This window comes from Sus scrofa, chromosome 4, assembly GCF_000003025.6.
Source record: "Sus scrofa isolate TJ Tabasco breed Duroc chromosome 4, Sscrofa11.1, whole genome shotgun sequence".
Taxonomy (NCBI): Eukaryota; Metazoa; Chordata; class Mammalia; order Artiodactyla; family Suidae; genus Sus; species Sus scrofa.
In genome coordinates, this window is record NC_010446.5 from 17,560,476 (window position 1) to 17,632,564 (window position 72,089).

General features: G+C 40.7%; 1 protein-coding gene and 1 long non-coding RNA gene across 2 annotated transcripts; one reads left to right on the forward strand and one right to left on the reverse strand.

Moving 5' to 3' along the window:
• Nucleotides 22,679-53,049, forward strand: SHAS2 (hyaluronan synthase 2). The gene is given in 4 exon segments (NM_214053.1): nucleotides 22,679-23,248; nucleotides 36,017-36,643; nucleotides 49,528-49,629; nucleotides 51,383-53,049. Coding segments are annotated over 3 exon segments (1,659 nt in total). The 5' UTR covers nucleotides 22,679-23,248; the 3' UTR covers nucleotides 52,313-53,049.
• LOC106509979 lies at nucleotides 22,885-28,575 on the reverse strand. The gene is made up of 2 exons (XR_001308039.2): nucleotides 23,755-28,575; nucleotides 22,885-23,605 (listed from the first exon to the last, which is right to left on the reverse strand). It is a non-coding gene; the product is annotated as an uncharacterized LOC106509979 (long non-coding RNA).

Below are 72,089 nucleotides of genomic sequence, written 5' to 3' on the forward strand. Positions count from 1 at the left end.
GCAGAGTGACCTCTTCATGATTTTTAATTGTCTTTAAAACAAAGAAACACAAAGTGATGTTCCAGACAAAGTAGTACTTTTACAATTGTGGATTCTCGTTAAGATCCATTTTGCATTGGGAAAATTATGAGCCACATTAAAATCATGTAAATAATTGTAAATAAATTCATCACACTATGAAAATGCTCCAGGTTTGGAAGGCAGGGGGACTTCATGGACTCTGTGCCTTTCCTTCCCTGTGGGTCCTTGGAAATACTTGTCTCACTAGGCTTCCGGTTCTCTGGGCCGGTCTTGGTTACTCTCAAGGGTGGATGTGAAGATTAAAACAGAAAATGCACATACAATCCTGAGTATAGTGCCTGATACCTAGAAATGCACAGTAAACATTTCTATTTATCGGTAAATATATACACATATAGTTCTGTTTCAGGTACTGTATCAGGCCATAATGACAAAAAAAGATAAGAAAAAGGATCCTGAGAGTTCTCTGATACCTCAGGCGGTTAAGAATCAGGTGTTGTCACTGCTGTGGCTCTATCTATGGCTGTGGTGCAGATTTGATCCCTAGCTGGGGAACTTTCATATACTGTGGGCACAGCCGAGAGAGAGAGAGAGAGAGAGAGAGAGAGAGAGAGAGAAGGAAGGAAGGAAGGAAGGAAGAAAGGAAGGAAAGGAAGAAAGAAAGGAAGAAAAGAAAGAAAGAAAGAAAGAAAGGAAGAAAGAAAGAAAGGAAGAAAAGAAAGAAAGAAAGAAAGAAAGAAAGAAAGAAAGAAAGAAAGAAAGAAAGAAAGAAAGAAAGAAAGGAAAGAAAAGAAAGAAAGAAAGGAAAGAAAAGAAAGAAAGGAAGGAAGAAAAATGAGGGAGGGAGGGAGGAAGGGAGAGAGAGAAAGAGAGAGAGAAAGAGGGAGGAAGGAAGGAAAAAGTATCCTGTCCTTACCCCTACTTTGTTTAGAGGAGGTCAAGAAAAGAATTAAAAGTATCTTCCAATGACTGGCAGCCAGGAAATGTAGACACTGGAAGCAAATATAAATCTTCATGACTCTGAAACTCCAGTTGATCAGAATACTCTCTTGATACTTAAAAAGCTGGAGATTCTAATTGCCAAAAGACGTTTGCAGCCTTATGCTAATCACCTAATTTCCAGTTTGGAGCTTCAGGTGGCCTGAAGTTTACCAACAAGGGAAGTGGACGCCTAATTTCTTTGAATGTGCTGTCCTGGATCGGTGACCTGAACAAACGTTTTTCTCAGGCCTCAGTGGGCTTTCTTCTTTGTCGTCAAAGCAACTCCTCTTTACTCTTTCAGAGTCAGTTCAAAAGTTACCTCCTCTCTGTTTTTCACTATTTACCCACACACGCTCAGCAGCATTAACTATACTGTTGTTAGTTTTTTCTTTTTTTTTTTTCTTTTTGCTTTTTAGGGTCACACCCACGGCATATGGAAGTTCTCAGGCTAGGGGTACAACTGGAGCTGCAGCTGCTGGCCTACACCACAGCCACAGCAACACCAAATCCAAGCCACATCTGTGACCTACACCACAGCTCATAGCAATACTGCATCCCCACCAAGCGAGGCCAGGGATCAAACCCACATCCTCATGAATACTAGTCAGATTCATTTCTGCTTCCCCAAAATGGGAACAGTTGGAGGCATGAATATGCGACGTGTCAAAGAATGGAAAGAAAAGACTGGCTCTATAGCATGGCTGTAGAGGTCAGTCTATACTTTACAAAGTCTTGTGACTGTCTCATGACCCTTGAGGCAAAACAAATGAGAACAACATCAAAGGATGGCATCTTGAAAACAAGATTGCGGAAGCATTGATGTTGCTGATGGAAAACCATCAGCTCTGACATTCTCAGGACTGGAGCCTTGGGGGATTTATGGGAGAGGCCTTAGAAGGCTTGAAGCAAACAATAAATTATGGCCTGAGAGGGCTGAAACATTTATGATTACTTTATGTGCTTAAGAATGACTGTCCTAGCATATCTTGCTTCCAATAAGTTTGAAGTAAAATAACTATGTATCCCCTGCACGTACAAGGAAGGAGAAAATAGTAAAGAAAAACCATGATTGACTCAGAGGGTTGCCATTGCCTCTTGAAGGCAGCAGCCCCCTGATCCCCACTCTATTTCTGTGTCTCTTTCTTCTTATTTCTGCATCAGGCACAGCTGACTTTGGGACCTAGGTTAACAAGCAGGCCTCGTCAGGGAACTCCGTTTTTGTTTTTGTTTTTAAATGGCACTCTATCATACACTTCTACTTACTACGAATGGCAAATAGTGATAAACTAATGTGTGTATTATATATTCTCAAAACATGAAAATAGGCTACCATGTCCAACATATTGATAGGTGAATCCTCATTAGATACATGTTTTTTGTTTTTTCGTGTTTTTTTGTTTGTTTGGACATTCAGTAAGGATTTTCTCATGGGACCAGGTTTAAGTCTGTCACTCATTGTGTGAGCCTAAATTTCTAGAACTTTCTTTAGCTACAAATTGTTAATTGGGGCTATGTAACTAAATTCTGTGAATCCAGAATATCAAGTCAATTAAAATGTGCGGTTTTATGCTCCTTTTATTTCAAACATTAGAAAACCAGAGCTCAGAGAGTTTACAGGTTGTTAATAAGTGTTGAGGAGAAAGACCTTGGTGTTTCAGAGAACAGGCTTCAGGGACCGGGTGCTCAGGTTCGAATCTGGCCTCCACTGCTTGCTTGCTTGCTCTGCGCCTTAATGCAAGTTGTTTAAACTTTCTGCACTTTTAAAATTATCTACAATAATAATGTCTATGCATAACGTTGATATAAATATTCAATTCCTTAATATACATAAAGTGCTAAGGACAGTGCCGGATTCATAAGCTGCATTAACTGTCAGCTCCCATTCTTACAAATCACCTTAACACCAGTTAACAAGACAGAAGGTCCTGGCCACATAAACAGTGCTTTTAAAACTGTACCACCTGTCCTCTAATATAGTGGGTTATTAACAATCAACATACATGGATATATATACAGACATATTGGGTCTGCCATGTATTCTGTACTGTGCTAAGCACCCTACTACCTTTTCCCTTCAAGTGTCACAATGATCCTATAAGGTGAGTATTACAGCATGACCTTCCTGCAATTTCAAAATTAAAGAAGCTCTGAACACTGTGTCTCATAATTCAGTGGATAACTTAACTTGAACTCCTCCAGAGGCAGAATCTGACTTGAATTGACATAAGGCTATTTATAGGCTTTATTCCATTTAGTGTGAACATTTTTGTGACTCACTAGAGAAATTTAATATTTTTTATAATGGAATGCTGTTCCAGGTCCCCTCAGGATGCTAACAGTTAATATACATTATTAGGCTTTTAGTTAATATATAGTGATTTCACTTCATTGCCTTTTATCACTTGAAACTGCTGAATTCTATCAATTTTGGATGATGTAAATATTTTATACTTTTTTTTTTGTCTTTTTGTCTTTTTCTAGGGCCACACCTGCAGCATATGGAGGTTCCCAGGCTAGGGGTGTAATCAGAGCTATAGCCACCGGCCCATGCCAGAGCCACAGCAACGCAGGATCCCAGCCACGTCTGCAACCTACACCACAGCTCACGGCAATGCCGGATCCTTAACCCACAGAGCGAGGCCAGGGATCGAACCCCACAACCTCATGGTTCCTAGTCAGATTTGTTAACCACCGAGTAACGACGGGAACTCCCTATTTTATACCGATTGTGGTAACAGTTGTACAAACACTGTCAATTTACTAAAAATCATTGATTAATACACTTAAAACAGATCAATGTTACAGTATATAAATCATATCTTAATACAGCTATGCTCAAAAGGCCAGTTAAAGAAAAAAGAAAAGTTCCCATTGTGGTGAGTGGGTTAAGAGTCAAACATAGTGTCTGTGAATACGCAGTTTTGATCCCTGGCCTCTCTCAGTGGGTTAAGTATCCTGAGTTGGAGTTTCCATTGCAGCTCAGCAGGTTAAGAACCTGACAAGCATCCATGAGGATGCAGGTTTGATCCCTGGCCTCGCACAGTGTGTTAAGGATCTGGCCTTGCCATAAGTTGTGGTGTAGGTCATAGAGGTGGTTCAGATCTGGAATTGCTGTGGCTGTAGCATAGGCTGGCAGCTGTAGCTCCAATTCGTCCCCTGGCCTACGAACTTCTATATGCTACAGGTACAGCCCTAAAAACGAAAAAGAAAAAATATATCTCATTATCAGAAATAATAAAGTTAATAAAGAAACATCCATAATCTTTCAAGTTTAATATTGCCATTGACATGGTGTTCAGTGTTTTACTTGTGTGCTATCTTTATATGGTTTTATTTTATTTTATTTTATTTATTTTTTGTCTTTTGTCTTTTTTTAGGGCTGCAGCCTTGGCATATGGAGGTTCCCAAGCTAAGGGTCCAATTAGAGCTACAGCTGCTGGCCTTCACCACAGCAACAGCAACGTGGGAGCCAAGCCGCATCTGCAACCTACACCATAGCTCATGGCAACGCTGGATCCTTAACCCACTGAACGAGGCTAGGGATCGAACCCGCAACCTCATGGTTACTAGTTGGGTTTGTTAACCACTTAGCCACTATGGGAACTCCAGGGTTTTAGTTTATAATGATGTATTAAGGAGTTCTGCAACAGTTTTCACAAAAAAGGAAAGGAAACAACAAAAATGTACTGAAAAGAATAGTAAAGGGAATTCATGAAAAATCAATAAAATTGAAAAATAAGTCCAAATACCACCTTTTTAATAATTTTCCTGAGTTATCCCACTCCATCAGAATTTATTTTCTCCCTTTACGTTTCCATACTTTATGACTTTATAATAAAATTTAATAATATGTTCTAGTCATCTGCACCTGTCATATAGCATAGTCAGCCCTTTGACAGCAAAGACAGTTTTATTCATTTTTGTATTACTTGTGGCACATAAAGAATGCTTAAGTAGTGGTCAACTGAGTAACTGAATTATATTGAACTACTTCCTCAATAAAACTTATATACATAATTTTTTTTTCAAAATTCCAAAATACATCTGATCCTGGGTTTTGATTAAGGGATTATTGGTCATTATTGTCATACCAGTTTTATAAAAATAGAAACCAAAGGTTGGAAATGTTAAATTACTGCCTCAAGATGACACCACTATTAAATGGTGGAGCTGGTATTCCAATTCGCGTCTGGCAGATTTAGAACCCAAATCCTAGTCTGCTCCTTTTGAAGATCTTCAAAATTGTGGGTATATGGAGTTCCCATCGTGGCGCAGTGGGAGTTCCCATCGTGGCACAGTGGTTAACGAATCCCTGACTAGGAACCATGAGGTTGAGCGTTCGATCCCTGGCCTTGCTCAGTGGGTTGAGGATCTGGCGTTGCCTTGAGCTGTGGTGTAGGTTGCAGACACAGCTCCACAGCTCCGATTAGACCCCTAGCCTGGGAACCTCCACATGCCACGGGAGTGGCTCAAGAAATGGCAAAAAGACAAAAAAAAGAAAAAGAAAAGAAATTGTGGGTATAATATTAACAAATAAGTGATGTTGAGAAAGAAAATATATCCTGTAATTTACCTGTCAATGCTACAGAAATTAAACTTTTTCTAACAGAGTTGGGAATTTTCGTAATGTGGGGGGATTAGAGCATTAATCAATCTCCCTTCTTCTCTTCAGAGTCTACTTGCTCTATAAGAATACTCACAACTCTGGTCTGTATTCCTCTCTTTGTCTATTCTTTTTAAATTGTAAGAATCACCCGGACTAAACTCAACAGCCAGAATCAGATAAGACAGTAAAGAACCAAAATGAAAACATTTGTCACCAATTGGATTTTCTTTTTATCATCAAGCTCTTTAACAAATTATCTCCCAAAGCTCATCTTCTCCTGGTTGAATCGGAATATGATGAGGCCATGAGATGATCTGTCAGAGTTAAAAAGCAATAAATATAGTGCTGTTCAGTTTCCTGGGAAAGATCAAATATTTTGAGTTTGACTTCCTTTCTATCCCTAAAAAACATTTCAGAAGGAAAAGACTGATGGATTCCTCATTGGTCTTTTTCCTTTGTATGTTTTGTTAGTTTTTTTTTTTTTTTTTTTTTTTAAGCCGGGCTGTGAAAAGTTGTTGTTCATTAATGAAACTCAGAAAGTAGTCAGATCCCTTTGAAGTTTAAGGCAGCATCTGTTCCACTGTCCAAAGACAGTAGAGAAATTAAAATCTCCATCACATGGGTTTCAATGTAATTCAAGATATTGCCACCCAGAAGCTGCAGGTGCAAGGATATAGTTAGAGTTTATCTTAGCAAGGAGGTCCTGCTGTGTAGCACTGGGGACCCCATCTAGTCACTTATGATGGAGCATGATAATGTGAGAAAAAAGAATGTATACATGTATGTGTGATGGGATCACCTTGCTGTACAGTAGAAAATGGACAGAACGCTGTAAACCAGCCATAATAAAAAAATAAATAAATAAAACTCTTAAAAAAAAAAAAAAGGATAGAGTTTAGTCGATAATAATAAGGGCTTTTTTTTTTTTTTTTTTTTTTTTTTTTGGTCTTCTTAGGGCCACAGTTGTGGCATATGGCAGTTCCCAAGCTAAGGGTTGAATCAGAGCTGTATCCACAACAGCCACAGCAATGCCAGATCCTTAACCCACCGAGCGAGGTCAGGGATCAAACCTGCGTCCTCATAGTTTCTAGTCAGATTCATTTCCACTGAGCCACAAGGGGAACTCTGAAATAGAAATACTCACATTTATAGTGAAAAACTTCAACATCTTTCAACAATTGAGAGAAACAGATAGAAAATCAGCAAACTAATAGCCCTCAATAACATCAACCAACAGAATCTAAGGAACATTTATAGAACATTACACCCACCAAGGAGTTCCTGTTGTTGCTCAGCAGAAACAAATCTGACTAGGAACCACGAGGTTGTGGGTTTGATCCCTGGCCTCGCCCAGTGGGTTAAGGATCCAGCTTTGCCTTGAGCTGTGGTGTAGTTCGCAGACAAGGCTCGGATCCTGTGTTGCTGTGACATAGGCTGGCATCCATAGCTCTGATTCAACCCCTAGCTTGGGAACATCCATGTGCCTCAGGTGCAGCCCTAGAAAGCAAAAAAACACCATAAAATTACACCCACCAAGAGCTTCAAGTACCCATAGAACACATTCCTGGATGGAATATACCATGAACCATAAAACAAATCTCAACAAAATGTAAAGAAGTGAAATCATAGAGTGTATTTTCTGGCCACGAAATACTCAAAACCAGAAGTTGATAACAGAAAGGGAAGAAAACCTCTAAATATGTGAAAACTAAACAACACGCTTTTATTTTTTTTTATTTTTTTATTTTTTTTTTTGTCTTTTTGCTATTTCTTGGGCCGCTCTCGCGGCATATGGAGGTTCCCAGGCTAGGGGTCCAATTGGAGCTGTAGCCACCGGCCTACGCCAGAGCCACAGCAACGCGGGATCCGAGCCGCGTCTGCAACCTACACCACAGCCCATGGCAACGCCGGATCGTCAACCACTGAGCAAGGGCAGGGACCGAACCCGCAACCTCATGGTTCCTAGTCGGATTCGTTAACCACTGCGCCACGACGGGAACTCCAACAACACGCTTTTAAACAATGCATGAGTCAAAGGGGTACTTTCAAGGTAAGTCAAAAAGTATACTTTAAAGAATGAAGAAAGTACAGTGTATCAAAATATGTGGGATATAATTAAAACAGTGCTGAGAGGGAAACACAGTTCTACATTCTTACATTAAAAAAGAAGAACAATCTTAACAATTATGAGAATTTTAAAAAACTCTAGCTATTAATTTTGATTAATCCATGTATTCTTATAATCATATCTGTTGTAATTATTTTCTACAACTACTGTTATAAATTCATGTGACAAAGAGATCAAAAAGGTTAATTGCCAAAACGAGTAACGCATCAAAAATGTAAGAAATATAGAAATACCTACAACTTAGCAGTAGTAAAATAGCAACATATTAAATTGGCTTTCATTTGCTGTATATTATTCATCATTTCCAAATTTCTATTAGTTTTTTTTTATTTCTTTTTTTGGTTTGGCTTTCTTTTTTGTTGAAAAATTGTTTAAGAAAAAAATATAGAATCTTGTATGTGTGCACGTATATTAGTCAGCATGGACATCTGTCTCTTTTTTTTGCTTTTTAGGGCCACATTGGCAGCACATGAAGGCTCCCAGGCTAGGGCTCAAATTGGAGCTACAGCTGCCAGTCTATGTCACATCCACAGCAACGTAGGAACCAAGCCACGTCTGCGACCTACACCACAGTTCACAGGCAATGCTGGATCCTTACCCCACTGAGTGAGGCCAGGGATCAAACCTGCAACCTCATGGTTACTAGTCGGATTCATTTCCGATGTGCCACAATGGGAACTCCAAAATCTGTCTTTTTTTATTCAAGTAAGCTGAATACTCTTATATCTGTTATATTGTCATTATAATTAGACTTATTTTTACCTCTGATTTCATATAGTCTCTCTCTCATACAATTATATTTGTGGAAAGAAAAATGACATTTTATATTCGTGCCCTTCGCCTACCTCACATTGGGTGGTTATATATGGAATTCATTTATGATTGAAAGACCTATTTATAAATACTGAGGTCCTGAAAGAGGAAATGGTAGGTGAGATAAAGAGGGGAGAATAAACTTGAGAAATAATTAGAAGGTAAAATTAAAACAATCTGAATGTTGGAGTTCCCGTTGAGGCTCAGCGATAACGAACCTGACTAGGGTATCCATGAGGATGAGGATTCGATCCATGGCCTCGCTCTGTGGGTTAAGCATCCAGCATTGCTGTGAGCTGTGGTGTAGGTCAAAGACGTGGCTCAGATCTGGCGTCGCTGTGGCTGTGGTGTAGACTGGCAGCTGCGGCTCCAATTCAACCCCTAGTGCAGCCCTGAAAAAACAAAAAAAGAACAACAACAAAGTATAATAATAATATTTTATAGCTATATTAACCTTTTTTATGTTTGCCTCTACAAAGGAAAGTAATATTTGTAAAAGTTCGACTAAGCACAATTTATGCCAATTTGTTTACACTCTTATTGTTACACCACAATTACTTTCCCCCACTGATTTTTACTGCTGCCATTTCAAAAAATAAAAAACAAAACCTCTTAGCCTTTTAGAATTTCAAAATATAAATAGGACAATTTGGAGAGAGGAAAAAGAACAAGGAAACTTGAAGGCTGGTTTAACCTTAATTGTGTTCATTACTTGCAGAGGTTCTGGGATGGTTAAAATTTCATCTACCAAAATTTTAAAAAGGCCATGACAGTCATTGTTAAAAAATAATATATTGTAGATGATATTAAACTCCCTTTCTCATTTCCTCCTCCCCCTTTTTGATTTTTTAAAAATTTTTAAAATGTATTTAATTGTTTATCTTTTTGGCCATGCCAGTGGCATGCAAAAGTTTCCTGGCCAGGAATCAAACCTGCGACACAGCTGTGGTTAGAGCCACAGCAGTGACAGTACTAGATCTTTAAGCCACTGAGCCACCAGGGAACTCCTCCTCTCCTCTCTTTGTGTACATATATATATACACAGAATCAAGCATGATTCAGGCAGTATACTTGGTGCTAAGGATTAATCCCAAAAATGGGGTAGGAGTTCCTACTGTGGCTCAGAAGGTTAAGAACCTAATGTTGTCTCTCTGAGGATGCAGGATCCCTGGCCTCCGTCAGTGGGTTAAGTACCCGGCATTGACACTAACTGTTGCGCAGGTTGTAGAAGCAGCTCAGATCTGTTCTTGCCATGGCTGTGACATAGGCCACAGCTGCAGCTTCAACTTGAGCCCTAGCCCTGGAGCTTCCATGTGCCACATTCTACAGGTGTGGCAATAAAAGAAACAAAAGTTGGGGTGGGTAGAATCTGTTCCCAAAGTGAACCACATGTGTTAGAGTAGGCAAGATATATTCCTTCCTCATCTAAACAAGGCAAAAATTTTTTAACAAATTTGCAATCTTCACCAACTGGGAAAAGGCAAAGCAGGTTTCTTAGAAAAATGCCTAGTCATGCTCAGGTGTAGCTGGTCAGTTAGAGGTCACTGCAGAAACAGAAGGTGTTAGTCTTCTCCAGTTTGTGTTTTCTGGTAAGAGGAGGGTCCTTCTGTACAAACAGCTATTCTAGGAAACCAATTCCTGACGCAGAGTTCTTTATTAAGATGAAATGGTGGAAAACAGTTATTTAGCTAATAGAGTGGCGTGTTTAAGAAAACACTGGACTTGTGGCAAGACAAAGTAGGAGGCACCTCCCCCAGGAGGAAGGAGGTCACAAGGTCACATGGCCTTGGCCTTGGGCAAGTATTTTTTCTGATTCTAAGATTCCCCATCTGCCAAATGGATGCAGTGATATCCGTTTTATCTTCTCAAAGCATTTCCAGGAAGGAAGAACAACTAAACACAGGTAATCTTCACTGCAAATGTCTCGAACTCTGTTATTTCATGCCTTACCATTTCCTTTTTTTAAAAAATTTTTGTCTGTGTAAAGAAGTAGGCTAAATAGGGATTGCCTCCTCTGAGAACGTCCAACCACAGCACTGCATTAGGTCAGTTATGTAAATAAATACTAACTAACCAATCATAAATTTACTCTTGAATTTATTCATTCAGCCAATATTTATGACATAGTTGTTTTTTTTAAGGCTTTTAATCAGGTGCTCCAACAGATATAAAAATCAGTGACAATTCCTTTGATATCACAGAAATTTTAGTTTTAAGAATTTATCTCAAGGGGGCAATTGTACATACCTAAAAAGACTTAAAATGAAGGTCATGTCTTCAGCACTTTTATAATAGGTAAGAAAGAACAAAATAAACTATCACGCAAAAGGGATTGGTTAGATACATTCTAAAGTATTCCTACTACAAAATAATAGGCAGTTTTTAAAAGGACTATGATGATCTCTGTATCATTAACAGAAAATATATAAAATATTCAGTTAAAGGAAGAAAAAAGTTACAAAAAGTAAAGGGTTCCTCTTTATGTAACTTCTGTATATCAATCCATGTGTTTTAATGAAAACATTGGCAACGTTTCTGAGTTTTTACTGTTTTTATACTCTTGTGGAGTGACTCATTTACAATGAATAAACACATCTTCTACAAAAACAATAAAGCTGAAAGAATGGAAAGGAAATAAATGGCACAAGCCTAGCTTTCAAAGATGCCGCAACCAAAACTAGAGAGATTGCATATGTAAACATGGCTATAAAATTAGCAAAGGATAAGTAGGATGGGAAAGATAGGCAAGGGGTATCATGAGAAATAAGAAGACAGAGAGGGAGTTCCCGCTGTGGCACAGCGAAAAGGAATCTGACTAGCATCCCTGAGGATCCAGTTTAGATCCCTGGCCTCGCTCAGTGGGTTAAGGACCTGGCATTGCCATGAGCTGTGGTGTAGGTTGCAGACACGGCTCAGATCTGGCGTTGCTGTGGCTGTGGTGTAGGCCAGTGGTTACAGCTCTGATTTGACCCCTAGCCTGGGAATCTCCATATGCCATGAGTGTGGCCCTAAAAAAAAAAGACCAAAAAAAAAAAAAAAAAAAAAAGGAGGAGGGAGAGAGAAGAATACTGTTGCAGGCAGAGATGGGAAAAGAGTTTTTAAGCAGAAAGGACACAGGGACTAGGAGGTATGGAGATGGAAATGTGCTCTAAGTTGCTTAATAGTAAGTGTACTTTACATGGAAAGGTTTGCTATCAGGTTGGAATGTTTAAAGTCAGATCAAACTAAAGAACTGGGCCTTTGCTGCGTTGACAATAAAAAGTGGTGATATTTTAGAATTGAAGGACCACATGCTCGGGTTGCACAGTGGAACAATAGATGCCCTGGTACGGTGACTGGCAGTACCATCCTTGACCCAGGCATAAGGGGCCCCAGTTCTGAGTCTATTTTCAGGGCCAGCATAAGCTTCTACCCTGGGTTTGAAGGTCAGGGGTCCAAAGCATGGTACACTGGGTGACTGATTTGGGAAACTATGGATGTGCTTGGATGTGTAAATTGGTGCATTCAATGCATGTGTGTAGGGCTCATCACATTATGGGATATAGTCAGAGATGGGAAAAAAATATGGGTGGTATCAGGACCAGAGACAGGAGATTGGCAGCAGGAGATTGGTGGCAGGTGTTGGAACTCAAGCCACCACATATTTGCTCAAACACAAAACCTGAAGCTGATGCTTGTGGGGCCTAGCTCTCTTCCAAAAAAGAAGTAACCTGCCTTAGGAAGCTCTCCTTTTCTCCATAAAGGGATGGCTTACCCATGCAGGCGCTTATCAGGGATGAGGAGACTTTCAGATCCCCGGCAAAACCCCCCCACCCTTTCCCTGAATCTCTGGCCATAAAAAGAAGCGGCCAATTTCCACTGGAGTCACTCTCCCTGACCACCAGGAAGCTGTCCCGCTGTGCTAGCAGCACTTCTTATCTCAATAAACTCCTCTCTCTTCTCACTTTGCTCTGTGGCAGGAAATTCTAACCCACTCTAGGACCACAACAGCAGGTAATGTGTTTTTGCACTGTTATTCTGAGGCAGAATGCTGAGGTGTTTTTAGAATTCTAAAAACTGGCCCTGAAAGTTTGTATGAAGGTAAATTTTTTCAAGGCAGGAGGTGGAAATAACTTTATTGAATACTTTGCCAGCTTGATTTATAAATATTAAGCCTTTAGACATATGGCAGGTGAGCCTCTAGTAGTACTCTTGTGCTGAGTCCTGCAAGTGTTACCGGTAAGACTAGAATGGCCATAGTAGATGCTCAATAAACATTTGGTGAATAGATACTGGCAATGATGAACACAATGACTCCAGACGAAGTGAGATGACAGAGAGTAGACCAAACTGCCTAGAATTTCTTTTCTTTTCTTTTTTTTCTTTCTTTTGTCTTTTTAGGGCTACACCTGTGGCATATGGAGGGTTCCCAGGCTAGGGATTGAATCAGAGTTGTAGCCGTTGGCCTTCAGTACAAGCCATGTCTATGACCTACACCACAGGTCACAGTTACGCCAGATCCTTAATTCACTGAGCGAGGCCAGGGATCCAACCCACGTCCTCATGGATACGAGTCGGATTCACTTCCCCACGCCACATGGGAACTCCCAGAATTTCTGAGATAAGCTCGTTTGCTATACTTTCAATTCGGTCAGTTAAACAGCATAATTGAACCAAATTCAGTTATTTGGAAAAGAATTGGGAAGTCATGTCCAAGTTGTTCTATTTAGAAATATCTTTTATTTTATTTAGAAATTTAAATTAAATAAAAGCATGAAAAAATAGCAAATACGTCCCTTCTCTTTGCTCTAAAAACAGAGGCATAAGGATTTATTTTCAGTTAACCATTTATTTTTGGACACTCCTACCAAAGAAGCTTGCTGCCAGAAGCCCCGGTAAAGAAATCCTTGATTAGATCTGGCCTGAATCACTGACTCATTGTGTATGACCTGGGGCAATTCCTTGACCTCTCTTCACCTCAGAGCTTTGAGCTGGAAACATAGATGTAAAGCAAGAATGTACTAAAAACCAGATGCTCCATCTAAGTGAGCTTCCCTGGGTAAATACATTTTGCAAGAAAAAGAACATTCGACTCTTTTCAAAGAAGTATTTTAAATTTGGCTTTGAATTCCTAAACATGGGCTTTTTATAATTTAGGTAAACTTAGTAAATGCCCATATATCAATAAAATAACTTCAGAACTATATATTTACTCCTGGTACCTGATGAGTACTCTGAAAGGATTTTCTTGAGGAACTGAAAACCAAATCTGTAGCTTTTAAATCTCAGACCAGTTTTTAAAGTTTTTGAATTTGGAGCCTATTCTAGAAATACAGTGCAGGAAGCCTACCAGAACAGGAGAAACTGAACATCCAATGACAAAGGAGGAACAAGTTCTCAGGCACTTTCTTTTCCACACCACCAGTAATTATGGTTAATATTCACTGCACACTTATCATGGATAATTTTACTAGCATCCAACATGAACTTCCAAGATAAAGTTTTCCTACTATCTTACTGTGTAAACTGGGATAGTAGTGGTTTTACTACTATCCCAGGTTACATAGAAAATGAAACTTAGATAAGGCAATCTGCCCGAGACCACACAGGTCGTAATTGTGTGGGTGCCCAAAACAGGTGGTTTGAGTCTAGAGCCCCAACTTGTACACTTTATAGCGCCTTACTTATGCTAGCAATTCCTAGATTGATGTGCCAGCTGATAACTTATTGGTTAAATTAACCTTGTTATGCTCAAGACAAACATCATTATTAAACAGAGAAATTATTTGGAATTCACAATTTATTTACATTTTGCAAGAGTTTTTACTCTTTTGTTTTCCCAGTCGAGACCAAAAATCTAACTTTAAAGAGCTATGTGTAAAAAGCCCAAGGAACTGATGTCTTCGTCTACAACATCCTTAAAGCAGAAGTTCCCAAGCTTCATGGAATTACCTGAGGAAGCTTTCAAGACAGGTATATTCCCAACACTCATCACTATAAATTCTGGTGAACTAGATCTGGGGTTTGGTCTAGGAATCCATATTTTTAAAAGCAGTCAGGTTTTGAGAAGTCTTTAAGTTTTTCATCTCTGACTCTTGGAGCTACATGGATTTTCATGATAAACAAAGAGGCAACTTCCCAAATTGCTTAATTAGGTGCAAACAAACAACAGGTGCTATCTGAAAGAGGTGACTCAATATCAAAATATGTCCTGGTTCTTGACTGAAGCATAATATACAGATGGCACCATTGCTTACTAAGTTCTCAAATCCACGCAGATCTGCCTTGAACTTTGAAACTTTCAAATAATAGAAAGCAAGGCTAAAGGAGAGAACCTTGCTATAATCCAGGAGAATGTAAATTCCTTTGACTAGTGTGACAATGGCTTGCTTTCATCTTCAGGTTATCCTGAAGTTGACAGTAGGCAGGATGTGACTAAGGCAATGCAGGCAGTCACACTTCATAATGGCATTTTGAAGACAGAGAGCAGTGGTACCAGCCCTCAGGTGCCTTTGGAATGGTAATTCTGCTAATCGGGTTTTGGAGCTAACACCTCGCTTGGACAAAGGTAGGAAGTCTCACTTTACTGAACTGGTTCAGGATTTTCCTCCCAAGGATTTCAGCCACCTGTATTTGAAGTCAGGCTTCTTATCCAGAAAGCCTGAAGTAGAGTTTGGATTTTCTTGTTCTCCTGAAAGTATAAAACCAAGTGTCCACGCCCGAGGAAAGGGAAACGGATGGATTCTTTAAAAACCTTCTAATTTGAAAGCAATCTGTGTACCTCCTGAAATTGAAGGACATTTTTAATTGTGCTTTTCTGAGAACAGAGTCATTTTCTCCCTAACTATCAAAAAAAGTTCCTCTACCTAGAAAAATTCCAACTACCTGCGCTAATAAGAAATACATTAGTTTCCAGAAATTAATACATCTTTAAGGTCCTTAAGAGCGAGAAATCTTGTTAGGCTTTGCAGGTAAAAGGTTAAATGCCACCTAATCTTCAAAGGAGATGATTTAAATAATATATTTTTATTTTCACAATTACAGCTATTAGCAATTGCTTGTGGGCACTTCCACTTCAAAATTTTCTTCTTAGTCATTACAATTAAGACTATTAAAATATCAAAGGACAATTAGATTTCAGATTTCCCCTCTAGTAGCACCTTCTGCTTTTATTGATTTGTCATGTAAAATATAAACCCTTACTGACAGAAAATGTTGGCTTTTAAACCGAGAATAAGTAGTTCTGTCTTTTTCTATAATCTGGATCAGAAAAATGCAAATGACAAACTTATTATTTAAGCTATGTGAAATAATTTTGTCCCTCACTAATCTGAAACATCTATAAGCTTGGGGATTATTCTTAAAAGTTAAATAGTGCAATAATATGAAAGCAAAGCTCTCACGTATTCAGTGCTTTAAGGTAAAGTTTTAAAGTATAAGGTTTTCTTTCTGCTTCTTTTTAAAAAATAAATAATTCATTCAGATGGTTGTATTTGGGGATTTTAATGTCAATCAAATTACAATCATTAGTCTCAGATAATTTAAAGTATCCATCTTTTAGGGTTTAGACGAAGTCATATACTTTTTTTAAAGCTAGTTTTCTCACCCATGGAAAGGGATTTTGAAAGACTATTGTAAGAATTTGTGTGGTGGCTCAGGGGGTTAAGAACTCAACACTGTCTCTCTGATGGTGAGGGTTCAATCCCTGGCCTTGCTCAGTGGGTTAAGGATCCAGCTTTGCAGCAAGCTGTGGCATAGGTCACAGATGCGCCTTGGACCCTGCATTGCTGCAGTGGTAGCTCCGATTCGCCTGCTAGCCTGGGAACTTCCACATGCTGCAGGTATGGCCATAATAGAAAAAAAGTTGATTATAAAGCACCTGATGAGGAAAAGAATTTTTTGTCCCTTTCATTTGGGTAATCATGAAAGCACAGCTCTAATAATGTTCAGAATCTAATTCGAAATCATCGACAATTGATACATTATCTTCAAAAGCTATAATGAGATATAAAATCATCCTCTTTCTACCATATCAGTGAATCAATATATAAGTATTTGGATCGCTCCCAACCTGTTCATTCTCATTTCTTGGGTGTCTGATAGAGGCTTCATGACCTCCTTCTACCCATAAATGAAAAACACAGCCATACCTTCTTCAAAATTTGGTCTGAATTAACCCTAAAGTGTCAAGAGTTCAGCCTTGGAATTAACATTAAAAACAAGGAGTCCAAGTTCTATGTGCTCCTGGAAACCTGCACATCATCCAAACTGCGAACTGGGAGAGTAAACGCCAGAGCAACGTCTTTCCATTGTTGCACAACTCAGACTCTTACAAAATGCTTCCTTTTGTGAAGCTGAGATATAGTCTGTTTGAATCCCCACTGCATACGATCTGAGGCTCACTGAGACTATGTTAAATCTCACATGTCTGTGCCAGCACTGTAAAAGGTTTCCAATGTCTGTTATGGTCTATGAATTTTTTACGTCATTCTAAGCATTTCTATTTCCTATAGTCAGGCTTCATACGACAGGATTTCTATCAATATTCCTCTTCCCCCTGTTAGACCCCATCTCAATGTGAAACCGTTTGTCTGTCTTAGAGTAAAACACACAGATCTGTACACTGCTACCCTTGGTTTTGCTTAATACAAACTGGTATTTTCCAAAGTGTAGTTCTAGACACTTGGGGACCCCAAGACGCTGTCAGGAGACCAGCAAGATCAGCACTATTTTTGTAAGAAGATTAAGAAATTAGAGTTCTGTGGTGGCTCAGTGGCTTAAGGATCTGACATTACTGCACTGGCTCCAGTCACTGCTGTGGTATATGTTCCATCCTTGGCCTGGGAACTTCCGCCAGCCTAGGGCATGGCCAAAAAAAAAAAAAAAAAAAAAAAAAAGACTAAGAAATTATTTGTATCAATTAGAGAACAAATCAAAACATCTTTCATGTTGTTGACATTTACACTGATGGTGCAAAAATAATGGTGAATAAAGCAGCTAATAACTTAGCATGAAACAGGGCAGAGTGGCATTAAACTGTACTATCGTCTTTGTATTCTTCACACCATTCACTGCACTTACAGGAAATAAAAGGCACATTTTGAAAAAGAATGTGCTTGATTGGAATTCCCTTGGAGCTTAGAGGTTAAGGATTTGGCATAGTCACTGCTGTGGCTCAGGTTTGATCCCTGGCATGCCACAGACACAGCCAAAAGAAAAAAGAAAAGAAAAGAAGAAGAAAATCCTTGATAAAGCAGTGACAATTATTAATTTCATTAAATGTCAATCCCTGAGTCTTTTTAATGTTCTGTGTGAAGAAATGGAAAACACTCAGCTTGCTATACAATAAATTGCCATGTTTGTCTGGAGGAAAGTTTTCATGTGATTGAGTCATGAGCCGAGCTGTCCACTTTTATCCTGGAATACTATTTTGGGTTTTTTTGACTGCACCTCTGGCATTGGATGTTCCTGGGCCAGGGACAGAACCTGCACCTCAGCAGTGACCCTAGCCACCTGACGAGACACTAGTCCTTAACCACTATGCCAGAGCAGGAACTCCTAATAATTGTGATTTAAAAATATGAAGTAATGAAATATACCAACAGTTGGAAAATCTGCATAACTTAGTGAACGAGTATCTTTTAAATGGTTGATACATGATATCAAAAATTCATGAAGAGTTGTAAAAGATATATTTAAAGTATAAGATAAATCAACAGATTGTAATATGACAGAGCACACAAAGTTCATTCCTATTGTTTTAGATTCAACATTGCAACTTACCTTTAAAAACTAGTATTTGTCATGTTGATGTAGCATCAGGGAATAAAATCTAAAAAAGCTATTAAAATACTTCTCCATTTCCCAATTACATATCTGTTTGAAGCCAGATATATATTTTTAAATCTACTTCTATCAAAACAGCAATTGGGAGTTCCTGGTTTGTTTGGTTTTATTGTTGTTTCTAGGGCCATACCCGCGGCATATGGAGGTTCCCAGGCTAGGGGTCTAATCAAAGCTGTAGCCACCAGCCTATTCCAGAGCCACAACAACACCAGATCTGAGCCACATCTGCCGAACTACACCACAGCTCACAGCGATGCCGGATCCCCAACACACTGAGCGAGGCCAGGAATCGAACCCGAAAACCTCATGCTTCCTAGTCAGATTCGTTAACCACTAAGCCATAACAGGAACTCCAGGGGTTCCTGTTTTTGAGGATCCAATGTTTTCTCTGTGAGCAAGTGGCTTCAATCCCTGTCCTTGCTCAGTGGGTTAAGGATCCAGTGTTTCCACAAGCTGTGGCATAGGTCACAAATGCAGCTTGTATTCCAGTGTTGCTACGGCCGTGGCATAGGCCTCAGCTTCAGCTCCAATTCAACCCCTGGCCTGGGAATGACCAAGCAATTGAACAATGAAGTAGATATGAGCATCCTTCTTCTTTCTATCAAGTCAGATAGTAGAGATTTGAAGACAAGGGAAGCAATGCCTCATTTCACAAGAATATGTTATTAAGTGGATAAGTCATTGTGTGTATTATTATTTTGAATGAATTAATAAATATTTTAAACTTTTATTTTTATTATGCTAAATATTGATGCCTATAAGCCACATACACAAGTTTTTTGAAGTCCTCAATAATTTTTAAGAGTGTATAGAGATCCAGAATTCCCCTCATGGTAGAACACAAACGAAGCCGACTAGGAACCATGAGGTGCAGGTTCAATCCCTGGCCTTGCTCAGTGGGTTAAGGATCCGGCATTGCCGTGAGCTGTGGTGTAGGTCGCAGACGCCGCTCGGATCTGGCGTTGCTGTGGCTGAGGCTGTGGTGTAGGCTGGTGGCTACAGCTCCGATTCGACCCCTAGCCTGGGAACTTCCATATGCTCCAGGTGTGGCCCTATAAAAAGAAAAAAAAAGAAAAAAAAAAAAAAAGAGTGTACAGAGATCCTTTACACCAAATAGTTCAAAAACCACTTATGCAGAGAATTAGGAAGGTACTAACTACTTGTTCTGGAAACTTTGTCTCTCAGACACATACACACTCTGTGTTGTGGTAGCAGGACCAGCCACAGCTCACACTGACTCCTCAAAATCTGCTTCTGAGGTTCTTTGCTACATGTCTTGAAATAGTTGAAAACATAAGAGATACAGGTTGGATAAGGTAGGTCTTAGAATGTCAAAACCTGAAATATCTGCCATCTTCTGTTCCAAACAGCCCATGTTTGAAATACAAAGTTAAATTTTCAATTAATGATCACATGTTATTCAGTTGGTTGGTGCCCTAGCTTGTTTGTGAAACTGGACCTCACGTCTCTTACGGCTTACGAATCAGAGCTAGACGCCTGGTAGCCATAATTCAGGCTTGGGACTCAGAAAACGATTTCAGTTAAATGTGACGTTTGGGCGTGTATCCATGAGCACAGGGGATCATTTAATCTATGAGAGTCAGTGACGGGGACAGATGAAAGCCGAAGTATGTCAAATAAGTGAGCATAGGATGACACTTTAGTTCATGCTTCTCAAGAAGAACCGAAAGACTAGAAAGCCAGGAGAAGGATGTTTTTTGAATGCCCACAGTGGTCATATTGGGAACCATTGGGTAACATTAGGAAGCTCTACTTGAAGTAGAGTTCAGGCACCACAATAACATCTTAATATAATTTTACATATGACGTTACATCATACAAACTCTGTAAAGCAAGTATTTTCTCCATTTATCAACTAGGAAATAAAGGTCTAGAGACCTGAAATACGATTCCAGGATAACCCAGATGGATCCCACATCATACAATTTCGCATCAAAGGCGGGATTTGTGACTTCCCACTGTGGCGCAGTGGGTTAAGGATCTGACATTGACATAGCTGTGGCTTGGATTTGATCCCTGGCCTGGGAATTTCTATATGCCGTGGGTGTGGCCTCTGCCACAGCCACGGCCATCCCAGACCTGAGCCACATCTGGGTAGCTTCAAGGCAACACCCAGAGAGGCCAGGGTTCGTAACCATATCCTCATGGAGACGAGGTCTGGGTTCTTAACCCACTGAGCCACAATGGGAATTCCAAAAGATGGGATTTGAATTCAAGGCTTTCGTTATTATGAATCCTCTCCCTAAGAAAATCTGGTAGATAAAATATTCTATCCAGGAACTTTCACCTCTGGCTTTAAATTGTGCTAGCTTCTTCCCCTCTTCTTTAAGGGAGTGGAGGTGGTGAGAAGAAACAGATAGAAATGTATGGATGTGTAGCTTTGACACTCATCTATAGTCAGGGGATTTTTTTGCTTTATGCACATGCACTAGGAGACAATACATGTGTTTTTGTTTAATAAAGACACCCAGCTTTGCAAAACAATTTCATTGCTTGAACTGTTAGCACAGAAAGAGTTAAATTCTGCCAAGCAAAAAGGCAATCCTGCATTACATACAGTATTCCTAGAAATTTAGAGCTGAGGTTAAGTGTCCCTGAGAGGTCCCACAGCTAGGCACTTGATATACCCCCATTTCCACCCTTGTCCACATTTAGTTTAATTCACACGTTAGGTAATATATTTTAAGTTATGACGTAGCATTTAAAAACCGTCATACCACTGAAAATCAAGAAGCAGGAATCTGATTCAGTTGGATGAAACCAGACTCTGAAATTTAAGCCATTTTCTCAAGAGTTGACCACCTAAGGCAGGGTTCAAACAAAGGCTGAAGGCTTCAAGGAGAAAATGAGTAAGTGGGTTTCCCCAGAGCGGTGTGAAGTCATCAGGCCAAGGTAATACTTCCCAGAGGTGTAACCGCTGTGGGGGGGGGGGCGATGGGGAGACAGAAATGCATGGTACTTTGCAGGTCGGCCCCTGGGGGCTGGGTTGGCTGACGCCTGATATTGCAGTAAAATTCTTGACCTCGAATCGCAGCCCCTAACACCGCTTTCTGTGCAACGTGTTGAAAAGCATCGCTCCCAGTTTACTGACGTTTCTGTTTTGACTTGTTTCTTATTGTACAAGATACATGATAAGGAGTAAGAACCCAGTTTTCAAGGCCTAGTCGAGTTCGAAGGAAGGCCACACCTCAGAGGAAGCTTGGAAGGGAAAGAAAAAGAGAAAAGAAAAGAAAAGAAAAGAAAAGAAAAGAAAAGAAAAGAAAAGAAAAGAAAAGAAAAGAAAAGAAAAGAAAGGAAATTTCTTTCATCCTAACTTTGGCAGAATCTCCAAAAGCCGAAATAGTTAATTTGTAAGCTCTTTCATTTTTTCCTAAACAGTGCCACCTACTGTCCATTTGAAGTCATCGGGAGGCTTGTTGGCAAGGACCAAAGAAAAAGGGGGAAAAGGAACAGAGAAAACTAACAAGGGAAGAAAGATGAGAACGGGCCATCATGAAGCAACAAGTATTTTGACTCGTTATCTTCTTAAAAGGCTCGCAAGAAGCCGAAGCCACTTAATCCATTCCCTTAGAAATTGCTTTTCTTGAGCGCGCTATTTTGGAGTTCTCTAGAGGATGATTTTTATTTTGTTATATTTTATAATGCTCGCTATTTGAATATTTTTATGTTAGAGGATCAGGTTAAGCAAAAAACTTCTGAGTAAAGGGGACTTTTGACATGTGCCATCAGCTCCAAAACTTTCGAGTTGGCGGGAAGAAAGGGTTAACAAGTGAGAGACCAGTTGCTGATTTTTTTTCAGTTTCAGCCGACTTTTCGGAGGCTCCAGGTGTACACACACACACACACACACACACACACAGCCTAAGGGCACCATTTGGTCTTAAAGCAAATTATTTAAATAGTACTGGCAGTTCATCGCGAAGAGGGAATCCTTGTAACTCGGACGAGTCAGGGATGTCTACAAAGCTTGGCCTCCCGGCTGCACCGCGGGAGGAAGGGGGTAATCAGGTGGTGGCCAGCATGCGTGCACTTCTCTGCACACGTTAGCAATCAAGTTAATTGAATTCATTGGAGTTCAGAAGCGGCCTCTAGCTCAGAGAGAGCTTTGAATGGCCAATTTCTCTCTCCCTCTCCCCCTCCCCGCCTCCCGCCCGCCCGGCCGCCCGCGCTCCCAGTTCCCTCCCCTCCGGGTTCCCCAGTCCGCACCTCCCTTCTCCACTCCCCTCACCCCCCACTCCCTCCTCCGCCCTATTAAAACACCCACCAGCTCACTTGTTAAGACCCCCTTAAGTTAGAGGAGGCAGAAAGGCAACAACCGCGAGGAAGGAGAAGTCAAGACGTCTGGAAAGAATTACCCAGTCCTGGCTTCCAGCAGCCCATTGAACCAGGGACTTGAACCAGCCCCAGCCAAAGACTTTCTCTCGATTCTACGCTTCCTGGGTTCTGCTGAGTTTTCACCAGGCCTTTTTTTTCCCCCTCTTTCTTCTGCTTTTTTTTTTTTTTTAATACAAAAAAGACTTTCCGATATTAGAAGAGGGGAACAAGAGCAAAAAATAAAGTTCATTTATTTTTAAAGCACAGACAAAATTTTCTTTTAAGAGTTAGAAGATTGAAGTGCAACGGAAATATTAAGAAAACATACCAGTGATTTTTTTTTTAATTGGGGGGAACCTAAAGATTTAAGATTCCCCTATTCATTTTAAATGTTGTTTTTAAATTTTTTATTTTTTTTGGCCGGTCGCCTCAAATTCATCTGATCTCCTATTACCTCAGTTTTGGAAACTGCCCGCCACCGACCCTCCGGGACCACACAGACAGGCTGAGGACAACTTTATGACCAAGAACTGAACAAGGTACGTTGCACTGGCGCGATTCGGTGAACGCTGAGGGTCCTCGAACAGGCCAGGGACAGGGAGGACATTATTCACATAAGTGTTAAAAACATTTAAGTCAGCTTTCGACAGAAAAGTTTGAGGTCTGAAAATTTCCATCACCCTGAAAACCAGACGACATTTCACATCGCTGTCAGCCTTAGCAACATAGCCGCTGTCTTCTCCCAGCCCTGCGCGCTCGCCAGAAATCCGTTGCCTTTCTGGGAACACAGGTAACTTCTTTGCCTGGGAAAGGCTGCCCGGCCCGGGATGTACTTTTCCATCCCACATCTTCCGGAGCTGCAGAGAGGCTCACGCGTTGGGAGACAAGAATTTCCACTGTGAAAAGAAAATGCATTCCACACAGCCGCCCCCTTACCCCTTCCAATCCCATCATTATTCTTCCCCCCCCCCCATACACAGAGTGGGGAGGAAAACCCTGGACAGCCTAGAGAGTTTTCCTTCTCTTTGGGAAGCCCCTTTCTTACTTGGAATGCAAAGGGTTAAGGCGATCCGGGGTCCCAACTCCGGCCCCAGGGAAGGAGGGTCCTTCGCCACCTCCTTGCAGCTACCGGCCTCGCTCCGCCACTCCTCTTCTTTCCCTGGCCTCCCCTTCTTTGCACTCCTTGCACCCCATTAAAGTGTCAGCTGGGTCTGTCCCGGCTCAGCCCAGCTCCGGAAGCCTTACTGTGGCCAGGGGTCCCTGCTCTTGGAGACCCGAGCGGGAGGGAGGGCGCGCATCCCTGCTCTTGGCTCCTCCGCGGCTCGCGGGCCGCCCGGGGGCAGGGCGTGCGTGGGGACCACGAGGTCGCGCAGGCAGCTGCAGCGTCCCAGGAGCCAATTCCGACGTGGCACCGAGCACGCTGGCGCCTCTTTTCTGCAGCTGCAGAGCCGGGCATCAGTGGCGGGGGATTTGGGGGTGCCGTCCCAAGCGCCCTGCGGGGAATGGGGATGTGTGTGTTGAGGGGGCGCTGCAGGAGCCAGGGTGACTGCGGGAGGCGAGCCAGAGGCTAGGTTGGGATGGATAATCAACACCTTGGGCGGAATTCGTCACGGTGGTTCCCGCCCTGCGTGAGCGAGGGCTACGAAATGGGTCCCTGTGAACTGGAGGGCGGGTCTGAAAGGAGGGTCTGTGTGAGGGCGAGGACTGGGAGGCGAGAGGCTTTTCCTCCGGCCAAGGATACGCAGCCGAGGGGAAATGGCTCTGAAGGGATAATTAAGTCTGGAAAGAGGGGCTGGGAGCTGAGAGGCGGTGCCTGGGAAGGAGGGTTTACAAGACCCGGGTCCTATTACAGAGCTTTAGGTGCCAGCTTCCCGCGGCCACTCCCTCCATCCGCCAAACCCCCGCGCTAAGTACTTGAGAGTCACCGACCTCACGCGCCTCTGGCTCTAGCGAGCTGCTACAGCCCTGATCCCAGAAGGTGGGTGTAGGAGCTCTGTTGGCTCCACCCTGCCGGGTTCCACGCCCTTGGGGACCCTTGCTGCTGGGTGTCTCCCGTACACGCCTCCAACCCACGTGGTTGGCCTGGGATTGCCTTTGACGTCACACCCAGGGGGGAGTAGTGACGCAATAGATCGGGGAGTCCTGATTGGCCACCGAGGGCTTTCCCAACTGGAGGCTTTAGTATATATAAACTTTCAGCTCAGCCTTAAAACCAAGGAAGCTGGTAGCTGAGCTTTGGTGGAAAAGGGAGGCGACAGAGGAGAACAACTTAACTGCTCATTGTAGATTTCAAGGTTTCTCCGGCAGGGCAGGTTTCTTTTGAGTGAAGGCATGTGATAATGTACTTTTGGAGGTTTAAAACAGGATTATGATCTTTTTAAAAGGTCATTTTTAACAATGTAGTGTAAAGATCAGCACACAAACATGCCAATAATGAAAGGCTTAAAATTAAACTGTGTATTTTTATGGAATTGGCTAGAACAAATAGTTATGCCCATCAAGCTATTTGTAAATACAATTTAAAGTTTTACAGAATAGGGTTGTAAAGAACTCTTAAATTCTAAACTTTTTTTCCTTTCATTCCAATACGTGCAAGTGGACCATTCATTAAATTCGTTTTCAGTGCATTTTTCTAGAGGTTAGATAAGTTTACTGAGCCAGCTGAGATACTGATTTGGGGGGTTGGTTGTTTTTAATACTTATCGTATTCCACCAAAGGTCTTCCTAGTATTTTCGGCTATTCTATGCAATAGTTTTAAACTCTTTAAAGTACCTATTTTACTATGCGTATTATGCATGAAGGAATATTGGGACAAATAATTTAGAATTCTAGGTACTGACAAGTCTAGATTACAGCATTCTAATAAGGATAGCATTTTTACTGCTTTCTTTTTCTCATGTAATACCTGAGTTGGGTCAATAGAAAAACATAATGTGCAAGTACTGACAAATGTAAATTACTGGAGTTGCTTGTATCGTACCTAGAACTGAATCGTTACTTTCCAAACAAAAGCTATGGTGCTTATAAAAATTCAAGGTCTTAAGTCGGTGACTAGCATCAAATATGAGTGTCATGCTCAATGAAACAAAGATGATATTTAGTCAGCTACCTTCCTGGAAAACAAGAATTGTGCAACAAATGGGTAAGAGTCTTACTAGAAAGTAGGTTATATTGAAGCTAATCATTACGGTTAAGTCCGTGGAAAAGTTCCATGCTTTTGGATTTCATATATATTTTTTCACACAGGGTTTCCTTCTCAGCTAAGATTTTTTTGAAGCAATATTTCGTGAATTTTTAAACTCATACCTTTCACCGATTCATTTATTTTCTATTAGTGGCACTGTGGGGAAAGGCCTTATCTATAGAACAATGTGGCGATCCCCTTTGGCAAAGCTCTATTACACAGTTACATTTTTAATCTAAGAATGAGTAGCCTGTTACTAACTTCTTGACTTTTATATAATGTGGGAGCTATGAGTTAAGGTAACTGGAGAATTAGAGCCTAGCCCCCTGTCACTTTTCTCTTTGTCCTTGCATGCCCATGCTTTGTTCCCTAAGAGGCTGTAAGGACAGAAGCTTTGTTCTCTAAGAGGCTGGTATGACAGCTGAAAGGGGGGACAGCTCCCTGCAGAAATATCATTACTATCACCCCAACTTGGTTTCAGTTCTTTCCTCTGTAGCAGCAATCTAAGTATCATCCCACTGTATATACCTTAAATTTTTCAATAATACTTGAGTGTCATCTGTGGGATTCATATATATACTGCATTGCCCTCAATCTAGAAAGGTATCACTGATATGTCAAAATCAACCCAACAAGGTTACACTCGTCAATATTTCTTTAATTTAAATAAATAGGATATTTATAAATGAATGTCTCCTAAATGCCTAGGTCTGTACTGCAATTTATTTAAAAAATGAAGATGTAGTGCATTTCTTAGTGGAATTCATCATACAAAAAGCATATCCAAGAGGTGTGTGTTTGTCTGTCTAATGGCTGTACCCATGGCATATGGAAGTTGCTGTGCCAGGGATCAAATCTGAGCCAAAGCTGTGGCTTCCGCAGCTACCTGAGCTGCTGCAGTCAGATTCCTAACCCACTGTGCCACAGTGGGAACTCCAGGAAGTCTTTGACCATAGGATAAGGCAAAATGTAATTTGGCCCATAAAAAAGTAAAAGAATTGGTATTATTTATCACATGTCTAATATGTCCCAGGCACTGAGGTGCATACCAGACATGCACCATGTGTAGTACCCCACCCCCCTCAACAAGGAAAACTGTGGAAAAAAAAAAAAAGAACCTTGTCTCAGAAAGGATAAGCAACCTACTCAAAGTCACAGTGTGAATAAGGAGAGTGGATGGAATGTAACCCAAGATTTCTTCGCTTTCTAATACCCTTGAGCCTAGACTATGCTGGGCTGTGCTGCAGCTGGATTAGTCAAGTTTTCTGAAGGCTCAAATTGAGGAGAAATCCCATCTGATGGAGAGAGATCAAGAAAGATTTCATGAAGAAACCTGGCCTTGTGGTTCCTATGGCCACCCAGGACATGACCTATAGAGACAGTGCCCCAAAGCTAATGGGGGAACATGTAAAACTCTGATGTCACGCCCAGTCTTTCCGTAATTCCCCCCTTTGGTGCAGTGAACTTTAGGATGAAGTTTAGGATAGCAACTTCTGGAACTGATAAGGCACTTGGGCATTTTAGGAAGTCACTGATCAATATTGATGGTGCAAGGGAAGAGAAATCTGAACCCGGAGGCTCTGCATCCTGACAGAGCTCCAGTTTCGAGGTCTTTGAGTGAAAGGCATAATACCCAACCCTGCAAACTTCACTTCAGGGTCTCTGCTAGAACAATTGCTGTGGGACTGGAAAGAAAAAGGCCACCTTCAAGCCAGAGAGGTAGAGAAGGTCAGAAAGAGAGAAGAGGAGGGTCAGGTGCTCCAAAGTGAAACCCACTGGGAGTCTTCATTTGGGTACTTCTGCTTGGATTTCCAGTTGAGGATGGTAGCAGAGGTAATACACGAAAGGACTCTGCAACCATGCAAACCAGATCATGAATGTTTTGTTAGACTTCATCCCAGTAATTGTGGAAATTTGTTGTAATTAGAATAGCTTAAGAAGAGTTTAAGCCTGATACTCTTGTAGCACTCCATCGCAAATAACTCAGAGCGTTGTAGGAACCACGCATCAGTAATTTGTACAGATTTCCTGGTGTTTGGATGTACATCAGTTTTTGTGAACCAACGCTTTTGGACCCTTTGTTCACCATGCTTTCTAATCCACTGTTAGCAGGCAAATAGCCACAAGTAGAATGGATGTATCTTATTATGAAGAAGCAGTCTCCTTATACCTTGCATATGTCACCTGCCTAAGTTATTATTCCTAATTCTACTCATTCTACATATGATCTGAGCCCTAGAATCCCTCCTCCAAAACAATACCTGTTTAGGTATTTTAGGGATTAAAAAAATTCCTATTTTCTAATATTTCTGCCACTTATCAGGTGTGATCTAGAGCAATGCATTCACTAAACCAACATTTAAAACATATCTCTTATTGTCCTTTGTGTCTTTGTGGGTTTAAATATTGGCTATAAGTAAAAGGACACTGACTTGATCTTTATTAGATCTTGGACTCTAATGGCACACATCTTGTGTGATTAGTAGATCAATAGATCAATTTATTCCTTCAGTACAGCTGACTCAAAATATGTCTTCTAACACTTTGGCCTGTACTGAGAGGTCGTGTGTCATACTAGTCAAAAATCCAATGCCTTGCAGAAATAGGAAGTACAAATGCTCTTTATAACTTAAGCTACTATTCCTTTCTCTTAAGACACTGAAGCCATTAATGTCCATTGAAGCGGAAATTAATATATGTATTCCTTGGAGTTCCTGTTGTGGCTCAGCAGTAAAGAACCCAACTAGTATCCATGAGGATGCAGGTTCAATCCCTGGCCCTGCTCAAGGGGTTAAGGATCTGGCATTGCCTTCAGCTATGGTGAAGGTCACAGACAAGGCTTGGATCTGGAGTGGCTGTGGCTGTGTCATAGGCCAGCAGCTGCAGCTACTATTTGACCCCTGGCCTGGGAACTTCCATATGTTGCAGGTGTGGCCTTAAAAAGCAAAGATACAGATAGATAGGTAAGTAGATAGATAGATTAGATAGATAGATAGATAGACAGACAGATTCCTTACCTACTTATGGTGAGCCTGCAAGAAGGTATCATTCCCACTTTGTAGCCAGGCATGGAGACTCAGACAAAATGAAGCTCAGAGAGTAGATACCAAAAGGAATTTGCTTTTTGTACTCCTCCTTCTTCAGGTGACTATGATGAGGAGCCTGCCCAGAGTGTGACCCACATCAGTCCTTCTTCTAGACCCCAGCTATGCGTGGTAGAAATAATAAAATGAATAAAGTCTCAATCCTCCTCCTAAAGTTCAGAGGTATTAATTGTCCAAGGACACATGCTCATTCATAGAACACTTAAGTGATTTGTCTGAAGTCAGAGAGCTAATGGGAAACATAGCTTGAGCTTGAACCCACTGCTTCCCTGCCCTGCTATTCTTTCCGCTATGCCAGAATTATCCCTTGTTAAATAATGAATGACAGATTGAGGGGAAGCAAAGTCGGGCTGATTAGGTGGTTACTGGCAGGATGGTAACTGGCAGAGAGCTAACATCACTGAGCTCTAATTGTTGATAATTTCCTTTTAGGTATTCAAATGAGTTCCATCTTTTAATCTCATAATTAGGGGAAGTCAATATAATTAGCTCAATTTTATAGCTGAAGAAACCAAAGAAGGCAAATAGTATACAACTTGTTCAAAGTGGCTCAACCATTTAAAGAGACCATAGTCAAGATTCTTTCCCAATTCGGACTGGTTCCTGAGACCAATATATGTGGGTGCGCACACACACACACACACATACACACACACTCACAAGTCATTAGTTCCCAAACCACAAAGCAGTGTGTGATTAATAGACAATAAATATTGAAAGACTACTAGAGTTTAAATTGAAAGAAGTTCATCTCATTACCCCTCATGTCCCAACCTTGACCTCTGATTGCAACTGACATTTTCAGGAAGCACTGTAGGGAACCATTTGTTCTTTCTAACTTTGATATGCAAAGATTTCTAGAGCTGGTATGATGCTCTCACAACTATTACCTTTAGATAGCTGGGCAGGAAATTATGGAACTGGTTTGTTTAAAAAAAAGAAAAAAGGAAAAAAAAACCCTGCTTCTTGAGGAATACCCTTACAGGTTCAGCATAAAGTCACTGCCCCTGCAGCAAAGAGGGGAGGGACCTGTGCTCTGTCACTCTGCATTGATTACTTGGGTCCACAGGCATATATTCACTTATTTAAAAGGTAAATACCTACTATGTGCCAGGTCCCGTCATTTGGTACAGGAATGGACAACTGATTGAGACACCCAAGCCCCTATAGCCATAGAAGGTACTTAGTGCTGCTTAGGAAATCAAGCAGAGTGAGTGGAGACAGAGTGACAGGGAGTCAAGAGAAGGCAGGGTGGAGAGTACCTTTAGAAGGAGTCATAAGCAAAGGCCTCTCCAAAGATGTCTCCTGTGGCCCGTGTCTGCAGCCTGTCCCAGAGGCTGACCTGACTCATTTGCGTTCACTTGAGCTTCTCCCAGATCCCAACAGAAGGACCCCTTCACGAAGGCTGTGGGAACTCAGTTCTTACCACTGCACCAGGGCTGGGAGAGCAGCTGTAATTCTCTCTCATGCCCAACATTTGCTCTCTGATTAATACAGGAGGGACAAGGGGGAGGAAAAGGCTCTGATGCCCAACGACCTGAATCCCGTTTTGGGGACACAAGCTAAGAGCAAGGCTTCTATCTGTTCTACTGGTAGAACCAGTGGAAAGTGAAGTGCCTTTTTAGTTGTTCAACAGGATTTTGGCTGTTGGCATTAAGAGCAGCACCGCCGCCGTGTAGATGGAACCACCAGTCGGATCCCTTAGAGACAACACCACTTCAGGTCCCTTTCAGCTGTACTCACATGGAATGTATGTGAGCCCAGAAATCTCTGAGTAATGGCTAGTGTTGTATCTGTATATCATATCCATTTTTCTGTAACAGCAGGAAAATAGTCTTCCTTCAAAGTTTTTTTTTGTTTTTTGTTTTTTTTTTGCTTTTTAGGGCCGCACCCATGGCATATGAAGATTCCTAGGCTAGGGGTCCAATCTGAGCTACAGGATCTGTAACCCACTGAACAAGGCCAGGGATTGAACCCACAACCTCATGGTTCCTAGTCGGGTTCGTTTCCACCACACCATGATGGGAACTCCTCAAAGTTCTTTTCTTATCTTTCCTTACACATTATGTGTTATTAGCCAGACACAAAAGATGCTATTTATTTGTCATATATAATCTACTGACTTTGTGGAGTTTACATTCTGATGCACCGAGCTATTTTAACTCTTGGTTTGGCCCAGAAGTCTGTGAAGACTAGAACTTAGTGAATAAATGGCATCAGGGTCAATAGCAACTTAAAAATCAATGGGCAAAAAACCTAAGTTTTATGTTTTAAATACTTATGGAAGGCAGACTTCTAAATCATCATTCTATCTAGTAGTAAGTGCTTAGGGTCTGGGATGAAACAAAACATATTTTCCTCCAGTTTAACAGTGAACAAGGAGAGTTTGCTCATGAAGAAGAGTAGCTGAATTGGGGATTGTCTCAGAAGTTCTCACACATATGGCGCCCATATCTCTGAAATTATAAAGAAACCTATCCTGTGTGTCAGTCCCCAAGATCAATCCAGTCCCTCAGTAAAGCTGGTTCTGCATGTACCTTACCCTTTGGCCTGTGCTGAGATGCTGCATGTGTCGTGCTAAGCAACAGTGCAATACCTCGCAGAATTAGAAAACTTCTACAGCTACAGTTTCCTAGTAATTTTTCCCAGGCTTCAGAAGGACCTTCTGTAGACTCTTATGATGTAAGAGGGTGTTCCCACTTCAGCAGCGGCCAGCAGATGCTGTGCAAGCACCCTCTGTGTCCACATATGCTGATAAAAGCAAGGAAAATGTGAATAATGGAAAGGAATGGCAGGCCCTTCTTTTGCTGGCTATGGTGATTTGAAACACACTTTTAAGCTTCTCCCAGGCAGAGTGCTTTAGTCCCCTTGAAATTTTTCACTCCTGTGAGAATGACTCATGTCTTGGAAAGGACAAGCTCCAAGTCTGGTGCTCCCAGCAGCTTTAGGAATTGGTTTATGTACAATTTGGGAGTTCACAGCATCCGGTCAGCAATTTTAATTAACAAGGGATGTTGTTGTTTCTTGCCTTTCACTGAAAACTCAGTATATCACTACTATCCAGCACCTTGACCTTGTCATTTGTGTCATGTTTTGATGCTCACATGACACATACACACTACTGTGTCCCATAAAGTGCTAGAAGTGGAACACACGTTTGTTTTTTGTTTGCTTGTTTGTTTTAGCTTCTATGTTAGCTAATACTTTCAACTGTATTATGTTTCTGGTTTTTTAAAATACTTTTGGAAACAATTTGATTTTGTTCCTCCCTATGGTCCTGTCAAGAGTCATTGACAAGTACTATCATCTGCATTTAACAAGGAAAATAATATCCACAACCTAAAGTCCTGGTGTCCAGCCTGCACTGCATTGATTAGATTGTGAGTTAGATAAACTAAACCCCAAATGCATAATGGGCACACAAACACAAACTCAGAAATTACTTCTTGGGAGTTCCCTTCCTGGCTTAGCAGTTAATGAACCTGCCTAGTATCCATGAGGACGCAGGTTCCATCCCTGGCCTCACTCAGTGGGTTAAGGATCTGGCGTTGCCTGAGCTGTGGTATATAGGTCGCAGATGTGGCTCAGATCCTGTGTTGCTGTGGCTGTAGTGTAAGCTAGCAGCTGTGGCTCTGATTCAACCCCTAGCCTGAGAATTTCTATATGCCATGGGTGAGGCCCTAAAAAGCCAAAAAATATATATATATTTCTTGTTAACTTAAGAATCCAGGGCAGGTATCCTGATGGGTTGCATTGGTGGCTGGCTGCCTTCCATGTAGGAGTTTAAGCATAAATTTCCCTCCGTTTTTGGGTTTTGCAATCCCCAAGGACCTGTTGATATATACATCAAGACTGTGGAGAGAAGAGTTCCCTGGTGGCTCATCAGGTTAAGGATCGGACGCTGTCACTGCTGTGGCTCAGGTCACTCCTGTGGTGAAGGTTTGCTCCCCAGCCCTGGGAACTTCTGTATGCTGCAGACATGGCTGTAATAACAACAAAAATATTAATAGGTGTCCAGTGAACATTCAATTTTAAGTCTTCCTGTGGAACAGAAAAATAAAAACGTCCAGCAAGAGATTTTGCAGAGATAATTGCTTAGCTCAAGTTACCGTTTAAAATACACGAAATACATGTACTGGAGCTCCCATCATGGGTCAGCAGAAATGAATCTGACTAGTATCCATGAGGACGTAGGTTCCATCCCTGGCCTCGCTCAGTGGGTTAAGGATCCCGCATTGTCATGAACTGTGGTGTAGGTTGCATTCGGATCCCTCATGGCTGTGGCTGTCAAGTAGGCTGGTGATTATAGCTCCGATTCAACCCCTAGCCTGGGAACCTCCAGATGCCACAGGTGTGGCCCTAAAAAGGGAAAAAAAAATGTTTACATCATTTTCAAAAGCTAGTTGAATTTAAGGTAAAGGTTAAGTATTAATTACATGTAAATGTGACAAATCCCCTCAAGTTGATATGAATGAAGATGGGGAGACTGCCACTCTACCAATTATGTTCCTTATTAGAGTTCATTCTTAGACGGGGAAGAAAAAAAACTTTAGAGCAGAAAAACTGTGACTTTGTGATTAATTATAATAAGAAATATGTGTTTGGTCTTTGGCTCTCAAAACCCTTAGAATCTCCTATAAGTTTAGGGATGTCTTTCATTGTGTTCATGAGGTGGCTTTTAGAACACACCTCAAGTTGAGACTGGTTGTCAGTGGAGCCAACCATGCGATTGGAGGGTTGGAACTTCCGTTTCCCTGCCAACTTCCATTTCCAGACAGGCTGGAGATGGAGTTCAACTGCCAATGGTCAATGACACAACAATTGTGTCTCGGTAATGAGTTTCCATAAAAAGCCCCAAGGAGAGGGTTCAAAGAGCTTAAGGATTAAGGACCATGTGGAGTTAATGGGGAGAGTAGTTGCCCTCGGAGAGAGCATGCAACTCATGCTCTTCCACCATTCCTTGCCCTTTGCATCTGCATCTGTTTCGTCTGGCTGTTCCTGAGTAACATTCTTTGATAACAAACCAGTAATCTTGGGAGTAGACATGTTCCTTGGCCCTGTGAGCCATTCTAGCAAATTTATTGAATACAGGAGGGGATCTTTCGAACCTCCCATTTTTAACCAGTGTGTCAGAATTACAGATAACAACCTGGGCTTGCAACTGGCATCTGAAAATTATGTGTGTGGAGCGGGGAGTAGGGGACAGTCTTTTAGGACTGAACTCTTAACCTGACGCTGTCAGGTATATGATGTCAAAATTTGATTTAATTCTAGGACACCCAGTAGGTGTCCAGAGAATTGTTTGTGGCATGGGTAGGAAATCCTCTGCCCTGCACATGTTGGAATTGGATCCAGGAAACCGAAAAGAAAACAAAATTAAAAGCTCTACCAAGGCACCTCTACTGTGCTCACATTTGGAGATACTTTGGGAAATAGAAAAATTACGATCCTCCTATACTTAGTTTAAAATATTTTTAGGGGATTCACGAACTGTATGGAGGAGTTCAGAACTGGCCATTGTTAAGAACTGAAATATGTTTTATGTCTAATATGTTAAGCTCTTAAGACAATGGAAAACTTACCTGTTGAAATTAAGCATGATGCTATTTCATCCTTAAATTTTTTTTTTCTTTTTAGGGCCACATCCATGGTATATAGAAATTCTCAGGCTAGGGTTCGAATCGGAGCTGTAGCTGCTGAAGTAAGCCACAGCCACAGCAACGCGGGATCCAAGCCATGTCTGCAACCTACATCACACTTCATGGCATCGCCAGATCCTTAACCCATTGAGCAAGGCCAGAGATCGAACCCACATCCTCGCAAGATACTAGTCAGATTCATTTCCACTGAGCCACAACAAGAACTCCCTCATCTTTAATTATGATTTATTTCTGCAAACATCTATTGTGTCCTTACTGTGTTCCAAAAAAGTTCCTGGTCACCAGGTTCTTCCTGGCTGCTGTTACTGGTGGTGAATGAGGGAGACGGCCAGATGAGCAAAGGAATGCAGTTGAGCATTTCAAGGGCTTTGATACATGTTTGTGTAGAATATTTATGTACAAAGAAGTTTTAATGGCAACAGAGACTTAGGAAACAATTGAGTCTACACACCCTCATTTAACAGATTTTTAAAACTGCAGCCCAGAGAGGGAAATGTGACTGGCTCAAGGTCCCACAGCTCACTGATGGAAGAGCTAGAGGAGTAGAATCTATGTGTCCTTATGTTCGATCTCAGCTAGCTGCATGGGAAAGGTGTGAGGTGAGGGATTTGCATTGGAGATGAGATAAAATTACACCTAAGAAATTTAGCAAAACCTGCAGATTTTTCACTGGCATTGGGGTTCTGGTGCAAAAAAACCCAGTGCATTGCTCACCAAAAAATTTAGATTCTGTGCTTAGCCATGATCACGTATATAGAGTACATCCTTAGACATGATCTAACACACTAAAAAGAATGCACGTGTGTATTTGTTTGATGCCTTATGCTTTTCAGTGATACTGTTGCACCATCTCATTTGATTCTTGAGTCTTCAGAAGTGTGTCCAAAGGGCACCCTTGAAGTCCTTGTCTTGGCTCAGCCTTTAAAGAACCTGACTAGCATCCATGAGGACTTGGGTTCGATCCCTGGCCTCACGCAGTGGGTTAAGGATCTGGCGTTGCCATGAGCTGTGGTGTAGGTCACAGATACGGTTCAAATCTCACATTGCTGTGGCTGTGGCATAGGCTGGTGGCCACAGCTCCATTTGAACCCCTAGCCTGGGAACCTCCATATGCCGTGGGGCAGCCCTAAAGAGACAAAAAGACAAAAAAAAAAAAAAGGAAAAAATGGGTCCTTATTTATCTCTCTTTTGCATATGAACCAACCGAGGTGCAGAAGCTCACACAGCTATTTAAGTGAGAAGCTCAGGGTTAGAGCTACTGGAATGCTTCTAGTCCAGTGTTCTACCTGTGATACTGTGAGTATGACAAGTATGGGACAAGAGTGATTAACTGAGTGTGTCGTGTGATTATTTTACAGATGCATTGTGAGAGGTTTCTATGTATCCTGAGAATAATTGGAACCACACTTTTTGGAGTTTCTCTCCTCCTTGGAATTACCGCTGCTTATATCGTTGGCTACCAATTTATCCAAACAGATAATTACTATTTCTCTTTTGGGCTATATGGTGCCTTTTTAGCATCACACCTTATCATCCAAAGCTTGTTTGCCTTTTTGGAGCACCGGAAAATGAAAAAATCTCTAGAAACCCCCATTAAATTGAACAAAACTGTCGCTCTTTGCATCGCGGCCTATCAAGAAGATCCAGACTACTTGCGAAAGTGTTTGCAATCTGTGAAAAGGCTAACCTACCCTGGAATTAAAGTGGTCATGGTCATAGATGGGAACTCGGAAGATGACCTTTACATGATGGACATCTTCAGTGAAGTCATGGGCAGGGACAATTCAGCCACTTATATCTGGAAGAACAACTTCCACGAAAAGGGCCCTGGTGAGACGGATGAGTCACATAAAGAAAGCTCCCAACATGTCACCCAACTGGTCTTGTCCAACAAAAGTATTTGCATCATGCAAAAATGGGGTGGAAAAAGAGAAGTCATGTACACGGCCTTCAGAGCTCTGGGACGAAGTGTGGATTATGTACAGGTAGGTTTCCAAATCTGCCAGGACAAACATACATTTAAATAAAGAACCTTTTGTATCTCTCCAGTCATATGCTATGGCCCATCCTTGTCCCTTCTGGACACAGTACTCCTTTCAGTTCATTTGAAAACAGTACGACTGTTGAAAGCACATTCTGAAAGAGAGGGAAAAAAAAATCTTGTAAAACGGTCTAAACTGTCTATGAAAATGCTTAACGTGTACAGTGTTACTGGTTGGGAATTAAGGTCATTTTGAACTGGAGACCCTTCTTTTCCCCTCCCTTACCTCCTCTGCCCCCTTGGTTCTGCCAAATCAATTCCAACGTCATTTTCCACACTCAAAATCTCCAGCGTTGTATGAAAATAGTATCTGCCCCAGCAGAAGGCGCTTGAGAAAATCTGCAGGACTGAGAGAAGCCTACAAAATATTTTTCACAGAGACTGGGCAAAATCAGGGTGGTGAAAACAATTTTGATTTAAAAGTGTAGGAATTCAAACCTGAGACACAAAGAAAAAGAAAAAAAGGGAAACAAAAACAAAAACTACAAAAACAAGGAAAAAAAACCTCCCCAGAACAAAATCTAAGTAATGTTTATTTCACTCCCCAAACAGCATTACCTCACTCCCTGCAACTTGACCTTTGAAAGCATTTGTGATGCTGTTTGCTTGCATGAAAATTTGACAGGCTATGTCTCTCATTAGTTCCCTGACAGCTAACGCTAGGGTTTCTCCTCTTCTAGTGCTCACTGCTGCTTTTCTTTCTCCCTTCCTTCCTTCCTTCTCTTTTTGCTGCCCCTGCATCATATAGAGGTTTCCAGGTCAGGGATTGAATCTGAGCCACAGCAGAGACAATGACAGATCCCTAACTCACGATGCCACAGCAGGAACTTCCAGGAGGCTTTCTTCTTTAGAACTTAGGTTCCCCTGAGTTTGCTAGTTGTAATTTTCTGCAGATACTTTAGTTAGATTTTGTTCATGAAATATCAAGAAGGGAGAAATGTCTCTATCTTTGTATATCTGCTGGGCTCTCTTCCTCTTAAATGTGACGTCATTGTTCAGAAGACCCATTGTATGTTTTAGGGGCATTTATCAACACAGTGATGCCCAGTGGGTCTTTGTGTAATGGCACAGGAATAGACACTGGCTTCACAGTCAGTTGACTGAGGCTCTAATCACAGGTATTACTAGCTGGTGGACCTTGAGCATGACTACCTTCCAAACTTTGGTTACCTGGTTAGAAGAAACAAAGCTCACAAGGAGTTTGAGATAGTTATTTCAAATTATGTATCCAAAGGGACTTAACCAAAAGATGTTGATAATGATGTCACTGTTAATATTTTGAAAGTGATTGCTGTTAATAGTATGATTTTTTAAAAATATAATTATCTGGTTCTTGCTTAAAAACTAGTACCTGTCAATTGCCGCCACAGGGTAATTTAGCTAATATCTGCAGAATTTTGACATTTCTTCGGTTTATACCATATGCCTACTAATCTTTCTTTTAGGGAGTTGATTAGAGTTTTGCCCCCCAAGTGTCTCCTCATTTCTAGAACTTCCACGAAGAAGGTTGTTTCAGTTAACTCAGGACACTTTTACATATTTACATAGGCCCTGATGAGAGGATAAAATGAAACTTTTAAAGGGATGGATAGGGAACTTACAAAGGATTGAAGAATGAAGTTCTGGGTCTGAAATGAGAAAACATCTGTTTTCATGTTTTGCCTTTAATTCCAATTAAAACAATTGCTATGTTTGTCATTTCTAATCAAGACGTCATTGTGTGGTTTTTCTTCCTTTTTTTCTAACCCAATTCTCCCAAAGCCCCTTCTCCCATCATCTTGTTTTGAATTTTGTTTGTTTCCTTGACAACTTGGCTTGTGCCTATCCATGAAAAAAATTAATACAAAATATGAAATGTTGGAGTAGGCTTTTTGCTAGTGCTCTAATGAGGCTTGAGAACTTTCTTTCCTTCAGGATGAAGCCTCCAGATAGAGGGACCCTAGTAATAGCTGTTAACTGGGCCCCGAATACTCTTGAGACTCTCAGCCCATTCAGAGCACCCAAAGCAAGGGTAGAAAAAAAAATCTTTTGGCATTCTAAAACCAGTAAATACTTTCCTGCAACGTCTTATTACACCCCTTGATATCTAACCATTCGTGTCATATATAAAAACAAATTTCATAAGGTCCAATCTAATATAGTATTCTCATCATTCTGACTGACACAGGGTCCAACAGAAAGACGGGGGGAGGTGGTTGAGGATACTGGCTCCTGAGCATTACAAGTGATTCGACATGGAGTTCAAGTCGATTAGGGATAGAAAGAAGCAAAATTCAGCTGCTAATACCCAAGACAGTGGGGGATGGGGATGAAATTAACCATCTGCTCATCCTTGCTAACCTGGTTGGAGACCACTGCTTAACTGTTCACAAAGATGGCCAGAATGATGGTTTCCAGTTGCAGCTGGGTCCTCTGCGATGGTCAGTGCTTTTTTCACTTGATCTTTTTTTTTCTATTTGTCTTTTTAGAGCCATACACATGGCACATGAAGGTTCCCAGGCCTACACCACAGCCACAGCAACGCAAGATCCAAGCCTCGTCTGCAACCTACACCACAGCTCCCGGAAATGCCGTATCCTTAACCCACTGAGCAAAGCCGGGGATCGAACCTGCAACATCATGGTTACTAGTCAGGTTCATTAACTGCTGAGCCACGACGGGAACTCCTCACTTGATCTTGAATAGATATCTTGCTTATTCCTCTCATGTCTATTATTTCATATCTTCACCACTCTCCTGGGACCTTAACCCCAAATCTTCCCTGCTTAACTGCTAACAGATGACCTTGCATCTCATAAAAGAGAACAGCAAAAGTAGAGCTCTGAAGGCTGTCATGATCTGACTCTTCTGCTTACAGTTTCAAGGGAACCCAACCTCACTTCCCATCTCAAGGTTTTAGCCTTTCTACGTACACTTCTTTTTTTTTAATGATTTTTTTCCCCAGTATAGTTAGTTTACAGTGTTCTGTCAATTTCTACTGTACAGCAAAGTGACCAAGTCACACACACATATATATATACATTCTTTTTCTCACGTTATCCTCCATCATGTTGCATCATAAGTGACTAGATATAGTTCACTGTGCTATACAGCAGGATCTCACTGCTTATCTACTCCAAATGCAACAGTTTGCATCTATGGCTACACACACTTCTGTGCTTTCTGGGATGGCTCCCTCTGATCTCTTGCTGAACAAGCCTTTATCAATTACCACCTCTCTCTCCCCTCTCATCCCTAGTCTTCTTTAGTAACTACTATTTCAACCTTGTAGCCACTCAATAAATGCTGACACAGACTCTGGAGGGAAGCTTTAGTCTAAGACAAAGCTAGTGTAGGAAATTCATACATGATGTGAGTGGCTGCTTCTAGAAATAAAGATGTAAAAACAGAAGAAAGATAAAGTGAGAAAATATGATATAGGGAATGAGAAGAAAGAAGGGGGGAGGATGAGGAAGATTTTCTTCATTGTGAATCAAAGTTTTTCTGGAGAAACTTTTTAAAGATGTACAAAATAAATGAGCGAAATTAAAATCATCTGCAGCAGAAGTGGGATGGATAAACTAGGAATCTGAGGTTAACAGATACAAACTACTGTATATAAAATAGCACAGGGAACTATAGTCAATATCTTGTTTTTGTTTTTGTTTTTCTGTGCCCACAGCATGTGCAAGTTCCTGGGCCAGAAATCGAATCTGCACCATAGCCACAACCCAAGCAACTGCAGTAACAATGCTGCATCCTTAACCTGCTGTGCCACAAGGGAACTCGAGTCAATATCTTATAATAATCTATAACAGAAGATAATCTGAAAAAGAATAGAAGCATCGGTATAACTGAGTCACTTTGCTGTACATCTGAAACATTGTAGATCAATTATACTTCAATTAAAAAAAACCATCTGGGAGTTCCCCTTGTGGCTCAGTGGGTTAAGAACCTAATAGTGTCATGAGGATATGGATTCAATACCTGGCCTTACTCAGTGGGTTAAAGATCTGGCATTGCCACAAGCTGCAGTGTAGGTTGCAGATGTGGCTCGAATCCTGCTTTGCTTGGTTGTGGTATAGGCTGGCAGCTCTAGCTCCAGTATGACCCCTAGCTCGGGGAGTTTCCACATGCTGCAAGCACAGCCATAAAAAGAAAAAAAAAAATTTAAATCATCTGAGGAGTTCCACTGTGGTGCAGTGGGTTAAGAACCTGACTGTAGAGCATCTTGGGTCGCTTTGGAGGAGGAGAGGGTTAAAGGATCCAGCGTTGCTGCAGCTGCAGCATAGGTGACAGCTGTGGCTTGGATTCCATCCCTGGCTCAGGAACTAGTATCTTTTAATATGTAGATTACATAATTGCTTTATTCATATCTCTTCATTGAATGTTGATATTACAAGGGAAAAAAACAGTATTGTCTGATGTGTGCATTAAAAATTCCCCAGGTAAAAAATATAAATAAGTATGAATATTTTAGAAATGGTAATATTATAGGAGGCAAATTTATTGTGAATTTAAACTAGCAGTACTGTAGCTATCATTGAGCAGGAGAAATAAATGTAAGACTGAGTCATTCATAATAATAGAGTTGACCCTCATTCATGGAATCTGTATTTGCAAATTAACCTACTGACTAAAATGCATTTAATAATCCAAAATCTATAATTGCAGTGCTTTTGCGATTATTTGCAGACATGTACAGAGTTGCCTGATGTGCATGTTCCCAGTTGAGGTCAAAGAAGATTTATGCTTTGCCTTTTTGTTCTAGCTTTTATATTGTAAATAAGTAACTCCTCATGTTTTTCATGTTTTTGTGCCTTTTGTTGCTGATGTACCTTTTTAAATGGTCTACAAGTGTAGCACTGAAGTGCTACATATTGTTTCTTAATACAAAAAGGCTGTGATTGCGTTATGGCAGAGTTTATTAGATGAGGCATGAGTTGCAGGGCTGTTGTATATGAATTTAGTGTTAATGAATTAACAATATCTGTTAAATAGGAGTTCCCATCGTGGAGCAGTGGTTAACGAATCCGACTAGGAACCATGAGGTTGCGGGTTCGGTCCCTGCCCTTGCTCAGTGGGTTAACGATCCGGCGTTGCCGTGAGCTGTGGTGTAGGTTGCAGACGCGGCTCGGATCACGCGTTGCTGTGGCTCTGGCGTAGGCCGGTGGCTACAGCTCCGATTCAACCCCTAGCCTGGGAACCTCCATATGCCGCGGGAGCGGCCCAAGAAATAGCAACAACAACAACAACAACAAAAAGACAAAAAAACAAAAAAACCAATATCTGTTAAATAAGTAAACACAAATAAAACAAGGTTAAGCCTTGATCACTAGACAAAAATGTGACCAGAGGCTTTGAGGAAGCTAACTCCATATTTCTGCTCGAAGCAATTTTTTGATATTTGCTAATTCCTGGTTTACGGAAACTTTAGTGCTACCATGAATAATGAGAATTGACTATGTAACATTTGATTGGTTTTTATTTTCTGAAAATTTCTGAAGTGTCATGTTGAGAATGGTAATGTGACTTCTTATCCTTCATTTCAGAGGATGAAATTAAGAGCATTTTTTAGAGGATTGAAATAAGAATGAGGAAATCGAATTTCTTGATTTAACTCTGTTTATTTGCCATGGGCCTCCACTGGTAGAACAGATGATTTTTGAGATCACTTCTAGCTCAAGACCTTAATTGAGTACTGTTTCCATTTCTTTCTAGCAACATACCTGTGCTTTGCAAGAGTGGGATCAAAACAAGCAAACCAAAAAGGAGTATATCATCAGAATCTTCTTTTCATTTTTATCTCTCCTTTCCCCAAAAGTTGGGGTCTTGAAAGTAAACCTTGATTCAAGGCCACCATAATGCAATTTCCTTATTCCCTTCTCTAGTATGAGAACTCTAATCATTGGAATAAGAGCATTTCCTGGCTTAAACTTTAGAGGAGACAACATTTGTTTTCTCATTTTTCCAGCTGCCTTGTCACCTTTGCTTTGCACCTTCTATAACTCTCATTCATGTATAAGCCTCCCTGAAAAAGAACGAAGACTAAACAACTGACTCCTTTTTCACCCTAATGTCTCAAAAGAATTCTAGGTTGCCTGAAGGAAAACAATATTTTTTAACCATTTGGGTAACACATTCTACTAAGGAAGGCATATATCTTCCTAATTCTCTTTAGAGTGACAACAAAGGGCTACCTTGTTTCGATGTCTGTGATTTACAGGCTTTCTATTGGCTAGATTTGAGATCCTATGTCATCATAAACCAAATTACTATAAGAGAGGACCATCCTCCCCATCCCCCATCTCCCCAAAGTTTCTTGCTTTTTATTTGAGGGCATTTGATTTTTCCTGTGATGGTTTTACTGATAAACTTCAAAAGTTTTTTTTAATCCAATTAAATTCTTAGATTTTATGATTTTGTTTTTACCACTCAATCTCTGAAAAACCATTCTCTAATATTTTTCCCTGGTAGAGAGCCCAAATGAAGAACTTTTACAGTGCATGCTTAATAATTCAACTTTTTAATTTAACTTTGTTGGGCATTGGACTAGGCATTAGTTTCTGTTGAATGAGTCATAGTTCATTTACAGTAATGAGAGAAAGGACCCCTTTCTTCATTGGACTAGTGTTCTTAGTTTGTACCTCTGGTTTTCATTGATCACTTCTTAGTATATTTGTCTTCCTTTAGTTGAGCATTTACTACAAGCTAGCTCTCATAAGTGCTATACATACATTGTCTAATTAATTTCTCAGACAATAAACTTATGAGGGAGATATAATTATCCTCATTTTCACCTGAGAGATGGAGATCTAGAAAGGTGAGATAAGGAGTCTAAGATTAAGAAGTTAGTTCAAGTGAACATAACTGGTCAGTGGTAGACTGGGGCTCAGATCTGTCTGACTCCAAGGCTTAGCATGATGCTCTCTTTCCTTTCAGTAGTGTGTTTACTGGCATGGTACTGTGAGGAGTTTACGGGGCTTGCACCATCCTATGTTTGCTAGTAAATAACTATTGGTGAATTTTTAAATTCTGGCCAACCTCTTTTCACAAAGGAAATATCTTGGGGGAAGGAAGAGTTAGGGGGGAATTTCCATTTACTATGTAATTAAGTTGTGGAAGGGAAATCAGGTAGTGGGATCATGACTAAAAGTAAATTTCAAACATAGAAGGAAGAGTCTTACTAGGTTAAGAGGAAAGGTCAAGGTTAAGAAAGGGTTGAGCTTTACAAGCCAGCAAAGGATGAAGGCAGTAGCAACAGAAGGGGTCATGATTTATTTTCAACCAGTTTGTGCCCTGAAGGCATTCAGAGTAATTAAGATTTCCTCTTGTTGTGTAGCTCTCCATGCCCTTTGAAGCAGTGTGGGGAAGGCAGAGATGAAGAAGCTACCAGTCGGTCTGAAAGGAAATATGTTTTAAAAAGTGAAATATGGAGAACTTGGCATTTTAGATTTGGGTCTTAGAATTTGAAAGGCATTTGGTAGAGTAAGTAATGGGAGATTTTTATTTAAACTACGGTAAGGTAGATTAACTTGATGAGTGAGGTAAGTTGGAGTGAATTTAGTCTAATAAGTTATGTAATAGGCAATGATAGTCTATATTTAACTGTCATAGATAGTTCCAGACATATTTGAATTTTTTCATTGTGGTAAGAGATTCTTTTTCTTTTCTTTTCTTTTTTTTAGGGCCACACCCACAGCATATGGAAGGCTAGGGGTAGAATTGGAGTTATAGCTGCGGGCTTACACTATAGCCATAGCAACACACAGATCTGCGCCACATCAGCGAATTACACCACAGCTCACAGCAAGACCAGATCCTTAACCCACTGAGTTAGGCCATGGATTGAACTCGATTCCTTATGGGTACTAGTTGGGTTCGTTACTGCTCCGCCACAATGGGAAATCCAAGAGATTCTTTTCTTTTCTTGTCTTTTTCCTAGGGTCGCTCCCGCGGCATATGGAGGTTCCCAGGCTAGGGGTCTAATCAGAGCTGTAGCCACCGGCCTACGCCAGAGCCACAGCAATGCCAGATCCAAGCCGCATCTGCGACCTGACACCACAGCTCATGGCAACGCCGGAGCCTTAACCCATTGAGCAAGGCCAGGGATCGAACCCGCAACCTCATGGTTCCTAGTCAGATTCCTTAACCACTGAGCCACGACGGGAACTCCAAGAGATTCTCGATATATAATCAATTCCCATATTCCTTTTAGTAATTCTCTCTACTGTGTCATCTATTTGTGGTAACGATCGTCATTATCTTTTACGTGTGGGCTTTTACTTACAGTATAAAAATCTAAAGATTATTACCCTATACTAATGGTGGACTTCCCTATGATCCTTTGTAATTACAAAGGACTTTTGTATTCCATGTCTCACTCCAGTATCATGGTGATAGTAAATGACTTATTCAAGGTCATAGAACTAGTGAGATACTGGACTCATGAATTGAGTCTTTTGGATTCTAAGGATTATAATAAGCAAATCTTGGCGAAAGAAAAAAAAATCTAGTTCGTTAATGTTTTATACTTTTAATGCAATAACTCTTACTTATAACCCATGGAGAAAGAGGGAATCTTTTTAAAAATCTGCTTGAATTAAAATTGGGGCTTAGAAGATATTTTAACTTTTTAATTAAATTTTATAAAAGAGAACCCTCCTCCCCACAATCAGTAATTTTAGACCCAGCCCAGGGTTGGTAAACTTTGCTTGCAAAATCCCTGATAGTAAATGTAGGCTTTGCAGGGCATATGGCCTTTGTTGCAGCTATTGAACTTTACTGTTTTCAGTGTGGAAGCAGCCATAGATAATATCGAAATGAATTTTCATGGCTGGGTTCCAATAAAGCTTTATTTTTGGACTCAGAAATTTGAATGTCCTATAATTTCCATGTGCCACTTCTTTGATTTTTTTTTCAACTATTTTAATAGGTAAAAGCCATGTTTAGTCTGCAGGCTATATCAACGGGTAGCAGGCTGAAATTGGCGTGTAGACCTTAGTTTGCTAACTCCTGTTTTAGGGAGAAAGGGGTGAGCATTAAATCTTGCCTAGAATAGGGAAGAAGGAAGAGCCATGGTCATTTGCACTTTAGTTGATGATTCTGTGGTTAAGACAGAGCAGGCTGGTTCCTCCCATGAACATCTTTTTGTCTTTACATTTTGCATTCATGTTAATCAAAATTTGATGAGTTTGCTTCCCTTATATCTCCCAGTGAGAAGTCCTACGACCAGCGATCATATAGTTTAAACAAATTAGAGTGATACATTCAGTGTGGACAGAAAGATGTTTTGATTTGCTCTCTAATCGTTTCCTGTGCAAATCATGTCCTGTGGTTTTTCTCAGTGTGAGGTTAAGCTCTTTGTGAACTGGTCTATGTCTCCCACAGCTTCTAGCCTAGAGCTAAATAGCCAACATTTATGAAGTTACACACTTGTCATTAATTGGGGAGGAGACCGTTAGAAACCCTGTTTCTACTAGGCTGTTTTTCAGAAGGGCTAAAGTTACACTTTTTAACACACTCATAAATCAATACCGTTCTGTCCATGAACATACGTGCTTTCACAGACTGTCATAGAGGGCGACTTTCTAATTGGCATTCTATCACCAAATAACATCCAGAAACTGAACTTCTGGAAAACGCATGAATCCCACTACAACCAACCCCTCCCAGGAGGTTCCTGAGAGCTTTCTCTTCTGACAGTTAAACTCTCCATGTGAACAATCTCTCTCAGAGAAGTTCTGGCACTTTGCTGTTGGAAACTGGGAGGGGTGGCACCAATTTACATATGGAGAAGTTTGGTTCGAGTTTAGTCCTTTCAAAGAGGCTGTTCCCTTGGCCTGCTTCTGCTGGCTAGCAGGCGGAGTTACTTGAACATTAATTCTAGATTGCCCCCTTCCTGTTGTTTTTAGTCTTATTTTAGCTTGCTGGTTTTCCCTTTTCCAGCTTGAGTCAATAGAGGTGGGTGTGGCCATAACTTCTCAGGATGCTGAGAGGTTGAAAGGTGGGTTGAACTTCTGCCTTCACTTTTTACTCTGCTAGTTACTGGGCTGCCAGGCTTGTGCCGTGTACACAAAACAGTGATCGACAAGGCAAGAGAGGCAAAACATGCTACTGGGGGAATCTGTTTAGGTTTCTGAGGCTTTGGGATTGCTCAGGCACAAATCCTAGTACTAGTAAAATTCTATTTTGCTGAATGGAATACTAATCCCTAGCGGCTCTCTAATTTTCTTCCTCTAAAGTAAGACCATGCTAGGCCAAAACAGAATGCTCCCCCCAAAGGGCCAGGAAGTTATTTAGAAAATACATGTTTCAAAATAAACAATTCAGAAATTAGTTTTAAAATTATAAGTTCAGGTTCAGGGAGGTGATGAATTCATTTTTTAATTGGATACCCTATATACTTTTTAATAAGATTTTTATTTTTTCTATTATAGTTGATTTACAAAGTTATGTCAGTTTCTGCTGTATAGCAAAGTGACCAAGTCATACATATATCATACATATATATATATGCACACATTCTTTTTTTCACATTATCCTCCATCATGTTCCAGCACAAGTGGTTAGATATAGTTCCCTGTGCTAGATGCACAGTAGGATCTCATTGCTTATCCACTCCAAATGCAAGAGTTTGCACCTACTAACCCCCAAATCCCAGTCCATCCCACTTCCTCCCCCTCTCCCTTGGCAACCGTAAGTCTGTTCTCCAAGTCCATGAGTTTATTTCTTTTCTGTAGATAGGTTCATTAGTGCCGTACCCTATATACTTTTTAAGTCATAAGTTGTAGGAATGCACTTGAATTACTGTTTTCATCAACATTCCTCCTTAATATATATTAATTAATAGCTTTTCAGAAAAAAGAACTATTAATAAAATTAAGACAGACACATTTTTTAAGACAGGACTTTTTTTTTTAAATGTTGGGATGTCCTACAATATATGTGAGGGACTCACGCCATATACATATATAAAGCTCCCATCAACTCTGAGAGTTCATGCTTCTAAACATTATTTTCATATTTTTTTCATTCCAAACTGATATATCAAATCTCTATTTTTATAAAGTCATTTGGAGAAATGTAAAAATATTTACTCGTGATATAAATAGACTAAATGTTGATTAAATTCATACATATAGCCAGACTACACAGGAAAATAATGGAATTGGAGATAACGCTCCTATCTCTACTGATCATATCACTTTTTGCTTGCATGTGGCTGTGAACCTGTTTCATTACATGTCAGCTTTGATCAGTTTCTATCTATTAGGGCCTGGCTGCATTCTCCAGAAAAGAATACAATGCTATTAGCATTAGTCAGGATAATGAGGTGGCTGTTCTTTTCCCACTTCTGATTTTCTTTGATTAAACTCCATCCATAGGTATAACCTACCTAATTTCTCCTTAAAAGAAGTGACTTAATCTGATTGGTAGAGCTCCCATTGTGGCTCAGTGGAAACGAATCTGACTAGCATCCATGAGGCTGTAGGTTCGAGCCCAGGCTCATTCAGTGGGTTAAGGATCCAGCATTGCCCTGAGCTGTGGTGCAGGTCACAGACACTGCTCCGCTCCTGCATTGCTGAGGCTGAGGCTGTGGCTGTGGCATAGGTTGGCAACTGCAGCTCTGATTTGAACCCTAGCCTGGAAACTTCCATATGCCTCAGGTGCAGCCCTAAAAAGCAAAAAAAAAAAAAAAAAAAAAAATCTGATTGTTGAATGTGGAAGGAGTAAGGGGTAACCCAGCCCCTCCCTCCCCCCTTCTGCCTACCACCAAGGAGTAGGCATCTGCATACCTTTTAAAGGTGTCCTTAGGAGGAGGCTGGCCCACTTAAATGCTATTTGGAACTGATGCATCTGACTCATTCTGGGGGACATAATTACAAAGGCTGCTACTCCACAGATTTAAGCCCTATTCTCCACGTAAGCTTTATGAGTACACAGTAATATTTTGGTTTCTCATCTCCTTTATTCTTTTTCATTTTCCAGTAAGTTTATAAATCAGCGTGGAAAGAAAACTACAATTTATAATCCTGCACCTTTGGCCTCTAGTAGAAATTTCTGTGAGCAGTTCATGGGTATAGACAAATCCTAATAGTCTTCTTGAAGCTGTAGCTGGTTTGGTTTCCAGATTGCCTTTTTGGCCTATAAAAAGTTTATTTTTAAGAATAACAAGTAGCATTTCTGGAATAGTTTAAGGTAACTTACATGTGCTTTTGTTTATAAAGAGCTAGGTGAATATTGAACATGCTAGAATAAAAAAGTGGTCTGACCATCAAGCTAATTTTCATTCTGATAGAATGTCATCTGCTAAGCCTAGGTCATATGGACATCTTGCTTCAGAATTACGCAACCAGCTGTAGAAGAAGTATATTCACCACATTAAAATATTTTCACTGTTAAAAGTGCTTCCTTTTCTGTATTATCATAGGAATTTCTGCATCATTCAGACCTGAGGGATAAGATATTTGAAAGCTTTATCTTACGCAATTAAAAAAGGAGAGACATCTGTGGTGATCAGTGAACACATTTTCACATCCTGGAAACCTAGGATATTACTTGGGAACATCCTTGGCAAACTGGGCAACGCTGGTCATCAACATGACACGCCTACCTCATCACTTCAGCTCTTCTGAAGTGTTGTTAACTGAACTACTGAGCTTGCAAGCTCTCTGTATGGGCTGTAATATAACAAACTCTATCGTCCCCATTATAGTCCCCATTATACTTGCTTGTTGAGGCCTTGTGACAATAAGGCTGAAAACATAATGAATATGCCCCGTTTTGACTGTATGGAACACACTCATCATCTTCTTTCCTTTAACTCATTTCTTACCTTCCATGCAGGTTTGTGATTCAGACACCATGCTTGACCCTGCCTCATCTGTGGAGATGGTGAAAGTTTTAGAAGAAGACCCCATGGTTGGAGGTGTCGGAGGAGATGTCCAGGTGCGTATGGCTTCCCTTTTTCGCAGGAGTCGTTTTTAGGAACCCCCTCACTCACTGCCTCCTCGAACATACATTTATTATCACACACTAAACTCTATGCCAGGTATTATTTCTGGTGCTGGAGAAACACTAGAATGTGCCTTTGATCTGCTTTGCTTTCTCTTCTGCCATCTAAATTGAAATAATCTAGGATTTCTTTGCTTAATCCTATAACACATGTATGTAGTGGCTGAAAAGCTATATAAAATATGATATAAATATGTAATGATATCTCCCATATCTTCTTGAGCTACAACTTAACGTTCTGATAAAAAGATGTCGGAACTCATTTAGTATGAGGGTTAAAAAAATGGAAGTATGGTAGAGAATGGATTCTCTATTGTATACCTATGTATTTAAAAGCTGAGCAATGTGTGGTTGGTCAAAAATCCAAATTAGAAAACAAAGGAAAAAAGGGAAGTGGCAACTCAGATTTGCAATTGTGAAAAAGTCAAAGAGGAGCTCCCATTGTGGCTCCGCCAGTTAAAAACCCAACATAGTCTCCGTGAGGATGGGGGTTCTATCCCTGGCCTCATGCAGTGGGTTAAGGATCTGCAATGCTGTGAGCTGTGGTATAGGTTGCAGATGTGGCTCGGATCCAGTTTTGCCACTGTGGTGTAGGTTGGCAGCTGCAGCTGTGATTTGACCCCTAGCCCAGGAACTTCCATATGCTACAGGTGCAGCCCTAAAAAGAAAGTTAAAGAAACAATTAATTAACCTGAGTTTTCCAATTATTACTTATTTCCCATTATTTGCCCTCAATGGAGAAAAAAAATTAGTGAAGTAAATAGCAATGAAAGTGATTTGAACTTTGTGGAATAGGACAACAAATATATGAATAATAAAGTGAGTCTTGTGCAAAAGTGCAATTAAATTTTAGTAAAAGGTGAGAAGCACATGGAATTTAGGCATCGTGCTGCTGTATGACCCCTTTTGTAAATGCATGGTACGAGTGAAGGCAAAGAAAATGCACTAGATGGACAAAGGAATACTTGGGTGACGAACAAGAAGCATGCAAAACCCAGATAAAAACTGAACAAAATTGAAACAGGGGAGAGAATTAAGAAATACTGCCCTGAAAGCTGATGATTTTTAATAGCCTTTATATAGAACATTATTTCGGGATTTTCAAGTTTTGGGGTGAAGCCATAGCAAACCCTTTTATCACTGGCATTGCTAAAGGTGGGGATGAAGGAGATGAAGGAGAACAATAGTGTTTTTACTCATTACTAATTTTTTACTCATTCCAAATTTCATAGCATGAAATTATGAGAAAAATTTTAACCAGAGTTAAAAATTTTAACTCTGGATGAGTAAAAAATTAACAGAGCAGAAGAGAATAGGACTTAAAATTTTTCAAATATTGGATGGTAAGAAAGAGTGGGAGAAGAATGTAAGGGCTGAGAACTAATGCCTAAAAAGACTCAATATTTTAACGTAACGACAAACGCAAGAAGTAAAACACACAGCAAAAAGAGTACAGAGTGATGAAATGGAAAAAAACATTGTCAGTGAGTCTTAACATATAACACACAGCTTAACAGATTAATCCAGTGGTACATAAAGTAAAGTAAAATCATGTGAAAAAGAAGAAAGAAGCCACATTGAAGGCTAAAGAAACATCATTCCAGGCGCTAAACTCACAATGGAGCCGATTTGGGTGGCATTTTTAGCTGAGGTTGACCTTCATTTACTTATTTTCTTCTTCCTACAGATTTTAAACAAGTATGATTCCTGGATCTCCTTCCTCAGCAGTGTGAGATACTGGATGGCTTTTAACATAGAAAGGGCCTGCCAGTCTTATTTTGGATGTGTCCAGTGCATTAGTGGACCTCTGGGGATGTACAGAAACTCCTTACTGCATGAATTTGTGGAAGACTGGTACAATCAAGAGTTTATGGGCAGCCAATGTAGTTTTGGAGATGACAGGCATCTAACGAACCGAGTGCTGAGTCTGGGCTATGCAACAAAATACACAGCTCGGTCCAAGTGCCTTACTGAGACGCCTATAGAATATCTCAGATGGTTAAACCAGCAGACCCGTTGGAGCAAGTCCTACTTCCGAGAGTGGCTGTACAATGCGATGTGGTTTCATAAGCATCACTTGTGGATGACCTATGAGGCAGTTATCACCGGGTTCTTCCCTTTCTTTCTCATTGCCACAGTAATCCAGCTCTTCTACAGGGGTAAAATTTGGAACATCCTCCTCTTCTTGTTAACTGTCCAGTTAGTAGGTCTCATAAAATCATCCTTTGCCAGCTGCCTTAGAGGAAATATCGTCATGGTCTTCATGTCCCTCTACTCGGTGTTGTACATGTCAAGTTTACTTCCCGCCAAGATGTTTGCCATTGCAACGATAAACAAAGCTGGCTGGGGCACATCTGGAAGGAAAACCATCGTTGTGAATTTCATAGGACTCATTCCAGTGTCAGTTTGGTTTACAATCCTCCTGGGTGGTGTGATTTTCACCATTTATAAGGAATCTAAAAAGCCATTCTCAGAATCCAAACAGACAGTTTTAATTGTTGGAACGTTGCTCTATGCATGCTATTGGGTCATGCTTTTGACACTGTATGTGGTTCTCATCAATAAATGTGGCCGGCGGAAGAAGGGACAACAGTACGACATGGTGCTTGATGTATGATCTTACATTGTTTGATGTTTGCAGTTACACTTGCAGACACACACAAAACCTTAGTTCCTCTAGGGACTGTACAGTATTGTGGCATCAGATAATGCCACCCAAGGAGACATATCACTGCTGCTGGGACTTGAACAAAGACATTTTATGGGTTTATTTTAATTCTGCCAAAGTCAAATGATACATCAAGAAGAACTCAGATTTAACCTGTTATTTCTAGGAAAATGGGAAGAATTCTTTGTTTATGCACTTTTTCCTTACTGTACATCCGCCTAACAGTGTTTTGCCCTATATACCTCACTAGTCATGCTTTATGTGGGTTATCATGGAAGAAAAGGATTTCGGAAACTCAAGGAAAAGTTCTTTCAACATATACAACCTAACTTATGGACTGTGTCGATAGCTAATTTTTTTTTTTTTTTAAAGAAAGGTTTTTCTGTTTAACTCTACCAAATGAAATGCCAAAGGAAATTTTACAGGCCATTGGCTGTGCTGTATTTTTATATAATTGTACTGTGTTTTAAAATTTTGTATGCCAATTTTAAAACAAATTTTGCATATTTTATATTTTACTTCTCTGCCAAAATACACCTGTTCTTCCTTTTTTTAAAAAAAAAATGAAATAAAATAGGTTCTGAAAAAATTCATACTTAAAAAAATCCTGCCCAAAATGTGAAGCTTGGTTGACTGATGTTGTTCATGATAGAAAGAATAAAATGTGTCTCTCTCTCTCTCTACCTTTAAAATGGAATAGTTTATTTCTGTGAAAAAGTATTTAAACTTTCAATATTTTACCTTTTTCATTTCTTTTAGAGAAGGTCAATATACCTGTCACCCTTCAGGAGTAGAAATTCATACTTTTGTGTACAAAAAAAGAAACCATTGAAAAATCAAGGCCAAAGGGGTAGAAAAGTGCAATTTTTTCATAATAGTAAGAAAAGGGAATGCTAGTTCTAATCACTAAGCATCCAGCACTGGACAAAACCTGAGTATTGAAAATAAGTAAGATTTGCAGATTCACACAGTGTGTTCTCACACCGTTTTCTCAGGCTAAGTAAAATCGGAGAGTGGAAAAATTATCTGTATAATTTCGACAGATACAATGCAGTTCATCATTTTGTTCCATGACCTGTATTCACGGAATCCTGCCCTGTAGGTATATGTTACCTACTTTTTTTTTTCCAGCTTGTCAAGTCACTTTACTTGTTAGTATGAGGTTTATACGGGTGAATGGGATACATTATAATCTGGATAAAGCATACAGATTCAGAATTGGCAGAATCAAGCTCTAAGCATCCTCTTTTACTTTCTAGGGAACATTTTTTTCTGAATTACACAGACAATTGCTTCCCCTCTCCTGTTCTTGGCCGACATAAGTGTGTTTACCTAGATGATGTGATATCAAGGATTTAAGAGTTGTATCCAGTATTGGCACATAAAAAAAAAAACTGATAGACAGGTACCATGAGTCTGGTTAATTTAGATACGCCAAGGCCTCAGTTATTCATTTTTGATTTTTGACATGACCCATCTTGCCTTGTAGCTGGTGCTGTGTAGACCTGTGTTAAAAACAATTGAACACATGAATAGTTGCATAAAAAGTATTGTGATGAAGCAGAAATGGGGAGAGGTGTTCAACCATGTGCTCCCTGCCTTTCTGCTTTCTTTTTATGCAGACATCTATGTTCCATCTATTCTGCCTAAGAAAAAACTGCACGTTCTACCTTCAGAGTACAAAAAGGTACATCACATTCTTCAGCTTGGACTCTTCACTGATTGGAGAGCTTGTGGAAAACACATCATGCCATTTAATGAGACTAAAACTTGAGTTTGCCTTTTTAACTATTTATGTTCTAAGTTAAGCTTTGATAACATTCAAATGTCAAAATTCTCTCATTCTTATAAAAGATTGAATTAATTGCCTGTATTTATTTTAGCAATTATTCAATGTATTTCCAGTATAGGATGTATAGTATAATTGAATTTTTTGTAAATAAAATATTTTTGATAAGATTATTGCCTTTCTTTCTAAGGGAAGGGGGAATTAACAAAACAAAAAAAATGTTTTATTTTGATTGTAAGGGTATGGATTTAAGAGTGGGGTGTAGAGAAAAATAAATAAACATAGTTGGTCAAAGATAAGAGAAGTTGTTTAATGTTACTGGTCTTCATGTGGAAATCTCGGTATGGTTAGAAATCTGGAAAAATGAGAGAGAGACTGTCCTGATTAACAACCCATGTCTCCAATCTTCTCTTTCTTTTCCTGGAAAGCAGCCCAAATTTAGGCAGAAGTTGTTTTATTATAATACTTTGTCATTGTGGGAAAAAAATCATAGATTTTTTTTTCAGAAGTCATAGGCAAGTTTGCTGTAGCATTATTTACAAACCATCACACAGTCTTAAGACCCAATAAGGAGGCGATAATTAAATGAGCTATGACATTTCCAAACAATGGAATATCATTGCCCATCAGACAGTGTTGAGAGAATATGAGGATGTTGGAGAAATGTTACATTAGAAATATATAACCATTTTGTACAGTAACACCCCAGTTTTGTAAAAAATGTCTAAGCATGGTTATCTCTACTCTTGGGAATATGACCGATTTATATTGTGTACATTTTTTTGTATTTTCCAAATACCGTAATCATGTATTGCGTTTATAATCAGAAAAGGACAATAAATATTGCTTTCTTTAAAAAGTGGGTTGGGACATCTGATAGCATTTCCTGGGTTGAGGAGCTTTAATGGTAATTATTTCATTTTACCACTTCTCCCTCAAATTCATCCTATCTCCCAATTCTCTTTATTCGGTTCCTCAGAATTCTTCATTACCTTGGTACAACTATATTAAAGAACAAAACACTACAGCCACTGAATATTATTGCCACTTTAGAGACCAGAAACAGTGATGATTCTAGCCTCAATAATTTACTGATAAAGTCACTTTGTGCCATATTAGAGACTGGCAACCTTTTAATGTAAAGAGCCAGAGAGTGAGTATACAATGCAGGCTTTCCTGGCCATATGGTTTCCGTCATGTAACTACTCAACTCCATTGCTGTAGCACAAAAGCCCCCATAGGCAATATGTAAACAAATTTGTGGGGCTGTGTTCAATAACACGTTATTTATGGGCACTAAAATTGAATTTTGTATAATTTCCCATGTTAGAAAATATTTTTCTTTTGGTATTTTTCAATCATTTAAAAAATTTAAAACTATTCATGGAATTTCCATGGTGGCTCAGCAGGTTAAGAATCCTACCAGCATCCACGAGGATGCAGGTTCAATCCCTGGCCTTGCTCAGCAGGTTAAAGGATCCAGTGCTGCTGCAAGCTGTGGTGTTAGGTCACAGATGTGGCTCAGATCTGGCGTTGCTGTGGCTGTGGCAAGGGCCAGCAACTGCAGTTCCGATTCGACCCCTAGCCCAGGAACCTCCAAGTGCCACAGGTGCAACCCTGAAAACAACAACAACAATAATAATAATAAATAATAAATTCAAAACTATTCTTAGTTCGCTAGCATTACCAAAACAGATAGATCTAACTTCAGGCCACAGTTTAATAACCCCTGCTCTCTAGGAATCTGTTGGCTTTTTTGTATAATTAAGTATTCTTACCAACACCTAATATTTGAGCCTATGCCATGTATCAGATACTCCAAGAAGCACATTTTATAGATGGGCTATTTTATTTATTTTTATTTTTATTTTTATTTTTTTGTCTGGTGCATATGGAGGTTCCCAGGTTAGGAGTCTAATCGGAGCTGTTGCTGCCAGCCGATTGACACAGCCACAGCAACGCCAGATCCGAGTTGCGTCTGTGACCTACACCACGGCTCATGGCAACGCCAGATCCTTAACCCACTGAGCGAGGCCAGGGATCAAACCCGAAACCTCAGGGTTCTTAGTCAGATTCGTTTCCATTTTGCCACTACGGGAACTCCAGATGGGCTATTTTAGTTCTCACATCAGTCCCAAGGGGGTCCATTACTATTGCCATTTTAGAGGTAAGGAATCTGTGGCTTAAGGAGATTTGACACATTAAAACCGTAAAGCCACTGAATTGTGGTGATGGAATTTAAGTCCAGGCATTCTGACGTCAGACTGACTCTTGAAACCAGTGCTACTCAGTACACCTTCCTCTGTCTAGCAGCATCAGCATCACATGTGAATTTGTTAGAAATGTAAATTCACGGCCCCACCCCAGGTCTATTGAATCAAAATCTCAAGCTGGGCCCTAGAACCTGACGATTTTTACTCATGTTCAAGCTGAGAAGCTCTGCTTTAACTTAGTGTCTGATATTGTTTCCTTTAGACTAAATATAACCTATGAGAATCAAATATTTGTATTTTCCTACTGAATTTTACTACTTTTAGTATCGTGAATGTATGTTGGCAGAAATCTGGTTTTAATTAAGTTTTCTGAACACTTGTCATCATCAAGAAATTAAGAGGTGTACATTTCTCTATACCAAAAAAACCACTTATAATTAAGTAAGAGGGATACAATCACACATGCATTTGATGAAAAATGAAACAATAGGTGTATAAACAGTTGGGTGGGGATACAAAAAAAAGAAAGAATGAAATGGACAATTAGTTCTGTGAAGATAGGCTTCAAAATAGTATAGTCCTGGGGTGATTCCTAAAAAATTGGGTGGGAACAAAAATTTTCAGATGAAAGCAATAATATGGAAAATAATATGGGCAATAGAGATGTGATTTTGATATGTGACTTTAAAACAATTAGCAAGTTTAAGGTGTAGGCTGTGTTGAAGTAAGAGTTGAGACAACTATAGAAAGTAAATTTCAAGGTGGGTCTTTGAAGACAATAATCCAACTGGGAGAAAAACTAGAGGGTGGTATTAAACTAAATATGAAAGATCCTAGTCCATGCAGATCGTTTTTGAGTGGGGTGCTAACATTATTGTAAAGTGAGCTACTTTATGGTGGTTTGGATTTGAATATCCCACGTAAACTGTTATGCTTAGACTCCTAGTTGGTTCAAACGTGCATTACATAAATAGGTATTTTTCGTCGGGGCCCTGGGCTACTTTCATCATATTCCCTCCAAATCTGCCTCTTGTTTCACATCCTTAGTTAATGAGCGGCATCACCTCCCACCAGTTGCTGAAATGCTATCTTCCACTTCTTTTATATGCCCTGTGGCCAGCAGTCGCCACAACTGTTTGATTCCACCTTTGCTGTATTGCTCAAATTCATCTCACGCTGATAAAGATGTTCTGTATCTCCTATCTGAACTGTTAAAAACACTTCCTGGAGTTCCTGTGGTGGCTCTGTGGTTAACGAAGCCGACTGGTATCCATGAGGACGCAGGTTCCATTCTTAGCCTTGCTCAGTGGGTTAAGGGTCTGGCGTGTCGTGAGCTGTGGTGTAGGTTGCAAATGTGGCTCAGATCTGGAGTTGCTGTGTCTGTGGCATAGGCTGGCAGGTATAGCTCCAATTGACCCCTAGGCTGGGAACCTCCGTATGCCGTGGGGTGCAGCCCTAAACAGACAAAAGCCAAAATAAATAAACAAATAAACAAACCCACCTCTGAACTACTTCATTTTTCCTCGCTTCAGTTTCCTCCAATGGATTCTCTACATTTCTATCAAAATTATCTTTGTAAGACTTAACTCTGAACACAAAGCTTGAACTTCATCGCAAAGTCAAAAAGATAAAAATATTAAATGTTTAAGAAAGATTCAGGATTGATGATGACCTACTTATATCCTCTCGTGTACGTCTTCCTTCTTCTATTTTCATGGTTCAACAAAACTAGGTTTTTTTTCCTCCCTCTTGCACACACTTTGCCCTTTGACTTTATCTTTGCATTTTGCTCTCAACCTGAAATGGCTTTTCCCTTCTCTCCTATCTACTTGTGAACATTCTTCTACATCCTTTTTTCAGTGCCTACTGCCATCTTGCTCCCCAAATATCTCAGCGTAAAGGGGGCTCTCATCCCCCTCTCTCTCATAATATTTCATCTTATCTCTGTCATGCAGCCCGGGCTTTTTCTTCTGCCTGTGTTCTGAACGTTGGTGCATATCATACTATCTGGGCAGACGAAAATGTTTTTGAGGCTGAGGCTACATTTTCATCTTTTTTTAATCTTCTTTGCTAACTGGCAGAGTCAGGTGCTTGATAAAACTTGGTGAATAAGCAAATGAATACATGAAAGGAAAAGGAAAGAAGAATGGATTCAAGTAATGGATCTTCTCGAACGAAAATCGGCAGCATTCTTCTCACTTTGCTTACAGGAAAAACTTTGTGAGGTGAGGGCTGCACTTTTTTTTTTTTTTTTTTCTTTTTCAGGTGCACCATAGAATTTTAGAGCCAGGGATTGAATCCAAGCCACAGCTGGATCCTTAACCCATTGCACCTGGCCCGGGATCAAACCCATGCTGTCTCATGAACAACACTGGATCCTTAGCTGTGCCACAAGGGGAAATCCTGCACTTTCTTTTTGATTGAGTCAGGGGGTTGATGTCTCTGTGAACAGACAGAGAATTATTTTGGTATTATCTACCAAGTTAAGGTATTCATTCAACAAACATATTTTGGGTGTGATTACATGCTAGACTTTGCTTGGATTTCAAAAATAATAAATTATTCCTGCCTTTAAGGAATTCTTTGAATTTCTCTAATAAGCCAGGCTCCTACCCTCCTGGGCATTTTCAAAAGCTCTTCCTAACCCAGCATCCTTCCCATTATCACTTTTGTTTGATTAATTTTTTTCTTTTTTTTTTTTGGCCGTGCTTGAAACATGTAGAAGTTCCCTAGCCAGGGATCAGACCCACAGAACAGCAGCGATCCAAGCTGTTGCAGTGACAATATGAGGTGGGCTCCTTAACCCACTGAGCCACAAGGGAACTATTTAATTAACTTCTACTCTATACTTCAGCCCCAGTTCAATCATCACGTCCTCAAGGATACCTTCCACAACTACCATGAACAAGTCCATTCCCCTATTATTTTACTTTATAGAACATTTTAGTGCTTAATTTTTAATTTTCATCTCTATGGTTAGACAGTTAACTCAATGGAGGAAAAAAACAGTGTGAGGCTATATAAGCAGTCCATCTTCTGATCTCAGCATATAGTCTGTCACTTGGTAGGAACTCAGTAAAAAGCTGTGGACTGAATAAATGAGTGAGCGAATGAAACTCCCAGTACAGCTCGAGAAACAGCCATAGGATCCAAGTCCTATAAAATAGTCAAGCCTCTAACTTTTCCACTTACAAAGGACTCCTGCAGCCCTGGCTAGACTTATAGGTTATGGCAGAAAGAGAAGATAGAGTGTCATCATTTTAGGCAAAGGAACATTTATGGGTAGGGGGCTCTTTATTATTATTATTATTATTATTATTATTATTATTATTATGTCTTTTTGCTATTTCTTTGGGCCGCTTCCATGGCATATGGAGGTTCCCAGGATAGGGGTCAAATCGGAGCTGTAGCCACCGGCCTACGCCAGAGCCACAGCAACGCAGGATCCGAGCCACATCTGCAACCTACACCGCAGCTCACGGCAACGCCGGATCGTTAACCCACTGAGCAAGGGCAGGGACTGAACCCGCAACCTCATGGTTCCTAGTCGGATTTGTTAACCACTGCGCCACGACGGGAACTCCTCTTTTTCAGTTGTGAGAAAGGTGGAGTGGCAATTCACTAGAATTCCTATAATGAGGATGCGCAGACACTGACAAAAGTTACATTCTTAACAAGTTAAGTGTTAAATGCTGCACTTCCTATTTTGAGTTTGTGGTTTGTTTTCCTTGATGTGTTTGGGATAAGTATTTTTGACACATGTTCCTGGGTTATCTGGTTTCCTGGCATATAAAGCTAGTCCACTTACCCAGTAAAAGCATTTCTGATAGTAAGTTTTGTCTTCAAAACATAAAATGTATGATTAATAATTACTTAAATACAGCACTGTGACCACTTTCCTATGCATACACATCAGATATATTCGTGGTCATCTCTTTGCATGGCTAACTCTCACTTGTCATTTAAGACTCAACTCAGTCTCTTCTCCAGAAATCTTCCTCGCACACTTGCCACCTATATTCCCTAGGCCACATATTTACTATCACTCTTTCACTTATGATATTATGGTACCATCATCTTGCTCTAGAATCTGCAGTCCTCAACACCTAACATAAAGCTTCTTAACCAGCAGGAACCCCATAAACATGGGTTAAGTGGTGTTAAATGTATTTCTGTCAGCAAGAACATACTGCCAGGACAAGTCTGTGCCTAGAAATATATGTCCTCACTTTATTGGATTTCACCCATTCATGTACTTCTTGGACTTTCTACACACATTTATTAGGTGTCTACTATATGCTAGGAAGACTTTTAATGGAGTAAGTGCTTGCTTGCTACACCCGTGCTCTGAGATCTTGAAAAATCTCCCATGGAGGAAAAGGGTGTTATCTTCAGGTGTGTTTAGGAAACACTGAGAACATCGAGTCTTCACTGCAGAAATTCTCACATTCTGATGAGCTTTACAAATCTGCAAGGCAGGCCAATCACATACAGAAATCTTTACACTTTGACATCTAGGGTATTCTTTCCACAAGGATGGTGGTTAACCTCTGAATTGATACAATTATCCTGCAGTACATAGTTTAGACAATACTGGTATAGAATGCCTGGCATCCCAAGTTGGGTTGGTTTTCACTCAAGATCCAGAAATCGCACTCAGAGCTGACCCTGCTCAGACTGGAGTTATCAGCTCCAGGTGTGGAACCACGGAGGGAAGGGGGAGGAGCTGGCAGGTGCCTTTGGCTCAGCCTCTGAGCCACACAAACAGACTCCCCCCAAAAGCGTTGGGTTGACCCATCTGCTGTCAGAAAGCTCTCCATGCTGTAGCTAAGACAAACCTACGTGACTTGTTTCAGCTCTGCTATTCAGGGCAACATGGCTTTCCATCCTGAGATGGGGGGAGAAATTATAGTGAGTGGGTGAGCCTGATCTTTGAAACAAATTTGGCAGTGTTTGAGAGCAGTGACTCAAAAAAGGGACAGTTGCTTTATAAACTAAGGGAAAGGGTGCACTTGATTGTCTGGCTTGGATTGAGCTGAGTGTTGAGTCACAAAATCAAATGCAGTCATTTTTAACCAGATCAAGGAAAGATCACAGTATATATATATGTTCTGTCTTAGAACAAAGTCAGGGGAATGCTGTATAATCACACAATCTCCCCCAGTCAATATGTAATGTTTCCCTTTAATTAAAAAACAAGAATAACAAAAAACATAGGAAAAATTTAGGGAAACAAAAATCCTGGAAGAAGGATAGTTTGGAATCAGAATGGAATGGCCAGTTTTATGAAGCTGGTAGCAAAATCATTGTAGAAAGGAAATGTCAAGTTCATTTAGTACAATGCAGCTGCCTCAAATCTTTGTTGGAATGAATCTTTGTTGGTATAAAGAAAGAAAGGGAAAGTGGAGAAAGTACAGGATCCTTCTCTCAAAAGAATAAACTACAATTCAGGTGATTTTAGCACCTTGGTCAAGACTTCACAGCTGGCTATAACCCCTGAGGCTAACATCTGGGTCTCTTTCACCAGATGTTTTAGGCCTGCTTTATAATGCAGAAAACCTCAAATCCGCAGTTTCTGAGCAGCTACTCTACTCTTAAACTTGACACACTGAGACCCTGCTGAAACCCATTCCTGCCAAAAGGAATTGTAAATTATAAGCTCTAAGGCTTATGAGTCTTTGATATTTAGACTTTAAAGAAAAAGCCACCCTGGGTCATCTACCAGAGTACCTGAAATTCTTAGCACCATTAAGAAACATCAGGAGTTCCTGTCGTGGCTCAGTGGAAACAAATATGACTAGTAACCATGAGGATTCAGGTTCGATCCCTGGCCTTGCTCAGTGGGTTAAGGATCCGGTGTTGCCATGATCTGTGGTATAGGTCGCAAAGGGGGCTCAGATGTGGCATTGCTGTGGCTGTGACATAGGCCAGTGGCTACAGCTCCAAATGGACCTCTAGCCTGGGAACTTCCATGTGCCACGGGATCGGAGATAAAAAGACAAAAACAAACAAACAACCCCCCCCCCCCAAAAAGAAAAGAAACAGCATAACATGTCCCAAAGGGAGATTTAAAATTCTTGCACCCAAACAAATGGTTACCTTATTACCTACTTTGGAAGTGAACAACGCCAGAAGAGGTTTGAGCTTCGTCTCATGGTATATGTGAGTTTAAGTTACAGATTTATTGTATTTGATAGCATTGCTACCTAGCAGTTGTAGAAACTTGAGCCTTACTTCCTTATCTAAATGATAATGGTAACGACACTTATCTCTCAGATTTATTGTTAATCGAGATAGCATATGAAAAGTACCTAGAGAAAACACTTTCCACATAAATGAGGTTTAACTAAATTTTCTTTTCTCCTTCCTACTTCCTAAACTACTAATTACATTAGGGTTTCTTTTTTTCCTTCACTCAACCATTACTTCCATTCTATTTTTGTTTTGTTTTGTTTTTTTAGGGCCACACCTGCAGGATATGGAGGTTCCCAGGCTAGGGATCTGAGTGGAGCTGTAGCTGCCGACCTACACCACAACCACAGCAATGCCAGAACCAAGCCGCGTCTGTGACCTACACCACAGCTCACGAAGACGCCGGATCCTTGAGCGAGGCCGGGAATGGAACCTGCAACCTCTTGGTTCCTAGTTTGGGTTCATTTCCACTGCGCCACATCGGGAATCTGTTCACTTCCATTCTAAAACTCCCTTACTTACCAAACCACTAGACCAAGGGTTGGAACATTTAGTTCAAACACCAAGGACCTTTACTTCTCAAAAATACATATAAATTCACCCAATTTGGGGCTTCAATACAGCCTTAAGATTTTCTCTAAATATGTGCGTGGTCTCCTTTAGATGCAGAGCAAGTCAATTGCTGAAATTGTGTGTTTTGACTTCCAGAAGAACACTTAATACAGTCAATTCTCATCTGACAAAATAAATGCTTTGGAGTGTCTAAAATGTGGCAGGAAATTCATTATAAAGACATTGAGGGAGAAATTGTGATTGGCTCACCTCAGCCCATTATGCTTTCTCATATATCTGTACAGATACAGCTTGTGAAGCAGGGTCACTCTCTTCTCTTTTTTTTCTTTTGGCTTTTTAGCACCCCACCCTCAGCGTATGGAAGTTCCCAGGCTAGGAATCAGAGCTGTAGCTGCTGGCCTATACCCCAGCCACAGCAACACCAGATCCAAGCCATATCTGCAACCTACACCACAGCTCACAGCAACACCGGATCCTTAATGCACTGAGCAAGGCCGGGAATTGAACCCGAGTCCTCATGGATACCAGTCGGATTCGTTAACACTGAGCCACGATGGGAACTTGGGGTCACCCTCTTCTGCATGGAGACCTTGAGAGAATTCGGAAGACGAGGGAGGAAGAGCAGACTATTTTGTGTGTATCGATTACACACACTGTCTCAGATTCTAATAGTAAACCCACAAGTCAGTGATAACGAGTCTCTTGGTGAACTCTGGTGAACGTGACTGCTGGAGTGCTAACTTCCTCTGTCTTCCACTATCTCTGCTTTTTATGGGACACCTGGTCTCTGCAGTTTCTACCCAGTCCTTCCTTCCACGAGAGGGTGCGATGCGCCTCTGCATGTTGGGCACCCCACCGAGCTACCTCGGAAGCTGTCCTCTTGCTCGGTAGTAGTTTTCTCCTAGCACCACCTCTGTGGCTTTGTTCTTGCTGATGCTTCTTGTGCACATCATTTCTACTGTCCCTTGCACAAACAACATGCTCCCTTTACAGGGGCCCTTTCTAGATGGTCCTCTGCTGCTCCTTTTGAATGACGTAAGAGTGTAAGTGGCAACCCAAGGAGATTAAAAAAGATTCCTGGACGTTTACACCATCGTCCAGGCCAGGGCTTTTTGTTGTATTTGATTTTCCCTAAAGTCTGGAGATAAAAGCTTGGAAAGTGCCGAGTATTTACAGTGTGTCTTCCATCTAGTTCCTCAGTAAAAAGACCTTGAAATTAAGGCTTTTATTTTCCAGATCATTTATTGGGTATACTTTTGGACAAAAAAAAAAAAAAAGGAAAAAAAAAAATGAAAGGTAAGTGTGAAAAGTAGGAATGGATTGGGGAAAAGCCCTAAGATGTGGCTGCATCTAGGGCCGCAGCCTATCCCTCAGAGTTTCTGGAAATTGAATGGCCTTCCAGATTTGTCCTAAATTTAGACAAGGAGGCCACATTTTTGTTAATTCCCCTCCTCCTTCCCTATCAACCAGCAATTGGGTGAAGAGTATTCTGGGATGGGAGACAGGGGAAAAGACTCAGCCATGGGCAAGAAGAAGCTCATTTCAGCACTGGGAAAATCCTGGGGAGCGATTCAACTGTGGTTCACCAACAGCCAATACTATCAGTATCTGTGGGCCTAAGTACCTCTGTGCTAAAGCAGAGAAATAAGAATTGCTTCTATTATAGTTTGCTTATTAAGAATGCAGATTCCAGGAGTTCTTGTCGTGGCGCAGTGGTTAACGAATCCGACTAGGAACCATGAGGTTGCGGGTTCGGTCCCTGCCCTTGCTCAGTGGGTTAACGATCCGGCGTTGCCGTGAGCTGTGGTGTAGGTTGCAGACGTGGCTCGGATCCTGCGTTGCTGTGGCTCTGGCGTAGGCCTGTGGCTACAGCTCCGATTCGACCCCTAGCCTGGGAACCTCCATATGCCATGGGAGAGGCCCAAGAAATAGCAAAAAGACAAAAAAAAAAAAAAAAAAGAATGCAGATTCCACAGTTCCCTGATGGCCTAGCATTTAAGGGTCTGGTAATGCCGCTGCTGTGGTTTGGGTCACTGCTGTGGTGTGGGTTTGATTCTTGGCCCAAGAACTTCCACATGTTGCAGGTGTGGCCAAAATAAATAAATAAATTATATCTTTTAAAAAGAAGACAGGAGTTCCCATTGTGGTGCAGCAGAAACAAATCTGGCTAGGAACCATGAGGTTGCGGGTTCGATTCCTGACCTTGCTCAGTGGGTTAAGGATCCGGCATTGCCGTGAGCTGTGAGCTGTGGTATAGGTTGCAGATGCGGCTCGGATCTGGCATTGCTGTGGCTGTGGTGTAGGCTGGCCTTTTAGATGTAGCTGAGACTAGAGAGATTGTCTAATCTTTGTCATTCTTATCTCTACATCCTCTTATATTTCAGAAGAATAAACAAAGAATGCTGAGGAGCCTGGATCTGAACATAGAAGCAAAGCAAGTTTTGGTGACATGGCCTAGACCTAAATTCAGGTTTTCCGAAAATACACGTCCGAGAATCCTTTCTACCAAGCTAGGCAGGCATAGGCAAGGATAACTCACAAGTGCCACAAAGAATATCTGTGGATGTTCTCTTACTAATGGCAGGAAATCCCTTGTAGAGCAAGACAGCTTAGTCAATTCCAATCCTCACTTAAAAAGTCAAGATAATCGTTTCCTAGATAAGATAAATCCTTTTACTAGAGTAATAAAACTCAAATGACCTGCATCTGTCAACCACAATGCATTTCTCTTTCAAGCATTTATTTATTTTTTTATGGCAGTACCCATGGCATTTGAAAGTTCCCAGGCTAGGGATTGGATCTGAACCACACCTGAGGCAATGCTAGATCCTTTAACCCACTGTGCTGGGCCAGGGATCAAATCTGCACTTTTGGAGTTCCCGTCGTGGCGCAGTGGTTAACGAATCTGACTAGGAACCATGAGGTTGTGGGTTCGGTCCCTGCCCTTGCTCAGTGGGTTAACGATCCGGCGTTGCCGTGACCTGTGGTGTAGGTCGCAGACGCGGCTCGGATCCCACGTTGCTGTGGCTCTGGCGTAGGCCAGTGGCTGTGGCTCCGATTCGACCCCTAGCCTGGGAACCTCCATATGCCGCGGGAGCGGCCCAAAGAAATAGCAAAAAAAGACAAAAAAAAAAAAAAAAAAAAAAAAAAAAAACTGCACTTTTGCAGTGACTGAGCCACTGCAGTGGGATTCTTAATCCACTGCACTACAGTGGGAACTCCAGAGCCAACATTTTTAAATTAAACTTTTCATTTTAAGGTGATTGTAGACTTAATGCCGTTGTTAGAAATAGTCAGAGAGGAGTGGCCGAGGTGGCAGAATAGGAAGGTCTTGAGCTCACCTCCTTTCAAAGCACACCAAAAATTACAACTATTTACAGAGCAACTATAAATGAGAATGAATGAAGACTAGGGAAAAAAAAAAAAAGATTTTCCACAACTAAAGACATACAGAGGGAACCATAATGAGACAGGTAAGAGGGATAAAGACACAGCATAGTTAATATCCACACCTCCACACAGGCGACCTACAAATGGGAGGATAATTACAATCACAAAAGTTATCCGCAAGGGTGTCTGTGTGTGTGTGTGGGGGGGTCTGAGCCCCACACTGGGCTCTACAGCCCCAGGGTCCTGCTCCTGGAGTATGAGACTCCAGAAATTCTGGTTTTCAAGGCAAATGGGCTTGGGTATGGGAGAGCTAGAAAGTTGCAGGAATCAGCGACTCCCCTCTTAAAGGGCACAGGTAAGAGCTCACAAGCTCTGAGACAAGCTCAGAAGCAGTGATTTGAACAGAGCCTGGGACAGGCTCACTTGGTGAACTTGGGAGAACCTCCTGGAGAATCTGAAAGCAACCAGGACTCCCACAGTGGGTGGCAGTCATTTTTGGAAGCCTGTCCTGCCATGAGGTCACTGGTGTTAGCAAGTTCCCTTTTGAAGTCCTCCCTCTAGCCTATTAGCACCATGAACTTACTTAGCCACAAGGCACCGGCACCAGCCCTGGAATACCCAGACCCCACAACCAGATATTCTGGGACCCAGACCAACTCACCAGCCAGCCTGCATCAGCACCATGACCCTCTGGGCACTGAAGCTAGCCATGCTAGTGCCTGGCCTCATTCACAGAACACTATCCTCCCCCCACCCCCACACCAGGCGCAGAACTCCCAAGGCCTTGAGGAGCTCCATATACCAGCAGGCCATGCATATAAATGCCATGGTAACCACAAAATAAATAATACACAGTAATAATACACACACACGAAAAGAAAAAATAATCCAAATATAACACTAAAGATAACTATCAAGTCACAAAGGAAGAGTCCAAAGGAAGAAGGAACAAAAAAGAACTACAAAAAACAATCCCCAAACAATTAATAAAATGGCAATAAGTACATTCCTATCAATTGTTTTACATATAAATTGACTAAATGACACAATCAAAAGACGTAGAGTATTTTAATGAATATAGAAACAAGACCCCTGCTTACTAGAGATCTCCTTCAGATATAAAGACACATACACACTGGAAGTGAGGGGATGGGAAAAAAGGTGTTCTATACAAATGAAAATGAAGGAAATCTACAGATTCAACACAACTCGACAAGAACACCAATGGTGTTTTTCACAGAACTAGAACAAATAATTCTAGAAATTGTATGGAAACACAAAAGACTTCAAACAGCCAAAAGAATTCTGAGACAGAACAAAGCTGTCGGTATCACACTCTCTGATTTCAAAGTATACTGCAAAGCAAAGTAATCAAAACAGTATGCTACTGGGACAAAAAAGACATATTTTAATAGAACAGAATAGAGAGCCCCAAAATGAACCCACACTTATGCTTATATCGTCAATTAATCTATGACAATGGGAGAAAGACAAGATCTTCAATAAATGGTTTTGGAAAAACTACACAGCTGTGTGCAAAAGAATCAAACTAGTCTAATTTCTCACACTATACACAAAAACTCAAAGTGGATTAAAGACTTTAAGACCTGAAGAAAACTACAAAAAAAAAAAAAAAAAAGAAGAAGAAGAAAGGAAAAAACAACAAACACAGGCAGTATTCTCTTTGACATCAGTCTTAGAGATACTTGTTGGGCTCCTCACACAAGGGACTCAAGAGCAAATAAACACAAATGCGGATACATAAGACTAAAAAGCTTTGCACCGTGAAGGAAATTATTAACACAAATAAAAGCCTGCTTACTCAATGGAAGAAGTTACTTGTAAATGATATCTCTGATAAGGGGTTACTATCCAAAATATACAAAAATTCACTCAACTCAACGTCAAGAAGTCAAATGGGCAGGAGGTCTGAATAGACATTTTTCTAAAGCAGACATACAGATGGCCAACAGACAGGTGAAAAGATGCTCAACATCACTAATTGACAGGGAAATGGAAATCAATCCACAATGGAATTTCACCTTACACCGGTCAGAGGGGCTATTACCAAATAAACAACAAATAATGAGTGTTTGTGAGGATGTAAAGGAAAAGAAAAGCTTGTGCACAGTTGATGGGAATGTAAATCGATGCAGCCACTATGGAAAACAGTATGGAGGTTCCTCGAAAAATTAAAAATGGAATTACCATATGATCCAGCAGTACCACTTCTGGGCATTTTTCCCAGGAAAACAAAAATAATAATTAGTAAAGATATTCATGCCTCTGTCATCATAGCATTATTTACAGAGTCAACATATAGAAGCAACCTAAGTGCTTATTAATAGACCAGTGGATAAAGAAGATGTGCTATTTATATACAATGGAATATTACTCAACGATAATGTGAAATCATGCCATATTTAACAACAGGGAACGAATTAGAGGGTATTACACTAAGTGAAATAAGCCAGATAGAGCAGAACAAGCACCATATGATCTCACTTATATGTGGGCTCTAAAATCAAAACAAATAAACAAACATAACAAAATAGAAACAAAGTCATAGTTACAGACAATAAACAGGTGGTTGCCAGACAGGAGGGGTTGGGGGAATGAGTCAAATAGGTAAGGGAGATCAAGGGGTACAAACTTCCAGTTACAAAATAAATGAGTCATGGGGATGAAGTGTACAGCACGGGGAACGTAGTAGATAATAATGGAAAATCTTTGTCTGGTGACAGACGGTAACTCCAATACTCATGGTGACCGTTTCTGACTATGTAGAAATAACAGATCACTATGCTGTGAACCAAAAATTAACATAGTGTTGTAGGTCAATCATACTTCAAAAAATGAATAAACAAACAAGAACTCATAGGAAGAGAGATTGTATATGTGGGTACCAGCGGTGGAAAAAGGGTAGAGGGAAAACTGGATAAAGGAGATCAAAAGGCACAAACTTCCAGTTATAAGATAAATAAATACAAGGGAATATTGTGGAGGGTGTGGTTAATATAATTAACACTGCTGTGTGTTACATGTGAAGATTGTGAAGAGAGTGAATCTTAAGAGTTCCCTTCACAAGGAAAAATTGTATTTCTCTTCCTTTTATTTTGTGTCTACATGAAATGATGGCTATTCACTAAATTTAATGTGCTAATTATTTTGTCATGGATGTAGGTCAAATGGTTATGCTGTACACTTTATATCAGTGCTGTGTGCCAATTATATCACAGGAAGACTGTAAAGAAAAAACTCAATTAGCCACTTTTTTTTTTTAACCCCAATTAAAAAAGAAAAAAGAATAAAGAGAGATCTAGGAGTTCCCATTGTGGCTCAGCACGTTAAGAACCTGACATAGTGTCCCTAAGGATACAGGTTCGATCCCTAGCCTGGCTCAGTGGGTTAAGGATCCAGTGTTGCCATAAGCTGCAGTGTAGGTCACAGATATGACTTGGATCTAGTGTTACTGTGGCTGGGGCATAGGCTGCAGCTGCACTTCCAATTCAACTCCCGGCTGGGGAACTTCCATATGCCACAGGTTAAAAAAAAAAAAAAAAAAGAATAGAGAGAGAGAGATACATTTTACCCAGTATTCCTCATCCCCCAATAGTAATAGCTTGCAAAACTACAGCATAATTTCACAATAAGGAAATTGCCATTGATACAACCCATTGATCTTATTCAGATCCCCACAGATTGTTTGTGTGTGCACATGTATAAGTTTTGTGTGTATGTGTATTTATGTATTTAGTTTGATAGAATTTTGCCACACGTGTGAGTTCACTTGCCCACCACCTCAGTCAAGATATAGCACAGTTCATCATGACAAGAATCCCTTGTGTTGACCTTTCATATCCACACTCATCCTCACACACACACACACACACACACACACACACACACCCCACTCCTCTAAACCCCAAGAGCCATTCTGGGTATTGTACAGAGAATAGACCACAGAAGGGCAAATATAGAAGTGGGAAGACAAGCTGGAAAGCTGATGCAGCAATTCACCTCACAAGTGATAACGGTCAGACTAGAATGTTTGTACCAGAATGCTAGATTTTGAATAGAGAGTATTTCCTGGATGAGGACTGTAAGAGGAAAAGAGGAGTCAAGGGTGATCCTAAGATTTTGTTTTGCATAAATGGAAAGATGGAGCTGCTATCAATGGAGATGGGGGGAGACTGTGGGTAGATTTGACTTTGGAGAAAAGATCAGATAGGTTGATTTTAATATTTCTATTAGACATCCAGGTAGAGAGATGAGCGGGCAGTGGGGGTTTAGAAAATAAGTCAAATACAACATACATTTAGGAACATCAGTTTGAGAGTTACCAGCACATGAACTGTCCTTAAAGCCAGAGGCCTTGATGAGATCACCAAAGCAGTCAGGATAGACAGAGAACAGTGGATTAAGATCTCCGTCCCAGGAGTTCCCGTCGTGGCTCAGTGGTTAACGAATCCGACTAGGAATCATGAAGTTGAGGGTTTGATCCCTGGTCTCGCTCAGTGGGTTAAGAATCCGGTGTTGCTATGAGTTGTGGTGTAGGTTGCTGACGCGGCTCAGATCTGGCATTGATGTGGCTGTGGTGTGGGCTGGCAGCTACAGCTCGGATTAGACCCCTAGCCTGGGAACTTCCATATGCCATGGGTGTGGCCCTAGAAAAGACAAAAACAAAACAAAACTCCATCCCAGAACTTTCTAGTGATAATAATTCAGAGAAAAAAAAAGAGTAATTAGTGAAGAAGTCAGAGTTTGTTCCCCTTTCTGACTTAACTATATTAATAAGTTCTCTATTTTTTTTTCTTTTTTGACTATCCTGGGGCTTATGGAGTTACCCGACCAAGGGATCAGATCTGAGCTTCAGCTGCCACCTACATCAGAGCTGCAGCAACACTGGATCTTTATTAACCCACTGTGCCAACCGTGAAATCAAACTGGCGTCCCAGCACTGCAGAGATGCCACCAATCCCATTTCATTATGGCAGGAATTCCTCAGCTCTCCATTTGATTATCTTTATTATTTATATACTTGAAAGGGAAAGTTTAATATAAATAATTATTAACTGTAAGTCAGAGTGGAGTATAAGGGTAGATAGATGAGGACGAAATGAAACTGTAATGATGGAGAATTGGTGGACAATCGTCATGTCGGCAAAGTTGAGATCGAGACCCCAAGAAAGCTCACAACCCTCCTTATGCACCGGGCTGAGATCCTGATCTTGCTGGAGAGGACATGGCTGAGTCTCACCAGAAGGCTGAGAAGTCCCTGTGATGCCATGCCGCACAACTTGCCGGAAATCCCCTTTCTAGAACTTGACAGAAATCTGTCCTCTAGGGTTCTCTGAAAAGCCCTTCCTAGGGAAGTATCTTGCCAAAGGCCCTCCACTAAAAAAACCCTCCAGAGGCATGCCAGAGAAAGCTGCTAGCTGATGGGAACTGCCTGCTGTCGTGCACTCCAGGAGCTGGACACTGGAGAAGTTGAGTCCATCATGTGGGAACGTGGCGCTGGGGAAACCATTGCACTGTGGCAGCAAAAGCCTGGAGAGGTTGCCTTGGC